Raw genomic sequence first — 72,089 nt, 5'->3', positions numbered from 1 at the left:
AACATAAAATATTTATATTTTTTGTATAATATTTCTCTTTTCAGCATTTTTGTATAGTATTTATATCAGTATTCTAACTGGTATAATAGTATTTTAGATAATATTCTACAAGAGTAGTTTTTAATAATTATTGTTCTTCCAGAATTACCCTACAAAGTTTTGTGTGAAGAATGTTTCTTTAAGAAATCATAATTACTGAGGCTTTTTGGCGCCAAAGTTCATTTTAAAAGGATAGGTGAATGTGTTGTTCTTGGTTCTGATGAAATCTGAGATATTCAGATGAAAGCGGTTAACCAATGGACTGATTTCTTGTATGGCTGAATTTTCTTCGTGAAATAAACCTGTTTTTTACCAGCAATTATACTTTATTTTTACATGAAACAGTGAATTAGTGTCTTGCTCGAGCTGTGGACTGATTTCTGCTATTATATTCTACATCTAGCAAGTATGTTTATGATACCACCAGAATGTGAAAAATAACTATTGAATGTGTTATTTACATTTATATGGGGATCTAGATTGAACCCTATTAAAAGAAGGATTGTTTATGTTACCAAGAAAGAAGGAGATTTGGGTTTAGTAAACCAAATTGTATACATAGCTTCATTAAACTTATATAAAGTATTAATAGGAATGCAAGAAAAAGGAACATTGTTAATTAGGATTATAGAGGAAAAATATAAATCGATATGGGAAAAGCTTAAGTGTTTAAAATATGTAAAAGGATCACAGAAGTCGATCCAACCAGTCAACCATGGCAGTTGCTGTATAAAATCATGGATTTTATTCAAAAAAGGAAAATAAAACCATAAAAGCAAAGCTAAAACACAGATAAGCACTTTCATGCCTTTCTAAACAGGTGCACCATCAGAAATGAAACTATATCAAGAGAAAATATTACTATGGAAGATTGATTTAAGAAACTTAATAAAGAATAGGAAAACATGATAAGAAAATATAATAGGAAAGTTTTATTATGTTTACCCTTGGAAGCTGTTAGAAGATAAAAAGTGAAAGTAGCAAGAGCAAGAATGAAAATGTGTGAAAACTATATAGAATGTACAGATTTTTTATGGAGGTTGTCTATAAATAGGCTTCTGGTAAAGGCAAATATGTGATATAAATCAATAAAAGATAGTACCTGTATAATTGTGGGGAATTAGAGACCATTGAACATGTTTTCCCGAAATGTGAAAGTTGTTAAATATATAAATATGGATAGAATACAGATGTTATGAAAATATGAAACAAAAAGATATAGATAGATTAGATGATAAATTGTTTTGTATGATATGGATCATGTGGTATGAAAGAATAAATGAGGTAAAATATAATGGGAAATGGGTATTGTCAGAAATTTTGAATAAAATAAGATTTTGGTTGGGGAACAGTGGGGAATTGAAAATCTAAAAACATTTTGCTGTCTCCATGAAGAAGGAAGCTAGATTATTAGGCAAACTACTGCTAGAAGTCACCAACAGTTACAACAGCTTTGGAGACAGATTATACAGTAGTTCAGTGGCTAAAAAATGGAACTCTCTCCCCACTAGCATACAAAACACATCATCCAAAGCCTCCTTTAAAAACCTAATTAGGCAACATCTCAAGCAAAGTTGGCAGTACCATGACTGCTCCCCGGGCTAGTGAAAGTGGATAAGGTACACATACTAAACCTAGAGTACTTAATAATAGTTTTCATTCTTACTCACAAACACTGGCTAATGTACAATGTATGTACTGTACCTGTGTGCTATGTATGTATTCTACCTATGTTCCAAATTTCAGCTGTACACCACAAATCTATTAATTACCTTTATTTTTAAATTAATATTTTCTTGTTTGTTCTCTCCACTGTAACTGTTGATGTGCTGCATACCACTGTAAAAACATGTCTATTGTAATTTGTGTGTATACTGATCATGTCTAAATATCTAAATGTATCTTTAATTTTTCTATGTGAAGCTTTTCTCCCCGGGCCTCTGCTGAAAAATATATTTATTGTATTTTGTGACTTTTAATAAAGGACCCCTACTCTTTTGAGTTGTTAGATGGTGCTGGATGGGCTCCAACAGCAGCAAGGGTGAGGCTTAAGGGAAGCAGCAACATGGAGGAGGAGTGAAAAGCTATCGAGTTTTTGGGGGTGGAAAGGGAGAATTCAGAGAAAATTATGCTTGATATGGAGCTTCAGAATGTAAACAAAGATTCTTGTGTCGTGGATATTACAAATGAGCAGCATTTAGCTGTCTCCATTGAGAAGGAAGTAAGGGAGTTTGTAAAAGTGGTGCAGATAACAGATCTTGTGTCAGAAGGGCTTGCAGATGATGTGTTAGAAGTAAGCGAGCAAGATGATCCAGGTGACAGTTCTGGTGTTTTATGGGCTGAGATGGCAGATAACTTTATATAAGTGCTGAGGATGGTAATGTGGAAAAGGAACCAGGTGATGTGGTAACAGAGAGTGCAGCAGTTATGCAGCAATGACAGAAAGTAAAAGAGGAAAGCTGCATGAAACTAAGAAGGTGTCTGGTTTTGTGGAAACAGATAATGCAGTAACTAAAACATATGCAGCAGTTACACCAAGCAAAAAAGGAGAGCAGCAACAAACTAAAAATAAAACTTTTTTTTAGAAAGAAGAGAAGACCAACTGTGACAAAAAAAAAAAAAAATGACACTGTGATAGACATACATTATGTTATTATGTATGGAACAATTTGATAACCGTTCTTGGCTTTAAAGCTCAAGAAATTCAGTCTTTATATATATATATATATATATATATATATGTATATATATATATATATATATATGTATATATATATATATATATATATATATATATATATAAAACACATGTGCACACACACACACACACACACACACACACTATATATATATATATATATATATATATATATAGACTGAGACTTTTTTTGGACTTAACATTTGAACCCGATGGAACAAGGTGAAGAGTAAACTGTAGAAGAAGAAAAACATATGATGGGGAAAATGAGCAAGAGTGCATGCAAGAAGAGAGGTCATAAGAAGGGACTGATACTAATATTGTTTTGAGGTTCTAGCCAATATAAAATCTGATTCTGTGGCTAAAGGATTATTTGTACATAAACCCAGGAAAATATTAAGTTGTGAAAAAAGTAAAAATAAGAAAACAAAAAGTTAAAAATATTTCCCCTAAACTTATAAAGAAGGAAAACAACAGTTTTAGAGTATTTTCAGTAAATGTGCACTGTATTAATAACAATGAAAGAAGGGTCTGGGTACAGCAATGGTGTCCTAAATGTGATGTGCATGTTATTCTGTAAGGAGAAGTAAAGTTCCTGACAAGTGAAGGAAGACTGCAAACATGGAACTTAGAAAGTGAATGCTGCTCTGGAGTGGTTCTGTTGTGTAAAGAAACAGTGAAAATACTAGATGTAGCATTGGTAAGGATGGGAAGGTTAACTGTTATGGGTGTGATGTGGGAATAACTTATTTACAGAATTATAGCATTATATGTATCTAGAAAAATTAAGGCATTACTGTTTAGGCAGAAATCTTATTTACAAGAGAGAAGGGAGGAGGTATCTGCATATTTGAGTAAACAGTAGAGGAGGATATTAGTATAATGCGGGAAATGAGCAATGTAAAAGGAGAAGTAAAAAGAACACAAGAGCAAATTATCAGTATTGTAGTACAGCATGTGGAAAATATGTATAAGAGAAAAAAAGAAGGAAAACAAGAAAGAGAGAATGGAAAATAAAAAAAAAATCCAGAATGAGTTAATGAAGAATTTGAAAGAGAAATTACTATCAGTGACCTGATGAAGTACTGTGAAATGTAGATATTGATTCAGTATCAGGACCAGATGGGACAGGGTATGGAATGTACAAGAAATTAATGGATTGTTAAAGAAGGTATTTTGTGAATGTACTAAATGAATGGTTGAAGGAAAGGTTTGTTTATGAAAATTTATGGAGTGGGGTATAACATTTTCTTGGAGTAGTTCACTTACATCTTTGGCTGGCAAGCCACCATATGGTTGAATGCTATCATACTGTATAGTATGGCATAGGCAGAGACCATATACACAGCTTTCTGGGGTGTATATTGCAGTGCACCCCAAGATGTACCTAGACACCTGAAACAGCTGCCAAACACTCACTCAGTGATGGTACACATTCTGGTGTGTGTTCTGTTGAATGCATCCTCAGCAGGCATGGATGGTGTTCTGATTGGGGTCATAAGCCATGGCTTCATTGGTTAACCACAGTTATCTCTTGGTGTGGGCAACAATGAACATTAGTAGTGCAGCTCAATGTAGTAGAGACAAAGGCCTATGCAGTGCAGTACTGAGATACCTACCTAACTGTAGCCCATGAAGGATATCCCCATCCCTGAACATTACCTTTGGGACATTTTCTGCCCATATGAAAGCATCATGAATGTTTCTGGGGTATGCTGCTATGACATTTATAATAAGGCCATCTGCTGACCACATTACCTGACAACTGAGTGAGGTCCACTCCTTTCAGTTATAAAACAATTCTGCATCTCTCCTGGTAGAGGGTTTATTAGCAATTAGGTGTTATCTATTGCTCCAAGAACATGAGAGAAGCTGGTAATGGCATAGAACCATTCTATGTCAGTATGTTGCTCTCATGATGCATTTGCAAAGTGGGCATGCTCATTCACTTTGTGGAACAGAAATGCCAGTAACTTTCCTAAAATGCAACGCCCCTACAGTAACATCCATGTGCCTCTAGACTGTTCCAGTGACCAGTATACCAAGACAGAGGCATAACTCAGCTTTTACTGGGTCTGGACTACCTTGCAGACTGTATGAGGACATGTCAGGTACACACATCCCTCACACAGTCTTCACCAGCTCTCTGGATAATCTGTATTTATCCATAATTTCCTAGTCAGGGAGTTTTAACTGCATCCTTGCTCACCACCATGCCAGTTGCCTTCTGACTACAAGGTGCATTTACAAGCTTTCTTCATTCATGCCCTGCAGTATCCCAACCTGCTGCAGTTTATCTTTAGGATGCTGCATTATTAATCCTTCTACATCAACTCTTACAAACAAAAGCCTTTTCCTCAAAATATTTGTGGCCTCCACCACATATCTGTCCAGTTATAATCACATGTACTGCCATTTAATTGAGTTGCTATTTATTTCAGTGTGGTACAAATGTTGTACTTTGGAAATAGGTGTAGTTCCAAGGATGCCTTACTTATACAACACAATTCCCCATAATAACAATAATAACAATAATAACAATAATAACAATAATAACCATAATAATATATGCCTATTACCTGTTTTATGGAATTGTCTGCTCTCACTTTATACTGAGGGCCAAACTCAACATGTTATATTTAGCACAACTTGCTTTTGGAATACAGCCCTATGTCTATGAGGTACAAATAAGCTTAATTGTGTAGTATTGGATTTGCTTCCCTCAGTCTCCATTTGACTACTGTGTGCCTGAGCAAAGTGTTGAACTAAACAGAGTTCCCAAGTCACTACTGAAAACTCAGTGGGTTTGTCCAGTTAACAAATAAAAAAAAATAAATAAATAAATAAATATATATATATATATATATATATATATATATATATATATATATATATATATATATATGTATATATATCATAGTCATAGTGCTTGCTGCTTAGATGGTGCATACTTCTCAAATGTCCAAAATATTGCAGAACATCCAGATTTTTGCATCAAGTTTTTTTTTTCCACATAAAATTTGTGTTTTTTTCTGGCTAATCACTGAGGGCTGAAGTAATTAAATTATGACAGACATCTGAGTTTTGAACTTCCTATCCTTTAGAAAGTACATGATAGCGCAAAAATTGGTATTTTAACTTTCTAAGTTTATAATCGCAATATGCAAAATAAAAACTGTCCCTGATTTTGGATCTTTGCCCTCCATTATTTTTGGCTTTGTCCAGAACTCTTTTGCTAAGAAGTAGAGATGTATAAAATGGTGTGCTCAGCCAGTACACATGTACAGATCTTTTGTGGAAGTAAACTAGTGCATACGTGGCAATTATTAACTTCGCACATTACATGTTCATACAGAGTTTACAGCTACAAACCACATGTTCCTAATTTCATCTCTTGCTTAGTCTTCATTTCAGAAAATGAACCTTTGTAAGGCAACATACTGTATTCTACCTGCATGTAGACAATATGAAAACAGAAGCTAAACTGAAAAAAATCAACATTCAGTTATCTTGTCTGCGTTGTTCTTCTTCTTCTTTCGGCTTTTATGGTGCCGAGGTGCCAGCTTGAAGCCCAACCTTCAATGAAGGCACGCCCATTCACGCATGTCTTTCAAATGCCACTCAACTGTGGGGAGGGCATGCAGACCCCACACAGAAGGTGCTCCAGCTGAGAATCGAATGGGAGAACCTCTTGCTGTCAAGCAACAATTCTACTGCTGCACCACCGTGGCTTTTATCTTGTCTGGGTAATTAAGTTAAATAGTTGTATGTTATGAGAGCACTTTCTGGCAGTTAGTGCAGAGATTTAAGGGTCTGCACTATTAATGAGGTGTTTTCTGCAGTCAAGGGTACAGGGTGTGATTCTTTCCACCTTTCTTTTCCTACTGTGTGACTATGAACAAGTCCCTTAACTAGGTAGTGCTTCTGGGTTCCCCTGATAAAGGACACACCTGTGCTGCAGACTTACCTGGCTAACAAACGTGTAAAATAAATAAGATGCATTAATGGAACTGTACAGAGTATGTATTAAAGTATAGACAGACTGCTGTCTTCTATTATGAACCAGACATTTACTAATCCTAAAAGCACTGAAATAGCTGCACCAAAAGAATGCATTTTAAAAGCTGCAATCCATGCAGATTAACCAAAAGAAGAGGAGGAGGGTTTTTTTGCTATTGAAGAACATCCTATACTATAATGTAACATCTAGCAAGTTTAATACATTTTATTTCATATAGCCTGGTAATGTCTCTCCATAGGTTTCTTTTTGTAAAAAGAAAAAAGCACAGTTAAATTACTCAGTTATCAAATGCCGTAAATAAAAAAATGCATAAAAAAATCGACAGATATAAATTAGATAGATAGATAGATAGATGGATAGATAGATAGATAGATAGACTGATAGATTGATAGATAACAAGTGATCTGATTGGCATACAGTTAGATTGGAAAACCATCATAGCAAAAATTGCCTTGTTATATATAAATTCCCAGTGGCCATTTCAAAGCATTTTTTTATCTACAGACTAGTAAAAATGCAGGATAGACTACCACTGAAACTTCTTCTGTGTAAAAGTAAATTAATCACCTAAAAGTGTTTAGTCAAAATAATCACAGAAAGTTTATCATCCATAAAGTTCCTGGTTTGCAACATGAATTGTAACATTTCTTCAGAATAAAAATGAAACAGAAATAAGAAAAAGTATGTACAGTATAAAATACAAGCTACACTGTATTGATCATTTTTCATCACAAGTACTGTCTACTAGAGGCATTGAAGTGCAATTTTTCAGGCTGCTATCTGAAAACATTGAGACATGGGATCAAATCCCACTGTCTCAGCCTTTATACTGTGTGACCCACATACTTTTATTTAATGTGTTTGTGATCCCAGACCTAACCAAGAAGCACAGCTTAACTTATACTGTCTTTTCTGGATAAGTGAATATACAAAGAAATGTACCTTATGTACTTTCATGGATAAATTATTTCATTTTTCTTTTACTAAGACACGAGTCTTAAGGCAGACTTAAGTTACAGCAGAAGAAAGGCCAAACATTCCTAACATGGTTATTGTTCTACTGGATTCATGAGTCATATACCTCATGATAAGTAAAACTTTTGTGATGCTTTAAGCTAACTAGGTAGTCGATCATGGACTGTGATGTGGGACAATACACCATGTTTCTGAACACTGATAATTCAAAAGTATAAAGAAGGAAAAATCCACCTTTCATTAGGAAATGGGGTGAAGCAGGTAACCACTGTAGATCCTATGCACTTGACCTAGCATCCAATCAAATCCTCTGCTTGACTAAGCATCCAATCAAGTCCTGTGCTAACATTTCCAGTGCAAGCCCTTCTAACATCACCCTGATGATTTAATGTAAGGCTATTCTGTAAAATCTAAGGTGGTAAAAAACACTAATGGAGAAAATTAAAAATTTTGTACAAAATGTCATTATGTAGTGCATCAGTGCATAATACATCAACAGCAAAATGCCAAAAGCGTTTAACACCAAAACACAATCTGATGTTTGGCATAAAAGTGTTATAGGAGAAGCAAGCCCCTTTTGGTGCCCTTGAGGAATATGGGTCACCACAGAGCCCCATTACTCATAAATACCAACCCTGAGTTTGGACAACTTCAGAAAAAAAGAGACTTTATTTTAGCAAGAATTCATTTGAAGTGAAAATGTCTAATAAAATCACCTTTACTGTTTTACTGATGAGCTACTGTGTGCAAGTGCAGTACTGTGTGCAATTCAGTCCATATGTCAAAAGTTAAATAGTCACTTCTAAAATGACTTAATACAATAAAAATAGCCTAGAGCACAGTCGAGAAAGGAAGATAATCCTGTCAGAAATGGTTTATATTCATTCTCTATGAGTTGTCAGGCTGCTTAAAATCAACGTATCATAAAGACAGGTGCTTGTCAGCATATTACAGCTTTTTCAACTTGGTTTCTATGAATGGATTTAAAGCTTTATTTTTAGACTGCTAATGGAACATGCTACTGTTTGCTGTGCTAAGAAGAGGGGAGAAGTTCTCCAAAGCAGCGCTAATTTAATCTTTTGCATGCAGACATCTGAAGCAGAGCAATAAAACCTTAATAAGGACTATGCTCATGGGTCAAACTGAAATTATATTCCTATGCAAGCAGTATAATTAAAAATGTTAATGAAATGTAAAGCACCATTATTTTCTTCTGCTTAGTGAAGTAAATTATAGCTTAGTTATGATTCCTGGTTTCTGATCAAAGCTCTGACATAAGCGCATTGGAGATCATTTTATATACAGAAAAAGCAATGCCATAAAATAAGGTAACCATTCTGATTTTTTCCCCAGACTGACATGAGCTATCTGGTGCGGTACCCATTATTTAGTGCATTCATGATGTACCTGCACCATTCAGGCAAGTGACGCCGCGGCAGATTGTTGTACATATGCATTAGCAGCTGTCCTTCCTGAATGACAACACTACAGATGGGGCACCTCATCACAGCATGTAACATGGTCTTCATAAACTGCAGCTGTTAAGGGCTGTGTTCTGACAGGCAAGTAAGTGGTACATTGCCCAGCATTTTATTACATGTGTATATGATATTCTTTCATGTAGGGCATCTTCAAGAAATGTTTAACTCTTTATGAAAAATACCATTACAGCCAGTTGTTAAATAGCATCACTAAAATGCATATTTTTACAAATTCTTAGCTGATATGAGAGAAACCATCCAGCTGTATTCTTATCCAATGCATAGATCACAAATTTAATTTTGTCTATGTTTTCCCCAAATGTGTTTGCACTTAAAAACGTTTAGTGGCTCATCTTTAGAAAAAGTAATCCACTTCTGCTACCAAATCTTCACTTACAAGGAATGATTAATGCAAGTTGTACAATGCAAAGTACAGGAAAAATGGCTTTTGGTGCAGTACCTTTTACTGCATTTCAGAATTAAAACTGACTGACAAGATGGCCATAAAATGTAAAGCAGTGAAGAGTGACTGATCCGTGTTCCGTAAAGCTGGGATTTTGTCCTACATCCTCAATCATTGCTGAGTGATGCTAAACAAGTCATTTAGTCAGATCAAAGCTACTGTGTCATGCTGGAAACAGTCAGCTTTGCCCGGGTTATTCTGCTTGATTAAAATACTAAATACATAAGAAATAAACACCAAAATTCAACTTTTATAACAAAGTTCTATGGGCACAAAACAGAACAATGAGGATGCTACGTATCCAAACATTCAGAATGCTCTTGTATCCACAAAGTTAAGGATAGGAATAAGGAAAATGTCATGCCTTGGGGATACAGTACCAGTACAAACGGGATACTCCATCAACAAACAGGAGTAAGTCAATAAGAAAATAAACATTACACCTTCAAATATGAACTACATAAATAAATATGCAGGAAAATGCAAACAACACTTTCATGGGAATGTCTTTTGTTTGTCCTTTTACAGAAACAAATAGTCCTGATGTTGCCAGTTATAATATTAGACAACACACTAGTTTTATACATTTTACTGATGACTGCTTTCAGAAGAATGTCTTCTGGTTCAGTATTTTCATTAGTTATAATCTGACTAACTCATATTAAATATCCTGAAGGGAAAAATGTTCAAGACCAAATAAAATACTGCCAGGAAGTCAGTTTTTGTCTCCTGGATACAGTGTTATTCAAGTACGTTAATGAAAAATTAAAGATTCATATCTGCTGATTTTAAACAATAATATTAAAACTAAACTTCTAGAAGAATCTTTCTGTTTTTCATACATTTTATACTGTTTTTTTCTAATCACCACCACCCAATGATGCAAGCAGAGGTGCTCCGTTATTTCATGCATGCCAAGAAATCCTTCAGTAAAGCTATCTCTAATTCCTTCACAAATAAAAAATTCAGACTGTATAGTCATGGGATATGTTATATTTGGCAACAGTCAGGAAGGGTCATGGTAAATAGTTTAATTATTTGTCACTTTTGACCAATGATGTTGCAAATAAAATATAGAATTCATCACCAGAAAAATAACAGCCTTGCTTATCAAGTCTTTCAGACTTCTGTCCCAACACTGGCTGTCAAAATTGACAGGGCTTGCTTGACTCTGACTGCACTCAGATGGCCCAAGTTTAAATAGCATCCCAGGCACTGAAGAAGCTGCTGAGGGAAGGTGGGAATGAGCCAAGGGTGATCACCCATCCTAGTTGGGGGTGTTGCTGCAGATTCTGTAAAGAGCTCCACCCATGATAGGGCCCGAGAGTGCAGTACTTGTAAGTGGAGACTCTGGAGAGTGTGAGCCTGCCAAATACTGAGCAGGCACTATACATGGAATTGCAGGTTTGTGAAGGTGATCACTTGCACAAGGTCAGAAATGGGGGAGGGGATTGCACAGTGTCCTCCTGCCAAAGGGATCTGAGATTTAAAAAAAAAAAAATACCCTCTGATAAATATCGCAAGCATACCTCTTAACTGTCCCTAGTTTTGTGGAATGTCCCTGATTTTACTTCATATTTTTGCCTGCCTTTCTTTAAAATGTTTGACTTTCTGGGAAATCACTGAGGACTGCAGTCAATCAATAATGCCAAGCATTTAAGTTGAATATTTCTTACAGATCTGAAAATGCTTGCTGACAAAAATCAGGTATTCCATTAAGTTTTAAAGTGGATTAGAGTAATATTAAAACTGACAAAGATTTTTGGACCTTGTCCCTCCATTATTTTTGTCTTTGTCCAAAACTCTTAACCAAAGAAGTTGAGAGTTATGCCTCCAGTTATCATCTCCATCTTCCATTGTTCTAGGACACCTATGGTTGAAAGAATGAATGACCTTATGTGGACAGGGCTTGATGGTTGTAAGGGATAGTGCACAACATGATATAAGAAATAGGGGGGTTTTGTCCCATCATTTTATACATGCACTAAACTAACCAATCTGAGTTGACTATTACTAAAACCTGAATATCTACCAAATCCCTGATTCAAGTCTCAAGCCTCCTCTCAAGAGCTATGCTTCAAGTATATTCAACATTGTATTACAGTAGCATACCCAGAGTGCACCCTTAAATTTTCATACCATTTTATGAATCCTCTACACAGATTAGATATGCATAAACACAGACACATGCAGACACGCACACACACACACACACACACACACACACACACACACACACACACACACACACACACACACACACACAAAAAGACTCTCTCTCTCTCTGTATATATATATATATATATATATATATATATATATATATATATATATATACTGTCCTGTAGCATTTCATATATTAATAACAAAGTCACTTACTGAACTATATTTGTGCCTTGTAACAGGTTGTATGCAACAGCTTCATGCAGAACACTCTGTCAATAAAATTATAGTGTATTTATTACATAAAGGCAAATCAGAGTAACTAGTTAAACTAAACCCACAGGAAAATCATACAGGTTTAAAGAAATCAAATGACTAATCCTTAAGCATACCAAAACTACTAACTTAATCCTTTTCTGGTGTTATTCACATTTTCCACTTTCTTCCACCCCACTTATTTTCTTATCTATCTTAAACCCCTTCCATCTATATTGTCCTCCTTGCTCCCCTTTTTCCTTCCCAGAGCACTTCTCATATTTCTTTACCTTATTCTGTTAGACTTCTCTTAACATCCTTTCAACACTCTCTGACTTTTCCATTTCGCTATTAAGACCATTCTTATAAACATGACAAGCAAAGTTTTAATTCCTTAAGTGTTGTCTGTGCTTTGTATGCTTAACTATATATGTAGTATTACACAGAGTCTTGTCTTTGTATACAGAGACAGACATTTATCTTCTCAGTACATTTATAGATAAACATTTCTCATCTTGTAACCATTTCAGAAATGTTTTTGCTTGAATTTATAATCTACATTCTCTACTCCTTATAATTTAACTGCATGATCATTGCTATTATATTACCTAAGGCCTGGGTCAAGCCTGAACAGGATACCAGGACAAGCGTACTTACCTAGTAGCCAAATTTAAACACAATAAATAAAACAAATGAATAAATAGTTTCTCTAGCTTAAGAATTTTGCTTATTTCCATTAAGAAATTATCTGTGTAACTACACTGGACTGGGCATGCAGAATAACTTTTTCTGCCAACAAGAATACTTAGCTGGAGTGCTTGTTTGGCTTGCTTGCTGTTCTCTACCTGCCTATTGCTGATCTCTGCCTGCATTTGATTTTGAATTTAAGTTTTTCATTTAAGGTTTAGTTACTTCTATTTTTAATATTTTTCTTATATTGCATTTGATTTGATTTAAGTCTTCTGTTCTTTTGGAGTTTAAAGAGGTCTTGGCTAGGTTCAATTATAAAAGTCAGAAAATAATTCCTTTGCAGACAGCGAATAACATACATCCAATTAGTGGGATGAGATGAAAAAATAGCATTCCTTATTTAAGTACCAATATTTGGAGGCATCTTAATTTCACTGGAGTGCTTGTTTGGCTTGCTTGCTGTTCTTTGTCTTAATTTGATTTTTCCCACTTACTCACATATGCAACTGCTGTCATACTTTTAAACTCAGTGGCTTTTAAGTTGCTCACCCTTACTATAAATCTGATTTTGGACACTCCTCCCCTCATCAGCTCATTCAACTGAGTACTAAGAGATCAGATTGGGGAGACCCACCCCCTTAGTCTCTTAAACTTGAATTATTTTCTGTTTCCTCCTTCCCACTTACTAAAACAAAAAGTGTACTTTATTCAGCTGCTTTTACTGTATCTGTGCTTCTTCCTTCTTTATTACTTTATTTTGCTTTTTGCTGCTTGTTCTTAAAGTGCTCAGTTGTATTTATTCTGCTGCATTTATTACTGCTTGTCAATAGCCTGATTACACTGTAACGGTTACTCTAAGCCTCTTAGTTTTGATTTAAGCACTTGGGCTTCAAACGAGTTATCTTACATAAGGAAGGTTTCACTGTCTACACTGTTGTGGCAGGAGAGGTAGCTTACATCCTTCTAAGTTGGGAATTGCTGGTTGAAGGCTCATTGTGTCTGTTATTCTAAAAGTGTCTTAGTTCTAGTTTAAGCTCTTGGGTTTCAGGCCAGTTATTTTACATTAAGAAGGTTTGTGGTCTACACTCGTGTGGGGGGAGAGGGTAGCCTCTCTCCCTCTGAGCTGCGAATTGCTGCTGAAGGCTTATTGTGGTTATTTTAAGTTTTTGTTCTGGTTTAAGCACTTGGGCTCCAAACCAATTATTTTACATTAGGAAGTTTTGTGGTCTAAACTTTTATGGCAGGCGAGGATAGCCTACACCCTTCTGATCTGGGAATTGCTGGTTAAAGGCTTATAGTGTCTGTTATTCTGAATGTGTCTGAGTTCTGGTTTAAGCACTTGGGCTCTAAACCAGTTATTTTACATTAGGAAAGTTTGTGATCTACACAAAATACTCCAGTGGAACCAAGGGATAGAATCAACTAAATAAAAACAAAACCCTTAGGGTATAATAGTGGTGTAGTCATGAGGTTCGAAAACAAACCACAAAACAAAAAAAGTACTTTAAGTGCTTTCAGTCTTTACTTGATATAACTTCTTCAGAAAAGAAGTTCTATCAAGTAAAGAACAAAAATGCTTAAAGTACTTTTTTTGTATTGTGGTTTGTTTTTGAAACTCATGACTGCACCACTATTATACCCTAAGTTTTTTTTTTTTTTTTTTTTTTGTGGTCTACACAGTTTACTGGAGCTGCTCCAGTTATCATCTCCATCTTCCATTGTTCTAGGACACCTATGGTTGAAAGAATGAATGACCTTATGTGGACAGGGCTTGATGGTTGTGAGGGATAGTGGACAACATGATATAAGAAATAGGGTTTTTTTGTCCCATCGTTTTATACATGCACTAAACTAACCAATCTGAGTTGACTATTACTAAAACCTGAATATCTGCCAAATCCCCGATTCAAGTCTCAAGCCTCCTCTCAAGAGCTATGCTTCAAGTATATTCAACATTGTATTACAGTAGCATTCCCAGAGTGCACCCTTAAATTTTCGTACCATCTTATGAATCCTCTACACAGATTAGATATGCATAAACACACACACACACACACACACACACACACACACACACACACACACACACACACACACATGCACACACACAAAAAGACTCTCTCTCTCATAGGTTCATAGGTTCATACTAGGCTATCTGCCCTAGGGCATTTATAAGCCAGCCAGAGTGTGTTTGGCTTTCGCCACCCATTTTAAATGAATTTTGCTAAGCCCTTTTTCGAGGTTAGTATACTGTGCCTCTGTCTAACAGTGACACAGAAGTGATACCCGGGGTAAACCTATGATCTCCCATCCACTCATCAAGACTCCTCTTGAAGAGAATCAATGAGGGACTCTGCCTAACCTGGACTGGGATTTTATTCCAGAGTGAAGGGAGCCTCTGGGTTATGAATCTGTCCCTCCAGCATGTCCTATTTATTTCAGTGCTGAGGTTCATGTCTCTCGAGTGCGTAGCTCAATGGGATTTGGATTTTCTGAGGTGCAGCATGTCCATTAATTCCGGGTTGGACATGGCTTTATACGTCAGGCACAGATCACCTCTGAGCAAGTGGTATGCCACTGAGTAGAGCTGGAGATTCTTTAACCGGGCAGCATATGGCATCTGTTTGAGCCCTTTGATCCTCTTGGTGAGGTACTTTTGGGGTCTTTCCAGTTGCTGCAGGTGTCTGATAAGGTACATCCCAAAAGGGGCATTGTACTCAATTATGGGCCTGATGAGAGATGAGTAAAGAGGCACAATGACCTCACCTGATCTAGATGTGAATCCCTTCATGATTAGGTGGGCTATATAAAATGTTTTTCTAACCACTTTGGCCATGTGGTTGTCAAATGAGAGATTGCTATCAACTTGGGTCCCCAGGCCCCTAATTACTTCTTCCATACTTAATGGATTACCACCTATGTGGTAATTTGTGGGCACTTTGTTTTTGCCAAAGGGGATGACTATACACTTTTTGGCATGAGTCCATGGCTCTGGCACCAGTTGTCTGTTTCTATGAGGCCCTTTTGTAGGATGCTTGTGTCGGCTGGAGAGTTGATTATGGCACCCAGTTTGCAGTCATCTGCGAACTTGGTCAGCCACAGTCCTTCCGTGTTAGCCTGTACCTCCGAGAAATATATACCGAACAAGAGAGGTCCCAGGACTGAGCCTTGTGGGATGCCACTTGTAACTGGTTTGGAGTCTGACATGGCTCCAGCAATTCTAACCATGTGGGTTCTGCCCTTGAGCCAGTTTGCAACCCATCTAGTGACATAGGGGTTTATATTTAAGCTGGTGAGCTTATCTATAATGGCAGAGTGGGGTATTGTATCAAAGGCTTTTGCAAGGTCCAGGTAGGCTATGTGGACCACCTTCCCCTCGTCAATGGCCTTGGTGACTGTTTCAAAGAAATGAACCGAGGCAGGATCTGCCCTTAACAAAGCCAAACTGGGTAGGATCCAGTGTCTGTAGGTCCCCAATATCTTTATTTATGAGGTCCATGATGATCCTTTCCATAGCTTTGCAGACCAAGCTAGTCAGGCTTGTGAGGCGATAGTTTCCAGGATCCGTTGAGGCACCACCTTTGTGGAGAGGGACCACTGTTGCTGTATGCCACTCTTTGGGTACATATCCTGTAGTAAGGCTGAGATTGCACAGTAGTTTTATGTTTGGGTTTAGTTCTTCTTGGAGTTCATGTAGGATGCAGCCCGGGACACCGTCTGGTCCCATTGATGCTGTGTTTTTTGCTTTGGAGAGGGCAGCTCTTACCTGAGCATCTGAGATGTCAGGGGGGGCAGCACTCTGCTGGGATAGATATTTGCCCTTTGGGTGGGGAAGGGGGGGGGAGTTTGCGCTGAACCTGTCAGCTAGGATGTTGGCAATGTCTGTGGGTTCGGTGTATTTTTTGTCATTTTGGACTAATTCTGAGCATATCTGAGAATTCCCACCCAGGTTCCTAACATAACTAAAGAAAGCCTTGTGATTATCCTCAGTGTCCTGTGCAATTTTTCTCTCGAAGCTGGCCTTAGATGATTTTATGAGTGCCCGTAGTATTTTGCTAATACTGATCAGAGATGCCTTCCCTTTTTGGGATTTTGCTCTATCATATAGTAGCTTCCTCCTTCTATTGTATAGTTTGTTTATGCCTGGGATCCACCAGACAGGACGCCTAACTTTGGAGGATTGGGTCTTGGTTTTATTTGGGATTGCATGATCCATGCATTCCTGAAGGTGTTCATAGAATGTGTTTATAAAGGATTCTGCACACTGGGCCGTATTTTCCACAGGCCCAGGGGCTTTGAAGGATTCCACCTCGGTTTTGAGGAGTGTGAAATTTGCTTTAGAGAAGTTTTTCACTGTGGTTTTCTGGGCAGGGGCTGGGGTCGGGATGTGAATATCTAGTGAGATTAGTTTATGGTCTGATCTTACCAGTGAGGGATACACTTCTGGTCTGGAGCATAGAGTCCCCATGTTGGTGATGATCAGATCCAGTATGTTTTCCCCTCTTGTGGGAGTGGCAACAAGTTGTTCCATAGCATTTGAGTTTATAAATTCTAGGAACCTTTGGGCTAGGGTGTTGGAGCTAGAATAATGCTCCCAGTCTATGTTAGGGTAGTTGACGTCACCCAATAATGGTGTTTGGAGAGACCTTCATATTTTTCAGTGTTCTCAGGAAGGCCAAGTGGGGTTCCTGGGTTTGGGAGGGTGGTCTGTAGCAGGCTATAAACTGGAAGGCAGTTTTACCCACTGTTAGTTGCACATGGATAGTCTCTGATGCTTCGTGCTGTGCCACCAACCTGGAGGTGTGGGTATCTTTGAAGAATATTGATACTCCCCCTCCTTTTGTGGTTCGGTCCAAATTTTGGGGACAAAAAACATGGTATGAGGTATAACCTGGTAGTGCTGGGATGCTCTTGGGAGCCTTGAACCAGGTTTCTGTTACTGCACAGATATCGATGTTCTCCATGCTAAGGAGAGTTTTGAGTGCGTGCATCTTGAGGTTTAGACTTCTGGCATTGAGTAGCATTACTCTTAGTTTCTTATCCCTTGTGATACCTATGGAGGTGGATTTGTCTTTTGAGCCTTGCCTAAAAAAGGCACTATGGGGGTGGCAAGAGCCTTTGCCAATATCCAAAAGCCCAGGGGTGACAGGTGCAAGCTGTCCCTAGCGAAGCATCGTGGCTTGTCGAGCATGTCATCCCAGGCAGACAGGCATTAGATCCCTTTGAATGACACCAATACTTAAGCCAATTGTTGAAACTGATCATCTTGTCTTCATATTGTGGCATCATTCTTGGTGAGGGTAAGATGCTACTCAAGGTCAGGGTCATACCGGCCTGGGCTACATGCTCAGAGAGCTCCTCTATGTCTCTTTTCATGCAGTCCAGGGAGGTACATCTCAGGTCATTCACACCAGCATGGACAATGACTGAGTCATATTTGTACTTGCCTTGGAGTGACCTGAGTGCTTGTGTTATGTGGCGGATCCTAGCACCCGACAGGCAGCTCACCGTGACCTTCTCCTTGTTCAGCCTGGTGAGCGGGACGTCAGTGTGCCTGACGATAGAGTCACCTATTACAAGTGTATCTGGTGTGTTGTTTAGCCTTAAGGGCTGTGACTGTTCGACACACTGGCTTTGCGAGCTATGTGTTGCATGTGTTTTGTTTTGGGGTAGCGGTTGCTTGGGTTTCTGCTTTGGAGGTCTCTGCTGCTTAGGCAGATTTTTATTTCGAGCCACCGAGTATGTTTTTGTGTGTTTATGTGCTTGGTTTGTTGTCGTGGTAGGTCTATGTGAGACTGGAATTGTAGTGAGTGTGGTTTCCTTCTCCTCCTGACTGGTTACGCCAGTACTGAGTTGAGAGAGCTTAGCCTCCAGTTTGGCTATATGGTTGCATCTCTCACATGTGTTGGAATTTGTTGGGAGGAGGAGAGGGTTGTCTGTGTACATGAGGCAGTTGTAACATTGCCTCAAGATTCCCAGATTCACCAGCTGGACTGGAGAGGAGATTGACAACTGACCTTTGGACATGCTAGAATAATATTGGGAATTCCTTTATAATTGAAAAAAGGGCCAATGGGGAACAAAGTACTCAAGGGGAGTTTGTGAGGGTGTAGTGCTTTTAATTTTTTAGTGCTGACTTATATAATTGCTTTAGTGAGCAAGTGCCAGGCTTTAGAGTGGGAGTAGAGTGTTTATTATGAGAACTAGATCAGTTTTAAGGGAAAAAGTGAAGAGCAGACTTTGTGGAGCCGAGAATAGTTTAAACCCAATTAAGCAGCGCTGCCTGATGCTGCGCTATGCGCAAAATCGCACAAAGCCGCGCTAAAGCGGGTTTTATACAGGGGGACTTGAAAGAGCTAGAAACTGGCCCAAAACGGCCAATAGACTACCAGATTCTTGTGCTGGGAACACTCCTCCAGGGATAGATAGGCTGCTCCAAGCTCCCCACTGCCACTGGTGAACAAAGAAGCCTCCCTTTATCTAAGAAAGGAAATGGGCAACACAGGAACTTTCCAAAAGTCCAGAATACAGCAAAACCTGTATTTGGACTACTCTAGGTCAGGAAAGATGGGAAACAAGGAAGATTTTTTTTTTCTTTTTTGCAACAAACAGCAGGAAGATGCAATAAATATGTAACACAGGCTAGCACACTTGAGTGTGTAGCCTCAACAGGTAAATGCAACAAACAGGACAAACTTTAAAAGTGCAGGTGCAAAAACAACTTTAAACAGTTTAAAACAGTTCAAGAAGCAGAAATACTTGCAGTTTAGCTAGATCGGACAGTCGCCCAGGTAGTAGCAGGAAAAAAACACTTTTATCAGGTTAGCAGTCACTCTTTTAGCCTCTCTGCTGCTAGCACCACTCTGCAGGACCACGAAGAGCTTGGCTGAGTAGTAACAAGCGCACAAACTGCGCCAAAGTGGGTTTTATACAGGGGGACTTGAAAGAGCTAGAAATTGGCCCAAAACGGCCAATAGACTACCAGATTCTTGTGCTGAGAACACTCATCCAGGGATAGATAGGCTGCTCTAAGCTCCCCACTACCACTGGTGAACAAAGAAGCCTCCCTTTATCCAAGAAAGGAAATGGGCAACACAGGAACTTTCCAAAAGTCCAGAATACAGCAAAGCCTGTATTTGGACTACTCTAGGTCAGGAAAGATGGGAAACAAGGATAATTTTTTTTTTCTTTTTTTCAACAAACAGCAGAAAAATGCAATAAACATGTAACACAGGCTAGCACACTTGAGTGTGTAGCCTCAACAGGTAAATGCAACAAACAGGACAAACTTTAAATTACAAGCGCAAAAGTGCACTAAAGCTAGCTTTAAAGCAGGGGGTTAGAAAGAGATAGGAAATGGCCCAAAACGGCCAATAAGCTACAGGTCACTGGGCTGGAACCACTCCTCAAGGGACAGATAGGCTGCTCAGAGCTCCCCACTCTCACTGGTGAACAAAGAAGCTTCCTCCTATCCAAATAAGGATATGGGCAACACAGGAACTATGACACAGCCCAGAGATCAGCAATACCTGAAGACTGGACTATTCTAGTTCAGTAAAGGCAGGAAACAAGGATTTTTTTTTTTTTTTACAAAGTAGCAGAAATTAGGTACAGAAACACAGTAAATGCTTTAATTCGGCTAGCACACTTGAGTGTGTAGCCTACCAGTTAAACTAAGCAAAAACAAACTTTAAAAGTGCAAAAAAACTCAGAAATACAGGTAGGAATGCAATAAAACAACTTTGCAGAGCTTATTTAGTTAAAGAAACAGAGAAGTATATATATATATATATATATACAGAAAAGCAGCTAAAACACACAAACACTTCAGAAACCTAGAGCACTTGAGTTGTAGCAATATTAAGGCAATTACAGTTATAATAAATGCTCTGAAATATATTCTATATTTCCAAAATGTTTGAGAAGCACAGTCAGAACACAAGGAGGTTCAGGCAAAAAAAAAAAGTTTTTTTTTTTTTTTTTTTTGAAAGGGAAAAAGGAGAAACAGAAGGCCTTATCAAATGTTCTCTCTGTACTAGGTAGAATGAGCTAATGACACTAGACTGGGAGGAGTGTCACAGATCAGATTTACAGTAGGGACGGGCAACTGCAAAGCCACCAAGTATAAGAGCAAGACACCAACTGGGTGGGAGAGTGGGGTCAATAGCCTACAGTCAGTAGCACTAGAGAAAGCCACAAACAGATAAAGATTTGTAAAGATACAGAATGCTTTTAACTGCAGACAAATCAGTAACTTGTGCAGATTAGTTAATAGCAATAAAATACACTCGAAGACTAAAAAGCAGACAATAAAAGTGCTATATATTAATTGTTAAAAACAATAATCTGTATAAATAATCGAAAAAAAAAAACAGGATACTTATATATCTCACCTGACAGCTGCGGTCAACAACTCTTATCCACTCTGCTCAGTGTGTATAGACAGAAACCCTATCAAAGTTAGGGCTTAAATACCAGAAGAACAACTTTTTTTTTTACAAGAACACAAAAGAACCAGCCCCCACTCAGCAGACTATTAACACAATATAGCCAAGTTAAAGAGAGACTTCAGCTAGAAACAATAGCCTACAGTCAGTAGCACTAGAGAAAGCCACAAACAGATAAAGATTTGTAAAGATACAGAATGCTTTTAACTGCAGACAAATCAGTTACTTGTGCAGATTAGTTAATAGCAATAAAATACACTCGAAGACTAAAAAGCAGACAATAAAAGTGCTATATATTAATTGTTAAAAACAATAATCTGTATAAATAATCGAAAAGAAAACAGGATACTTATATATCTCAGCTGACAGCTGCGGTCAACAACTCTTATCCACTCTTACCCACTCTCTCTCTCTCTCTCTATATATATATATATATATATATATATACTGTCCTCTAGCATTTCATATATTAATAACAAAGTCACTTACTGAACTATATTTGTGCCTTGTAACAGGTTGTATGCAACAGCTTCATGCAGAACACTATGTCAATACAATTATAGTGTATTTATTACATAAAGACAAATCAGAGTAACTAGTTAAACTAAACCACACAGGAAAATCATACAGGTTTAAAGAAATCAAATGACTAACCCTTAAGCATACCAAAACTACTAACTTAATCCTTTTCTGATGTTATTCACATTTTCCACTTTCTTCTACCCCACTTATTTTCTTATCTATCTTAAACCCCTTCCATCTATATTCTCCTCCTTGATCCCCTTTTTCCTTCCCAGAGCACTTCTCATATTTCTTTACCTTATTCTGTTAGACTTCTCTTAACATCCTTTCAACACTCTCTGACTTTTCCATTTCACTATTAAGACCATCCTTATAAACATGACAAGCAAATGTTTAATTCCTTAAGTGTTATCTGTGCCTTGTATGCTTAACTATATATGTAGTATTACACAGAGTCTTGTCTTTGTATACAGAGACAGACATTTATCTTCTCAGTACATTTATAGATAAACATTTCTCATCTTTTAACCATTTCAGAAATGTTTTTGCTTGAATTTATAATATACATTCTCTACTCCTTATAATTTAACTGCATAATCATTGCTATTATATTACCTAAGGCCTGGGTCAAGCCTGAACAGGATACCAGGACAAGCGTACTTACCTAGTAGCCAAATTTAAACACAATAAATAAAACAAATGAATAAATAGTTTCTCTAGCTCAATAATTTTGCTTATTTTCATTAAGAAATTATCTGTGTGACCACACTGGACTGGGCATGCAGAATAACTCTTTCTGCCAACAAGAATACTTAGCTGGAGTGCTTGTTTGGCTTGCTTGCTGTTCTCTGCCTGCCTATTGCTGATCTCGATCTGCATTTGATTTTGAATTTAAGTTTTTCATTTAAGGTTTAGTTACTTCTATTTTTAATATTTTTCTTATATTGCATTTGTTTTGATTTAAGTCTTTTGTTCTTTTGGAGTTTAAAGAGGTCTTGGCTAGGTTCAATTATAAAAGTCAGAAAATAATTCCTTTGCAGACAGCGAATAGCATACATCCAATTAGTGGGATGAGATGAAAAATAGCATTCCTTATTTAAGTACTAATATTTGGAGGCATTTTTATTTCGCTGGAGTGCTTGTTTGGCTTGCTTGCTGTTCTTTGTCTTAATTTGATTTTTCCCACCTACTCACAGATGCAACTGCTGCCATACTTTTAAACTCAGTGGCTTTTAAGTTGCCCACCCTTACTATAAATCTGATTTTGGACACTCCTCCCCTCATCAGCTCATTCTACTGAGTACGAAGAGATCAGATTGGGGAGACCCACCCCCTTAGTCTCTTAAACTTGAATTATTTTCTGTTTCCTCCTTCCCACTTACTAAAACAAAAAAGTACACTTTATTCAGCTGCTTTTACTGTATCTGTGCTTCTTCATACTTTATTACTTTATTTTGCTTTTTGCTGCTTGTTCTTAAAGTGCTCAGTTGCATTTATTCTGCTGCATTTATTACTGCTTGTCAATAGCCTGATTACACTGTAACAGTTACTCTAAGCCTCTTAGTTTTGATTTAAGCACTTGGGCTTCAAACGAGTTATCTTACATAAGGAAGGTTTCACTGTCTACACTGTTGTGGCAAGAGAGGTAGCTTACATCCTTCTAAGTTGGGAATTGCTGGTTGAAGGCTCATTGTGTCTGTTATTCTAAAAGTGTCTTAGTTCTGGTTTAAGCTCTTGGGTTTCAGGCCAGTTATTGTACATTAAGAAGGTTTGTGGTCTACACTCATGTGGGGGGGAGAGGTTTGCCTCTCTCCCTCTGAGCTGCTAATTGCTGCTGAAGGCTTATTGTGGTTATTTTAAGTTTTTGTTCTGGTTTAAGCACTTGGGCTCCAAACCAGTTATTTTACATTAGGAAGTTTTGTGGTCTAAACTTTTATGGCAGGTGAGGATAGCCTACACCCTTCTGATCTGGGAATTGCTGGTTGAAGGCTTATAGTGTCTGTTATTCTGAATGTGTCTGAGTTCTGGTTTAAGCACTTGGGCTCTAAACCAGTTATTTTACATTAGGAAAGTTTGTGCTCCACACAAAATACTCAAATGGAACCAAGGGATAGAATCAACTAAATAAAAACAAAACCCTTAGGGTATAATAGTGGTGTAGTCATGAGGTTCAAAAACAAACCACAATACAAAAAAGTACTTTAAGTGCTTTCAGTCTTTACTTGATATAATTTCTTCAGAAAAGTTCTATCAAGTAAAGAACAAAAATGCTTAAAGTACTTTTTTTTGTATTGTGTTTTGTTTTTGAACTTCATGACTGCACCACTATTATACCCTAAGTTTTTTTTTTCTTTTTGTGGTCTACACAGTTTACTGGAGCTGCTCAGTTTAGAATTCTTAACGAGAGGTCTGGAGTGCATCTGAACAGAAATCCAAGGCATCCACTGAAATTTTCTAACAATAAGTATAATTTAAGCCTGTATTGCACTTTGTGAACTGTATTTTACTGAACTACTGCTTCATTTTTACTGTTTTTTGCTGCTGTGACTGCTTCGTTCCTCACTTTATATCACTGCTACTTCTGATTTAAAAAAGCATAGGCTGGATTCAGACTTGCTGAATCTAGACTGTATGGTATCACTTGAGCACTAAAACCAGCCATCTTACATGAAGAGGGCTTCCCTGCACCCTTGTGGCTGAAACGTATATCTCAGGACCCATATGAGTTGGGGATTGCTGGAATAAGTCTCTGTATGGGGATTTCCTGGTGTTTAAGCCTCACATTTGAGTGGGTTTGTGCTCAGTTTCCGGAGCTGCTCAGAGTTTAGCATTCTTAGCCAGAGGTCTGGAGTGCATCTGAACAGAAATCCAACACAGCCACTGAAATCTTCCAACAATAAGTATAATTTAAGCTTGTATTGCACTTTGTGAACTGTATTTTACTGAACTGCTGCTTCATTTTACTATTTTCTGCTGCTGTGACTGCTTCATTCTGCACTTTGTTCTGTTGCTACTTCTGACTTAAGAAGCTTAGGCTAGATTCAGACTTGCTGAACCTAGACTGTCTGGTATCACTTGAGCACTAAAACCAGCCATCTTACATTAAGATGGCCTCCCTGCAACCTTGTGGCAGAAGTATGTAGCTCTGGACCCATCTCAGTTGGGGATTGTTGGAATAAGGCTCTGGGTGGGGCTTTCCTTTTGGTAGTTTGTGTTAAACCTGTTTAAATTCACTTGTATTTAAGTCTTGCATTGCCTCATAACTGCACACCATGCAATGGAGATTAGCAGTGCCCTGTATAGACGTAAATTCCTAGATACAACTTTTTCCCTATAGAACAGTAAGTGGAACACTCCCAGCTTCCCTGCTGCACCGCGGGTAACTCAGCTGAGCACTGAACAGCATTGGTACATTTCTTAATGCCTCATCTTCAAAAGAATAAGTCCCCTTGCTAACCCTAAAGCAAAAGCTGACCTAACCGGCTCACCCCATAACAGTACTTATGGTTTAACCTTCTACAATGGACAGTTAGTTTCTCAACATTTCTCCAGCCAACCTGATTGACATGGGCATCCTGAGAAAATGTAATAATTGCCTCATGCATCCTGAAACCATTTGCTCTTACAGAAAACCAATACAGTATGTGAGAGATGTAACTATACTATGAAACTGGAATCAATCCTCTCAAGTAACAATAAACAAGACATCAAACAGGTTGTCAGCACACATACTTCTCCTCTCACACACAGTAAAGTCACATGACACATAAAACCACATATGCAGAAGTAGTCACTAAAAGCCTACCAAATGACCAGAGACCTCCCAAGCACAAATGACTCACACTTACTAGAGCATGACCAAAATCTACTACACATAGCAACACACATACCAGTGTTTCAGCAAATAAGCCTGTAAGGCAGAACACCTCAAAACCAAATGTCCTGGTCATAGGAGATTCCATAGTGAGACATACAGATGTCCCCCTCACCAGGGTGGACAAGGAGAAGGTCACGGTCAGCTGCCTGTCAGGTGCCAGGATCCATCAAATCCCGCATCCACTGAAGTCATTCAACAATAATTACTGTTATGACTCTGTCACAGTACATGTTGGGGTGAATGACTTTGAGACATACCTCTCTAGACTATATGAAGAGAGACATGACTGAACTCTCAGATAATGTGTCCCAGGCAGGTATGTCCTTAGCCCTAAGCAGCATCCTACCTTCACCCAAAATAATGCCACAATATAAACAAAACCTAATTGCCTTCAACAATTGGCTTAGCTTCTGGTGTCAATCCAGGGGGATCTTGTATCTGTCAGACTGGGAAGACAAGGATGACAGAACACACTGCCTTGTTAGAGAAAGTATTCACCTGTCTCCTCTAGGCTTTTGAATACTGGCGAAGACACTAACCTCCCCCTTAGTACCCTTTTAGCCAATACCAAAACAACAAAACTTCTGATGTAAAAAAATCCACTACAGAAGACAAACTCAGGGTTATGCTGCTTAATGCTAGGAGTCTAAACAGGAAACTACACTCCCTGGAAGCTCTCCTTACCTTAGAAGGTGATGATGTCTGTGCAGTCACCACAACTTGGTTCAAGGCCTCAGAGAACACCTTGGCCATGCAAGGCTACAATTCCTTCCACAAGGTCAGACCTCAGAACAAGCATGAAGGAACCAAAGGTGGAGGTGTATCCATCCAAATACACCTCAAGACTGGTTAAACATCACAAATCTCTTGAGCTACTACAGGTTCAGATAACTATAGTTAAAACACCCTACCACATCATTGCTTGCTATGGGTCCCCCACCTTGAACCATGATAAGTGCACCACCTACCTGGACTTGCTTAAGTCACTCACTATACAGCCAAACACCTTGGTCATGGGATATTTCAACTATACTTCTATCACATGGGTAATGTACAAGAGCACAAGCTCGATTGCGCTGAGGTTCCTGGACTTTGTTAAGACACATGCTCCAGAACAGTTAGTCTGCACCCCCCACAAGGGGCTCAAATGTTCTGGACTTAGTACTCACTAATATGGCGGGGTGGTCACTGAACCACTCCCTGTGTTCTGCCTTCCCTAATAAGGTCAGACCATAAATCTGTCTTGTTCAAAATAACGATCAGACCTGACACCTCCACAGGAGCAATAAAATGAGCAACTTCTCCAAAACAAACTATAGCCTACGAACACAGCCAGCAATGACTCCTATGCAGAGGAATACATAAAGACCCTGTATAACCACTTAAGCAATTGCACTGACTCTGTGAACCTGACAGGATCAAAACAAAGTCCTTCCATAAAAACAAGCCACCCTGGTGGACCTCGAGTATAAACAGGTTATATAAGAAGAGGAAGAAACTGATATCTAAGAGCAAGAGATAACTTAGTCAGCCAAAAGAATACCATCCACAGCTTCAACAAACCAATCAGATATCTGGTAAAGTCCTCTAAAGCTAGTTATGAGGCTAGATTAGCTTCACTAGCTAAAGACAATCATAAGGCATTCTTTAGCTACTTCCAGAATCAAAAAGGGAATACCCAGCTATGTGTTGAACTCATAGTGGATGGTACCACTCACACTGACTCTGAGTAATTTCCCCAACCTGTTAGCTGAGAAATTTGGCATAAATGTTACCCCCCTGTCCCCACCAGCCATACCCCAAAGCATACCTAACACCTGTCCTCTCCCCAGTATCTCCAATGAGAAGGTCATATCCACACTCTTCAAGGCCAAAAACACTACCTCTATGGGACCAGATAACATCCCAGGCTGCTTACTAAACAACCTAACACATGACATAGCAGATCCACTTGTCACTGTCTTTAACCATAGCCTGAGCACTGGCTTTTTTTCCAACATAGTGGAGAACAGCCAACCAATTCTGGAAACTATGGACCCATAAGCCTAACCAGCCTTATCTGCAAAGCCATGGAAAGAATCATCATGGACCTTATCAACAAGGACATAAGCAACCTTCAAACTTCCAACCCAACTCAGTTTGGCTTCGTTAGGAGTAGATCATGCTTACTAAACCTAGAGGACCTCTTTGAGAATGTCACCAAAGCCTGGGATTAAGGCAAAGCAGTACATACTGCCTATCTTGACTTAGCCAAGGCTTTTGACACAATTCCCCACTCATGTATCATCAAGAAACTCTCCCAGCTGGGGTCCAGATTAGGGGTCCAAATGTAGAGATAATAATTCAGCAAGCAAAAGAGAATAGTACTGCTAAAATTGAAGTCATCCTCAAGTTTTGATGAGTATCTTCATAAGGTGGACCCTGTTTTTCACAAAATTTCACCACGATGACACTGATATATAGACTGTATTTTATATAACATATATCATGGACAGAAGTAGGTCAAAAATTAAAAAAGGTAGCTGGGTGCACAAGACCCAGGATAAAAAAGTGCCCAATCGCTGGAAAAAATGACAGTATAGAATCCTCAAAATATGGAAATATTCCTACAATGGGGCTAGGCCAGGCCCAGGGGGAGGTAGAAGGAAGTAGTAGTCCACAAAAATCACAAAAACTGATAGGCCAAAGAAAAACCATAAAGACAATAGAGTGGACTGTTGAGGATAAGAAAGAAATGATGTATTGTTACTATTATGCAAAAAGCCCAGAATTTCCAGATACAAGATATACAAAAAGATTAAGAGAGAAAACAGAGGAAAGAAAAATACTTTCACAAAAAAAACTGTCAGAAGCCTCGAATAAAAAATTGTGTTCATTAATACAACAGATTTGTGAAAAATATTATATAGACCAAGAAACTTTGATCTGTTTGGAAAAAGAAGCATCTAAAGAAGTGCAAAAATATAAACAACAAAACCTAGATATTTTTGAAAAGTATAAAAAAAGAAATATGGACATGGGAAAGAGAGATTTGATATGGCGCAACATTTATACAAAGTCAAAAAACAAATTAATCAATACAAAAAAAGCAGCCACAAAGATATTCAAAGAGAAATACAGGCAAAGGCATCCAGATATGGAGAATTTCACAATAAAGAAAATAATATCACAAAGAGGGAATGTAAAAAAGAAGATTAGTAAAGGAGAAGTTAAAAAATAGACGCTGAAGTTATGGAATGCCTGCAAAGTGAAGGATTTGATCTAACACAGGTTACATCACAGCATGATGAAACGAGTCCCCAAAGTAAGGAGAAACAGAAAGACCAGATGACATCTGAAGAAGAACTATGGACGTGGTAAAGAAAAAGAGATTTAATATGGTGTGATATTTATGCAAAAGAGAAAGCAAAACTAATCAATACAAAAAGAGCAGCACCAAAGATATGTGAACAGAAATATAGGGAAAGGAATCCAAACATGGAATGCTTTACAATACAAAAAATAAGAAGACAAAGAGAAAAAGTAGAAAAGAAGATTAGTAATGGAGAAGTTAAAAAAATAGAAACTGAAGTTATGAATTACCTCCAAAGTGAAAGATGCAGTGTAGAAAATCTAACTCAAAAAGCAGCAGGATAGAGCAATAGACATCCAAATTAAGGAGAAATCACTGGAACGGGAAGCAACTGGTCAGTTGCTATATAAGGATATTTTGGAGCCTTTCACCAAAAACCAGTATAAACGTTCACTTGAAACTGGACAGTAAGGAAAGGAACAGAAAACTGTGGCAACTCTGGAGCAGTCAATGGTGAGGAGTGATAGGCAAGTGAGTCCCCATAGACAGAGAAATGAATGACAAAGGATGAAATTGAATAGAATGTGCCATAGGAAGATGCTATAGAACTTTCGACAGAATGCCCACAGAAAATGGAGAACAAAAAATGTTTCCTCAGTTTAGAAGAAAATGAGCTAAGAGAAGAGTTGCTTGATTTAATAGAGATAGATAAGCATATTAAGATCAGTGAAAGAAATAGACAGAAGAAGGTCAATAAAACCTCAAAAATCAGAAGTCTGATAAAACAAATGAACACAGAAATTAGGATTGTCCATAGAGGTCCACACAATATAACAGAAGTAAACAGGATATATTACTGTGCAGCTAAGTTAATAACAGATAACATTCTACCACAAGAACACAGGGTAGTAAGGGAAAAGAAGGGGAGAAATCAAATGCCATCATGGAAGTATCAAATAGAGAAAACTATAAAGCAGTTAAGACAAGACGTGCCACTGTTAGAGTAGTATAGAAGAGGGAACAGATCAACAAAAATACTAAGAAAGATAAATGTGATAAAAGCAATGTGCAATATTATAAGGGATCAGGATCTATCATGCACTATTGCAAATAATTAAAATATCAGCCCAGGCAGAAAAACTTAGAAGATACACAAATAAATATAAAGGAAAAGTGCAAAAATAAACAATTTATTGATGACCCCAAAAAGTTTTATCAAGAATTGGGAAACAAAGTAAAACGAATTGAAAGACCACCCAAAAAAGAAGAAATGCATACATTTTGGAGAAGTATTTATGAAGATCTTGTGGAATATAACAAAGATGATGAATGGATAGAAGACGTAAATGAAAGTATAAGATGTTCAGAGGTACAGGATATGAAATGGGATGAAGTAACAGCCAGAGAGATTGAGACAATGTTAAGAAAAGCCTGTAACTGGAAAACACCAGGCTCAGATGCAGTACGTAACTTCTAGTTAAAAGTATTAACATCTTTGCACGAAGATTTAGTAATGAGTAAGAACTATTTATATGCACACTCTGAATAGACACCAGCCTGGCTAACAACAGGAAAAACCATGCTCCTACTAAGAGTGAACCTGCAAGTTACCCTAAAAATTATAGAATATAACTTGCCTTCCAACTACGTATAAACTATATACCGGAATTGATGCGGACAGAGTTTATAGTCATTTAGAAGAAAACTTAATCATGGCAATAGAACAAAAGGACAATAAAAGAAAGTCATATTAAACAAAGGATCATCTGTTTCTAAATAAAGTCACAAAGGAGAATTGTAAAAAGGGGAAGAATCTAAGTATGGCATGGACTGACTACAAAAAAGCATTTGATAGTATCCCACATTTATGGATAAAAGAGTGCATAAAAATGTATGAGATACATCCTACACTGATCAACTACATTACAGTGACCATGAAAGAGTGGCAGACCACTTTGCAATTCAGCCATGATAAAGGAGAAATTGTTATTATCCAGGGATAAAAATCCAAAGGAGAATATTCCTTGGTAACTCCCTGTCACCTCTGCTATTCTCTCTTGCCCTTAACCCATTAAGCTGTCTACTTAACAGATTAGGTCACAACTATAATTTGGCTCCTAGAAAACAACAGTGTAAAGACTTCTCATCTTCTCTTTGTTGATGATTTAAAACTGTATAGTTCATCAGATGAGGAATTGAAAGCATAACTGCAAGTAGTCAAAACTTTTTCAGATGATATAAAACATGTCATTTGGTCTTGATAAGTGTGCAAAAGCAACCTTTAAAGCAGGAAAACTGCAGCACCAAGAAAACATCAGTTTGGGACAAGAATGTGATATAAAAGAACTTAAGAAAAGGGGAGTGTATAAATATTTGGGAATTGATTATAAATCAACAATAAAACGTGAACAAATGCAAATAAAACTTAGCAAGGAATATTTTAAAAGACTTAAATTAATCCTGAAAACAGCATTGACATCTAGGAAGAAAATTCAAGCTATAAATCAATTTGCTCTTCCTGTCATAACTTACAGTTTTGGAACAATTGACTAGCCCCAAAATGTGTTGGATAGATTAGATAGGAAAACAAGAAGGATCAGTCCATACCAAGATTATATATTCCCCTTTACGAATGAGGTATGGGTCTCCTTAAAATTGATTACATGTATAGATCTGCAATTGTGGAACTGCACACATATCTGCTGACCTCACAGGACCCAAATGTAGTGAAAGTTTTAAAACATGAGGATAATAAATCTAAGATGGTTTCCCTGCTTAGTCTAGGAGAAGCATATCAACGTCAAGCAGGAATGGAAATTAAATCAGAAGTAGATAAAAATCAGGCAGTAAATGAATGTGCCAAAAACAAAAGAAAGAATACAAGGGGAAGGTTCAGATGAGAAAGCAAGAAATATGGAAAATGCATGAATATAGTTGCAAGTATAGAAAACTTCTGGAAGAACCTCATGTTGATCAGGATCGAACACAGGAAAGGTTAAGGAGAGGCAAATTCAAACCAAAAGATGAAAGGTTAATACTGGTGGCCCAAGATAGTGGACTACACACACATTGGTTTACAAAGTCCATTGAACATGTGGGAGAAACAGACAACTGTAGGTTTTGTAAAACAGATCTGGAAACAGTTGTGCACCTCATTGCTAGGTGTGACATACTAATGGCAGAAGGACTGTATACTGAAAGGCACAATAATGTGGCAAGACTGTTGCACTGGGGATTGTGAAAACGTTATGGTACTGAAATAGCTGAAAAACACTGGAAATGTGCCACAAAGCATCATAGAAAATGATGAAGTCTACATCACAAGGGATCACCCATTACCAACAATTCAAAAGATAGGTGCAAGAAAACCCGATATATGGTCCATGAAAAGAAGACAAAAGTAACATTGATCACTGAAATTGCTACACCCAGTGACTACAGTTTCTTGTGTACAGAGAGACAAAAGTCATAAAATATCAGGATTTGTAGGCAGAAATGAGAGCAATGTTGAAAACAATACCTAGACAGTTCCAACTGTAGTAGGAGCAACGGGTCTTATAAAAATGAATCTACAATTGTATTTAGATATGTTACTAATAAATGTAACTCCATACGAATTTTAGAAGGAGTCATTACTGGGCACATTACAGGTGCTGCAAAGAGCACTTCTGGCTGACATCAAAGACTGAAACAATACTAATTTTGTGAACTTTAATTGTACCTTGACTTAGGAATGGGGTCCATTCCCATCATGGTAACAGAAACTCAAAAGACTTGGAGAAATTAAAAAAAATGGGGATTAACCTATATGTCACTAGATGGGTAGCCAACTGGCTCACCAACAGAACTCATACTGTCAAAGTTGGGGTGTCCACCTCCACCAGTAGAACAGTTACCAGTTGGGTACCATAACGTTCTGTGCTGGGCCCTCTGCTGTTTGCAATCTATTTCTCAGAAATCCAGGTGTAAGTAGATGGCCTGTGGCTTACCAAAGTTGCACATGACTACAAGTTAGGAGCAATCATTGCATCCCCTAAAGATATTAGCATACTACAGGAGGGGTTAACACATGCAAATGATTGGTGCCAAAGTCAGAGTCTAAAACCAAATGCAAAAAAAGTGCATCATTGTCCCATTTGGCAAAAAGGTAGCTCCTGCAAATTACAATATAGGCAGCACCCCCTAAGCTCAAACCCAGTGGTGCGTGACTTGAAAACACAAGTTGATAGCAGTCTAAACTTCAATCACCATGTATCCATAGTGGTAATAAAAGCCTTTTATGTTGTACACCTCATATGTAAGAGCATCACATCCAAGACCAAGGTTGTTATAACTCTTCTGTACTCCACCCTCATCAGACTCTTTTGCATGTACCTCACCAGACAACTGAAGCAGCTGGCAAGAACACAGAGGTCCCTGGCCAAGAGAATTCAGGGACTTCAAAACATGACCTACATGGAAAGACTGAAAGCCCTGTCATTGGGGTCTATATCACTTTGACAAAATGGCAGAAGTTCGAACACCATATGTTCGAACTTCTAACCTCAAAGTGCAAAACCATCAAAGGCTTAGAACAGCGATTTTTTTTTTCCCAGGGAAAAAAATCGCTGTTCCAAGAAACACAAACACAACACAAGCACACCAAAAAAACAGCAATCTACACACATACACTTAAAATCCTACATCTAACCCTACACTAAACTATACACTACTATCTATCCACTTACCTTAACCCAAACCCTAACCCTAAGGTCCATCACTATTGCACACTCATCTGACCCATGCCCTAACTCTAACACACCTATCCTGCCCTAACCCTAAGGTCTGTCACTATCACACACCCACCTCACCTGCACCCTAACCCTAACTCACCTAACCCATGCCCTAACGTCCACACAATCGCACACTTACCTGAACCCGACCCATAACTTTCCACCACAGTGCTGAAAATAGCGAAGCCACATAAATGGCCCACCAAATTCTTTCCCTGGGAAAGAATTCGGTGTTCCATGTCTTCATGATAATCAGTTTTCAAACTTCACAGTTTGAACATATGGTGTGTACTACAGGCTGCTTAGAGGTGACCTGTGCCTGATCTGCAGTGCAGTCTCTGACCCTGCCCTAATGGAAATGCTACACGTCTGCGAATCAAATGGCACAAGAGTCACTCGCAGCAGAGATCTTAGCCTAGCCTGTGACTTAAACAAAACATGCTGTAGGGATAGTCAGGTCTCCCAGAGACTGCCATTATTCTGGAATAAATTCCCAGTTCACATTAAGCAGAGCTCCTCAATAACCCTATTTAAGCGCAATCTGGACAACTAGATGGGAGACCATAAATTCACCCCTGAGGAGGCATCTATGTCCCTCATGGACAAGGGCAGCTGATGCTGATCATAGATTCACTCTGCAAACAATCAAACCATCTAACAATGGTCAATTAGGGAACCATCTAACAATGGTCAATTAGTGAACATGGGAATTACATGGCTAGGCTTGCAAAGGCCCTAGGGCCATTAGCCTAGCAACCTCATATGAACTTATGAACCTATAACTTCTTACAATTACATTATTAGCATTCATATTCTATGTCATTGACATGACATATAAAATTCTGGAAGTCAGTGGATTGCTTGTTCTTCCCAGCTGTGATACATCAGTCAGCAAAATCACAGCACTGGTCATATAACTGTGGTAGGCAGGAAAACACATCTGCTTGCAAGGACAGTAGTGTTGCCACATTTATATCACTTTCTTCCAGCCTTCTATTTTACCAGAAAGAAAAGTATGTGGCAATAAATAGCTCATTTTAAAAACAAATAGTATCAAAGGACAGCACACAAGCCCATTAATTGCCATGTTCAGATTCCCTCTAACTTTAATACCACTTTGCATTTGAATCAAGCAATCTATATAATGCACTTGTCTGCCCAAAGAGCTATCTTAACCAATGCTGAAAGTGAACAGAAGCATTTAGCAAGTTAAAAAGCCTTTTCCTCCACAGATCCATGCCATTCATTTAGCCCATTTCTACATTCACCCATTCCTTTCTCCTCCTTCCACCACAGAATTCAAGAAAAACAGAGATGAGGCTTGACATCTCAGCAGGAACAACCAGCAGGGATTATAGATATTTTTGCATACCCTAACTCCACAGTCCCTTTGAACATGCACACCTGTATTCACAAGTCTAATCCAGACACTGTATGCAAGCACATTGTGTGATGGACCCCAGGCCATTTCTGCTACCTTGGAATGATGTTCAGCCTTTGTCAGGTGTCAGTGCTGCAACAGTCTAAGCTGCCTTCCCCCACTAGTGTTTGTGACCCAGTGTCTGCTATTCACTCCCACTTTCCCTGTCCTTCTCCTCCACTGCTCAGGTTGCTAGGCATCCTGAGCCAACTGAGTTGCAGACACGCTTTTATCACTCTATGCTAAAGATCTGGCATGGAGTTTTGCTTTTCTGTTCTTTCTAAAAGAAAATAAGTTCTTATGTTTATTTAAAATGGTTTCAAAACAGCAGTGTGTGACAGAAGATTCTATTTAGTAAAATTAATTTGTATTTGTGCTTTTTGTTTAGAAGTATTGTTATTCCTATAGTTGATATCTGTGCCTTTACACAATCAGCCTTCTTGTCAAGACTCTTCAAATTCTGTTTATTACATTTACCTGCATCAGATTTCCTGTTCTTTGCCATTTGCATGACTGATCATAGACGTTTAGATGTTTGCACTTTATTTAGAAATGTATTACTTCTGCATCACATGGCTTACAACTTCCATCAGTGAGTGAGATGAGCTGCCCTGTGCTGAACATTATAAATACGACATGAGGTCAAGAAGAAGGCTTCAGTTATATTGCTGCACTCCAACAGAATACCATAAACAGAGCAGTCTTAACATACCTAGATTATTTTACTCAAAAGGTATCATTCAAATGTTCTTCCATATATACCACAATGATGCCTTAAGGAACAGCAGTTGCGTTTTTCGGCTTTTCCCGGTTAGGGGTTGCCACAGCAGAACTCCGGTCCACTAATGATTGGTAGTTGATTTTTACGTGCCGAGTTACCAGCCCTGATGCACAAACTTCAACAAAGGTACGCCCATTCACGCATGTCTCCACGCAGAAGACGCTCTACCTGAAAATCGAACCGGACACCGTCTTACTGTGAGGCGACAACACTACCGCAGCACCACCACCGCGGGTTTACAGTACGCTAGGAAAAAATCTTTCATATAATATAATGAGTACTGAGGAAGAAATAATATTTCTAATTAAAAGTAAAAAAAAATGCAAATACAGTTAACGCTTCGGATAACTCATGGTTAAGGGTTACTAGCCATGATTGCACAAGGGGTTTTTTTCTAATGATTTCCAGATAAAAGGTTAGAAGAGGTTACAAACTGATTTTGAGTAATACAATAATTTTGTTTATCTCTTTTCCTGAACATTCTGTGTTGCTGCAACTCTTCCATGACTGCAAGTTTAAAAAGAAAACAATAGTACTGTCCTCAGAATAGGCACCAGACATATACGAAGAGCTAACTAAACAATTAGTCGTACAGACACTTCAGAGGCAAGCACATATATGCAATCTATTAGCACATGCTTACGTTCTCATTTCATGTGATCTACTAACAAAGCAGTCAGCTTTAATTATTAACTCACACAGGCACACAACAGATCTATATTCTGGGAAAATGAATGCATCATGGGAGGATTGAAAAGTATAGTATCATGCCAGTAGTGATTATAGAGCACCAGGTACTGTATGCTAGCAGTCTTGTATCACAGAAAAACCCTGACAACATGAGTGCATTCAGTCAAACTCTATTTTTTAAGACATAAAGGAAATCATGTTAGTTTTATACAGCAGTGCACAAAGTGGATGAGGTGCCTCATTTTGAGCAACTTACATGAATTGCTTTTAAAGGTATCTACCTTCCTCATCAAAACATTATTAGCATTTTCTGACGCAACACCATAACATAACAAGATGCTTCAGCACACAGTTTATAAAAGATGATTACAGAGGAATGGATGAAGTGAGATAGATACTTTATATCATTTCACTCTCCATAAGAAATTAAATACAGAATATGAAGCAGTTATTCAGCAAATGAAACCAAATGATACACCAATGGACAGATGTTAAACATGATGAAAATTAGTCAGCCTGAACACACAGTGGGAAGATGCCCCTCTGTCACTCCTATAATCTAGGTATGCCTGCTTACCTGGGTAAGAGCTACAAGCAGGCAGGAAAAGGAAGGAGTGAGTGGTTAGAGTCTAACTTTCCTTTCTCAGGAGGATAGCTGAGATTTCCAAATGGCTTTGTACCCGCCATAGTTGAAGCCAATAACTAACAGATACGGGAAGGTACTTGTCTCATTGTAGAGCATCTATGCAGAAGTAGGTTTACTTCTCATACTGACAGCAGTGCATGGGGGGAGGGGTAATAAGGATTAAGATACAAATTAAATAATCTCCAGGATGAAGGCCCCGGGTACCCGCCAACTTGTTCTCCCCTCTAGTGATACTGAACGGGCAGTATGGTAAGCCCAGGCGTCCATTATCTACTGTCAGGGAGACAACAAAACTGTGATGGATGGTAGAAGACATGCTTTTATTAATCCTGGATAAGCCACTCAACATCCTAAAGCTGAGATACTGAGAAGTATAGACACAGTATAGACACAGTATATTAGCAAATATGAGAAACATAGAATGAAAAAAAACTAGCTCTGAGAAGAAATACTGCCAAGAAACAGACATTTTTTTTATACAAAGACCAAATTACAACCATAACAGCTACAAACAAATGCAATCTGAGGGTCATGCTGGCTGCTCAATGCTAGAAGTCTAAATCTCAAAATGCACTTGCTCAAAGCACTCCTTAAAATGGAGAACATTGACATTTGTGCTGTAACAGACCTGCTTCAAGGCAGCAGAAAGCACCCCTGCACTACCAGGCTATAAATCATTCCACACCTTTCCGTCCCAGAACTTGGACGGAAACTCCAAAGTTGGTGGTGTTTCCATATTCATAAAGGATGCACATAACTCCAGACTGGAAGCCCAACATAATGCATCAGAGATACTTCAGGTGCAGCTAACACTGGGTAAGGCAGCAATTCAGATCATAGCCTGCTATAGGTCCCCAACCATGTCCCAAGACTCACACTCCATATTCCTAAGCACCCTGGAGAATATTAGGGTCCAACTTAACACTCTCGTACTGGGTGACCAACTACCCCTTCATTAACTGGGAAAACTACTCATGTACCAATTCACTTGCCCAATGTTTCCTGGAATTCATTAATTCCAATGCCCTGGACCAGCTTGCTCTTACCCCCACTAGAGGTAGCAACATCCTTGACCTGGTCATTACTAACATGGGCAACTGTTGCTCTACACCAATAGTCAACTCCTACCTGGTTAGATCTGACCATAAACTAATCACCTTGAAAATCCACATCCTCCCACCACCACACCCCCCTTGCAAAGGTACCAACCATGAAAATCTTCTCCAAAGCTAACTCTGGGCTCCTAGAAACAGAGGTGGCTAACTTCACTGCACTCATGCAAATGGAGAATAGTTAAATGACCGTCAAATCATACACCAATGCACTGTACGAACACGTACACAAATGCATGGATTTCACCATATCCAATAGAACCAAACAAACTCTACAACAGAGGGAGGAAACTGATGTGGAATAAGGTGAAGTCTGAAGACTGTAAAAACTCCCTTATCAGCCTCAACAAAACTTTGAGATCCCTCATCAAATCCTCTAAAGCTAGCTATGAAAACAGAATTGCATCGGATAGTAAAGACAACCACAAGGCCTTCTATAGTTATGTAAAGAATCTCCATGGCAATACCCAGATTTGCTCTGAACTACTGCACAATGGTACCTCCTATACCAAGCCAACAGATATTGCCAACATACTGGCTGACAGATTCAGTGACAAATTTACCCCTCTCTCTCCCCCAAAGGACCAATCACATACCAGTAGATTGCAAGGCACCAAGTATTACTGCTGTACAGGTTAAAACAGAACTGTTCAAGGCCAAGAATACAGCTTATATGGGATCTGACAATATTCCTGACTGTGTTCTACATGAACTACAGAGTGAACTGGCACCTCACCTGTGTGCCCTGTTCAATCACAGCCTCACCTCAGGCTTTGTCCCTACCAAATGGTACAGTGCTACAGTCAACCCTCTCCACAAAGGAGGAGCGACTACAGACCCTGGGAACTATAGCCCCATTAGCCTGACAAGTCTGATATGTAAAGCTATAAAACGCATCATCATGGACCTAATAAACAAGGATATAAGGAATCTCCAAACTCTGGATCCTGCACAATTTGGTTTTATGAAGGGTAGATCATGCCTGCTCAACCTGGTTGATTTCTTTGAGTCAGTCACCAGAGCTGTGGATGAAGGTAAGGTGGTTCATACAGCCTACCTTGATCTGGCCAAGGCCCTTGATACAATACCATTCCCACTCAGGAATCAAAGAAAAACTCACTAAGCTAGGCATCAACCCCTATATCAGAAGGTGGGTTGCAAACTGGCCCACAGATAGAACCCAAAGTGTCAAAGTAGCTGACTCCAAGTCAGACTGCTGACAGTCACAAGTGGAGTCCCACAGGGTTCAGTCCTGGGTCCTCTCCTGTTTGGTATCTACTTCTCTGAAGTCCAGGCCAACATAAAGGGACTCTGGCTGACATAATTTGCAGATGATTGCAAGTTGGGAGCTATTATTAACTCTCTGATGTTGACATCCTACAAAAAGGCCTCACTGAGACCAACGACTGTGTCAGAACCATGGCCTTAAGTTCAATGCCAAAAAGTGTGTTGTTATCCCCTTTGGGAAAAACCCAGTTCCCATGAATTACCACATCAATGATAGTCCACTGAACAGGTGTTATAAGAGATCTGGGAACACAGGTTGACAGCAACCTCTCATTTGACCACCACATTATCACTGTGGTCAGAAAGTCCTTCTATGTGGCACATCTCATTACTAAAGGTTTTGCATCCAAGAAGAAAGAGGTAATTGTCCCTCTCTACTCTTCCCTCATTAGGGCAGTCATCGAGTACAATGCCCTATTTGCCATGTACCTCACTAGATACCTGCAACAACTGGAGAGGCTGCAAACGTACTTCACAAAGGGGATCCTAGGCCTTAAACACTTGTCCTATATGGACAGACTCAAAAAACTCCAACTATTCTCTGTTAGAAATGCTACATCTAAAGAAATCCCAATCCCTCCATACCACATGCTCCAGAGACCTCAACTTCATTACCACAATCAACAGAACATGATAGAGGGGCAGATTCTTAACCCAGAGACTGCCCATGCTATGGAATAGACTTCCCATACATGTCAAGCAGAGCACCTCACTGGCCCTCTTCAAGAGAAATCTTGGTAAGTGGATGGGAAATAGAAAATTAACCCCAGGGATCACTCCAGTGGCTCTACTCGACAGAGGCACTGGGAACTAAGGTCAGGTGGCACAATGCCAGGGTAATCCTATGGGGTAGGCTTGTAAAGGCTCGAGGGCCATTAGCCTAGTACACACCTATGAACCTATGAACCTATGATACAGTAGCAGGTAATAAAATATCTGTCACTTACATATGCAAAAGATGCAATTATACAGCCAAACTGGAAGCTAAGCTGTCTCCACCCAAGACTGGAACAGACAGTCAAGAGGAGAAAGTTAACACTTGCACCACACCTCCAGCTACACACAGACCTACTAAAACAGCACTGGCAAAAAATACACATAAATACACAAAAATCATACTCGGAGTCTTTAAATAAAAAACCTGCAAAAGCATCAGAGACCTCCAAAGCAGACACCCAAACAACCTGCACTTCCCGTCACAAACCAGACAACACATAAAACACAAAATCAGTGTGCCATACAATCACAGCCTTTAAGGCAAAATAACATACCTAACACACTAGTAATTGGTGACTCTATAGTCAGGCACACTGAGGTCCCACTCAACAGGCTGGACAAGCAGAAGGTTACTGTTAGCTACCTGTCAGGAGCCAGAATCTGCCACATAACACAAGCACTCAGGTCACTCCAGAATAAGTATAAATATGACTCTGTCATTGTTCATGTTGGTGTGAATGACCTGAGATGTACCTCCCTGGACTACATGAAAAGAGACATGGAAGAGCTCTCTGATCATGCAGCCCACGTTGGTATGACCCTGACGCTGAGTAGCATCCTGCCATCACCAAGAATGATACATCAGTATAAAGAAAAAATTATCAATTTCAACAATTGGCTAAGCTTCTGGTGTCATTCAAAGGAGATCCAGTGTCTGTCAGCCTGGGACGACATGCTTGACAAGCCACGTTGCTTCACAAGGGATGGCTTGCAGCTGTCACCCCTAGGCTTTTGAATACTGGCCAAGGCTCTTGCTGCCCCCATAGTGCCTTTTCTAGGCAAGGGTCAAAAGTCAAACCCACCTCTGTAAACAGCAAAATTAACAAAAAAACTGAGGGTTATGCTACTCAACGCCAGGAGTTTAAATCTCAAAATGCACATGCTCTAAGCACTCCTCAGTATGGAAAATGTCAACATCTGTGCAGTAAATGAAACCTGGTTCAAGGCTCCAGAGAGCAAACCAGCACTATCGGGCTACAACTCATACCACACGTTTTGGCCACAGAACACAGATCGAAACACAAAAGGAGGGGATGTATCCATATTCATCAAGGATACCTACACCTCCAGGTTAGTGGCGCAGCATGATACCTCTGAGATCATCCATGTGCAACTAACATCAGGAAATCTGCAATGCAAATTGTGGCCTGCGACAGATCACCCTCCATGACCCAGGACCACCACTCCACCTTCCTGGAGACACTGGAAAACATGACGGTCCTACTGAACACCCTGATATTGGGCGATTTCAATTACCCTATCATTCATTGGGAAAACTACTTGAGTACAAATTCCCAGGCCCAGCGCTTTCTGGAATTCATCAACTCAAATGCCCTGGATGAGCTGGTAAACTCCCCTACCAGAGGTAAAAACATATTGGACCTGGTCATCACCAACATGGGCAACAGGTGTTCCACACTGGAGGTCAACCTGTCACTGGTTAGATCAGACCATAAACTAATCACTCTTGATGTCCACAACCAACCACCACCCTCAAATTTTCTAAAGCAAACTTCACCTTACTTAAGACAGAGGTGGTAAGGATAATGCTGCCCACGATGCAGAAACCTTTACAAATGCACTCTATGAGCACCTACAAGGATGCATGGATCATGCCATCCCTAGCAAAACCAAGATTCACTCCTCTAAGAGAAGGAAACCAGTTTGGTGGACCCCTGCAATAAACAGGCTATACAACAGAAGGAGGAAACTAGTTCAGAAAAAAAACAAATCCCAAAAAGGAAAGACATCCCTGATCAGTATCAGTAAGAAACTAAGGTCCCTCATGAAATCATCCAAGGCTAACTTCGAAAGAAAAATAGCTAAGGATTCAAAAGATAACCACAAAGCTTTCTTTAGCTATGTTAAGAATCTAAGTGGCAACTCACAGATATGCACTGAACTAGTGCAAAATAGCACAAAATATACTGAACTTACTGATATTGCCAACATCCTCACAGATAGATTCAGTGCAAACATCATCCCCCTCTCACCTCCAAAGGGGCCCACAACAATACCGGAAAAGTGTACTGTCCCTAAAATCACAGATGCACAGGTGAAAACAGTCCTTCCAAAAGCCAAAAACACAGCGTCAGTGGGACCAGATGGTGTCCCAGGCTGCATCTTGCACGAACTACAGAACAAACTAACCCCCCACCTAAACAAGCTGTTCAACCTCAGCCTCTCCACAGGCTACATGCCCATAGAATGGCGCACAGCAATGGTTATTCCTCGCCTCAAAGGAGGGGCCACAACTGACCCTGGTAACTATCGCCCCATAAGCCTGACTAGCCTGGTCTGCAAGGCTATGGAGCGCATCATCATGGAACTCATTAACAAAGACATTGGGAGCCTCCAAACACTTCACCTGACCCAGTTCAGCTTTGTTAAGGGCAGATCATGCCTACTAAACCTGGTTGACTTCTTCTAATTAGTCACCAAGGCCATAGACGAGGGAAAGGTGGTTCACACAGCCTACCTTGACCTCGCCAAGGCTTTCGACACCATTCCCCACTCGGGTATTACAGAAAAACTCACCAGCCTGAACATAAACCCCTAAGTCATGAGATAGGTTGCCAACTGGCTTACAGACAGAACTCACACGGTAAGAATAGTGGGCTCCAGGTCCGACTCTAAATCAGTCACAAGTGGTGTCCTGCAAGGCTCGGTCCTGGGACCCCTGATGTTCGGCATATACTTCTCAGAAGTACAGGCAAACACAGAAGACTATGGATAACCAAGTTTGCCAATGACTGCAAACTGGGAGCCATAATTGACTCTCCAGCTGACACAGACATCCTCCAAAAGGGCCTTACTGAGACGGACATCTGGTGTCAAAGTCATGGCCTCAAGCTAAATGCCAAAAAATGCATAGTCATCCCATCTGGGAAAAACAAAACACCCATGAATTACCAGATAGGTGGCAGCCCCCTTAATACAGAAGAGGTAATAAGAGATCTGGGGACCCAGGTAGATAGTAATCTCTCCTTTGACCATCATATTTCCAAAGTAGTTAATAAATCCTTCTATGTGGCCCATCTAATTACTAAAGGGTTCGCATCTAGAAATAAAGAGGCTATAGTGCCCCTCTTCTTGTCACTCATTAGACCCATCATAGAGTACAATGCCCCATTTGGGATGTACCTCACAAGACACTTCCAACAGCTGGAAAGACCACAAAAGTACCTCACCAAGCGGATTACTGGCCTCAAACATATGTCCTATGCAGCCCGACTGAAAAAACTTCGGCTGTACTCAGTGGCATATCGCTTACTCAGAGGTGATCTCTGCCTGACTTACAAAGCCATGTCCAACTCAGAATTGATGGACATGCTCCACCTAAAGAAATCCAAGTCACTGCAAGCCACACGCTCTAGTGAGCTAACCTCGCCACAACAATAAATAGAACATGCTGGCAGGATAGATTCCTGTCACAGAGACTCCCCATGCTTTGGAACAAAATTCCAAATTACATCAGGCAGAGCCCTTCAATAACACTCTTCAAGAGAAACCTTGACGAGTGGATGGGTAACAGAAAATACACCCCTGGGATCACTTCATTGGCTCTGCTTGACAGAGGATCAGTTAATTAATCAATGGGGTGGCAAAACCAACGCACTCTGGCTAGGTTTATAAATGCCCTCGGGCAGATAGCCTAGTACCTACCTATGAACCTATGTAGGAAATAAAACTAGGAACTCAGTTTCTGCTGAAATAAATATAGCAGTTAAAGCCCATTGTGTTATCTTGAAACATATTTAATGATGAAAGAAAAGGAGCCTATCTTAAAATAATGTATATTAGCTACTCTATATGCACATAATTACCAAAATACTGTTAGCTACAAGACAGCTGACTCCTGTTCAAATTCTCATCTTAGACATGCAAAAGAATGTACTCTATGCAGCATTTCTAATCACAGCACTTTGATCCATGAGGCTGGTACACAGGAATAGGTATTAACAAAAGGCTCCACATGAATAGACTATGAAGAAGGCACAGAATGGGTATGTTGCATTTGACATTTGATTAAATGCCCAGTGATTTCACTGAATAACAAATCACTGAATCCAAATCATTCAAGGCCTGTTAAGATTTAAGACCGTTTGGTTGAAAGTCTATTTCAGTGAATGTTACATGGCTAGATACAGCTCTGTAATACAAAAGTAAAACTATCTATAAATATAAGAAGCTTTACCTGGTGCTTGGACATGCCTCTATAGAATGCCTGCTGATAAGGTTTCTGTTTGAGCACTGGGTGTGGCTCCATAGGTGTGCTATTTTCACTTTTTTATACAGTTCTGCGGCCATGGAGTTAGTATAATTAAGTAAGGGGGTGAGGGGGTTAAAACTTTCCTCTGTGTGGGGTGTGTAGAGGTGCTTCTTCCCCTGCAAAATCTATTTTTTGATTTTTTTTTTTTAAGTGGATGAGTTTAACTGTATGAGATTTCATTTCTTTGCAATGTAATAAAATGGTGTTTCAATGAAAAGGACTTTCAACATATGAACACAAGAACATAGGAATACTACTAGCAAAGAGATCATACAGGGCTATGATATGCTTAGTCATATACACCTATAAGTAGACAAATTTCAAAGTTCTCACTTCTGTTATCAAGCACTTAATACTGCTTATCTGAAGTTATTTACATACTTTGAATCCTTTTAGCACAAAGAAAGTAGCATACACTTAGATAATATATATATATATATATATATATATATATATATATATATATATATATGTGTATATATATATATATATATATATATATATATATATATATATACACACATATATATGTGTCATTGCACATATCAATATGCAGAAGACAGATATACAGACATCCACACACTTCCATGCATAGAGCTGCATTTCACTTACAATATATAACATGCACTGCAGGAAAAGATGTGGGCCACAACTTTCACTGGAGATTCTGGTGATGCACAATTGCCCTACTGTAGGACAAACAACCAGTATTGGGCCATTTTCCCAGGTGTACAGCCAGACAGCTAGTTGGGGTCTACTTTAGAAGACCGACATGCCACTTCGCCGACACACAAACCACCGACACCAGATAACCAACAACACACAAAACCGACAACGCAAAACACCGAACACCATTACACCGACACACTAAACGTAAACAACACATTACACTACATTGCATAGCCACTAGCCCTAACCCAAACCCAAACCCTAAGGTCCGACACTACCGCACACTCACCCTACCTGCACCCTAACCCTAACTCACTTAACCCACCCCTAACCCTAAGGTCCGACACTACCGCACACTCACCCTACCTGCACCCTAACCCTAACTCACTTAACCCACCCCTAACCCTAAGGTCCGACACTATCGCACACTCACTCTACCTGCACCCTAACCCTAACTCACTTAACCCACCCCTAACCCTAAGGTCCGACACTATCGCACACTCACCCTACCTGCACCCTAACCCTAACTCACTTAACCCACCCCTAACCCTAAGGTCCGACACTATCGCACACTCACCCTACCTGCACCCTAACCCTAACTCACTTAACCCACCCTACACTAAACTCCGTCACGATCACACACTTACCTTACCCGAACCCTACCTCCCTACCTCCGACACTACCACACACTCACCTATCCCACACCCTAACCCAAAATCCCACAACAAAGCTCACTTACCTTACCGATCCTAACTCCATCACAATCGCACACTTACCGAGACACGCTCACACGTTACCCTAGTCGCTGTATCCGCTCTCGTCACATCACCTTTCCGGTAAACTTACCTGTCGGTCATTTCGTCTCCCTCTTCCGTGTGTCAGTCAACTCGATTTCGGCATATCACCTTGTCGGTAAACTTACCTGTCGGCCATTTCGTCTCCCTCTTCCGTGTGTCGGTCAACTGCGTTTTCGGTAATTAAAAGTAAACCCGCTAGTTGTAATATGAAATTGTAGTGCTTTCTGTTACTGACAGTAAAGACATAATGGGGTGTTAATGAAGTCTTGTAAGGTAGTGCAGTTGTGTAGCGGTTAGTGTTGTCACCTCACAGCAAGAGGTTCTCTTGTTCGATTCTTGGCTAGGGTGCCTTCTCTGCAGAGTATGCATGTTCTCCCTGCATTCATGTGGGTTTTCTGCCACATTCTAAAGACATTCAGTAGGTGGATTGGGCATTCTAAATTGGCCCTAGGTGTGAATATGTGTGTGAGAATTTGTGTGGTGCACCCTCTGAGGAGGGTTGGACCTTGGGCTAGCAACCTGAGTTTGTAAAACCCATAACTGTTACAGAAAAAATGAGTGGTGAAAGATGCTCCTTGCTTGATGTACCACCTGGTGCGTAAATGGGAAAGTGAGAGTGACAGAATGAGGACTTGTATGCAATAATGGATAATGACACTAAAACCAAACACCACCACTTGCAGAAAAGAAAACAATTTATTTATTTAGGACTTTCATCTGGTAAGGGCTCAGACTTCATTAGAATAACCAAACAACGTAAAAAAACACAATTTATATTACAAACAGATCAGCTGAATAATCACGAGATAAAAAAACAAGTATAATAGTGTTATTCTTTTAAATAATAAATTATCACACAAATCACTGTCAATTTTTACTATTATTATGATAACAAAACAGTCTCATAACAACATAAACAGAGATCTCCACTTATGCATACGTACTGTGAAGTCATTGTATAAACTGCTCATTTACCAACAAATGGCAATCTGTACCTCAACACAAGCAACTGTAGTGATATCTCTAACTGAGTATATTTGTATTCCACAGTACGGCTACACTGTGCTATTTTCATCCATTCCCATGACATTGCTACTCTGCGATGCTGCCAGAAACTGAACTGCACCGTACACATATACATTGCACTGTGTTGCACTGCTATGTGCATGATGTCCTGCCACTCCAAAGAATTTAACATATTGGTGTGGCATTTGGTGCATGATTGTATTGCATCTCAGAATGAGCTAATACTTTGTGCACTGTATATTACTCTCAGTGATGCACTGGCCTTATTGTAACATATACAACATTCTATTCCTAAACTGTAGTGTCCTGATGGCCAATATGAGTATGTGAATAACACACACACACATGCATGCACATGTACACACACACACACACAAATATATGAGGTAGTATGCATAATATTACACACAGCGTTGTACAGTTAGCCTTAACACAATACAAAGCATGTCATTTTCTTGAAACAGGATTAGCAGTGGCACCTTTAGTTTGTCCTCCAAATGAAACTTTGACTTTGATGTGTTTGCATTATTCATATGAAAGTTATTCCTTATGAACAGCTTTCCACCTTCCCATTAACTATACAGCATCTTGGTTCACCTGCTTTATAACTCCTTCTTCATTAGGCTGCATGCTTTCTCAAGGCTTTTGTTTTTAAACACCTTAACTGAATTATCACTTATGACATAGGCAAATTTACATTTATACAAAAGTAATCAAAGTGTATTAACAAATTAACATTAACAAACATTATACTTCACATATGTTGCTATATATATAATATACCCTAAGCAGCATTACATAAATTATTCAATTCCTGACTCTTTTTTAAACAAGAAACATCTTTATTAAACCATCAATTACAATGTAAGCAAACATACATTTATATAAATGAAAACAAACCACATCAACACAATCCTAGTTGCATGCATTTTACATCACAAACCATACTGATACACTCCCAGTTGCAAATATTATGCATCACTTATAATCTACCCAATCATTTTCACTCAAACATTATATAGCTCATTTAAGTCCTGTGTTCTTTTAAACCTCATTCCTGCCATGTATGTATTATTCCCACAATTCCCATTTTTCTTATGTAGTTTGCTCCTACCTTTTTCTAAAGATCTCAATTCCAGTTGTTTTATCTCTGTTACTATATTCACTACTTCTAATACAATTGATTTAGAATCTGATTTCCATTTTCTAGTAATTTCTTTTTTGGCAGCCTCTATAATTAGACACAGCAAGGCCTTACCATGTCTAGGCAATTCAGATTCTGTGTGCTTTGGTATTTGTTTTATCTTTGACCTCTAAGTCTGCTAATCTTCCACAGTTTCTATCATGACAATATGTGGGCCTCCCTTGATTTCTTTCCAACATTTCCTTTAATTTGTGTTAATTAAAGTCTTCCTGCATTAATAGTTGAGCTGGTAACAATTTAAGTCCCTGTAATGGAGTATTTCTATATTCAGAACTGTGACATCATACTCCTCATAGCTTTTTTCTATTACTTGGTCTTACAATATTCTTCAGTAGTCTATTTTTCTCCATTTGGCCATAAGACTGCACAGTATGGACTGAAAACTATTTAACTAAATTCCTACTCACACAAAAGACTTCTGAAGTCATGACTTTTGTATTTTAGACTTGTTAAATATGACAACATTGTGTAGCCTCTGTCTGAGGAATAGACTTTAATGCATCATTCACACTTGCTTGTGCTAGGTCTGCCAGTTTGATAATTTCAGGGAAGTCAGAATAATAATCCACTCATAAAAAATATATGTTGCCTTTGAATAATATATGTTGTCTTTGAAATGGGGCAAATAAGTGCCCTCCTGATTCCACGGATGATCTAGTCATGCATATGCTATGTCCATTCATTTGGAGTGTTGCTATGGCTGACATGCAGATAGCAGAATTATATACTACTTGTAAGTGATTTGACATTCTTGGCCAATATGGCATGCTTTTTTTTTTTTTTTGGTCTTTCTTTGCACTTAACTATTCCCAAATATGACACACACTTATTTTCAAGCATGTGGATTCTTAGTTGATCCGGAGCTATTTTGTCAACTTTGAACATTAAGTCATGAACATAATTTAATTCTTGAAAGAAAATTAAGACTGAATTTCTTTCCAAATTGATGACTTTTTCTTGGGTTATCCCGTCACTGTAATTCATTTTATTAAATGCATTTAAATGCATTTCCAAGTCAGTATTAAGACATCTCTGAAATTATCTTTTTTTATTTTTTTATTTTTTTTTTTATTTTTTTATTTATTTATTTATTTTTGTGAATTAAGGAATCTCAAGTTCTCAAATTAACAATTCTTCATTCATCTCTAGTAAGTGCGTTCTACTTGTTGTATTCTGCTTTATGTAGCTTATTGCCTGGCATCTGTCTTTTACTTTCAGATGATATATCTGTAGATTAAATAACACCCTTTGTAATCTCAGTGGTATCATCTACTAGAACTTTCTACATATGCTTCACATGGGTCTGTGTTATATTTCCACATGAACTTCTTTATCACAGGCATATTCATGGAAGTCTTCAAACTATACAATACCTCTAACAGTTATTTTATATCTGATTGCACCCCTTTTGTGTATTTGTAAATAGTCTAGAACTATAAGGAAGTGTTATACTCTGGCAGGATAACAGACCTTGTACCATTCTGACTAGCTTTAACTTGCAAAAACAACTGACTTATTCACTTTGTAGTATTTTAAGACTGGTGCATCAGTAATGAGTTTTTTGAGCATTTCAAAATGATGTTCCTATTCATAGCACCATTCTCAGATTGCATCTCATTCTAATAGCTAGTGACACATTTACTTCAGATATTTTGGTATAACTTTGTGAGATGCTTAATTCCTAGAAACTTTTATCATGTCTATTTGTTTTCTGGTTTTGGCATTTGTACAAATGTTCTCCCCCATTTTTTTGCATCAGGCTTCAAACCTCTAGCATTAGAAAATTAACCATTTATTTCAGACTTTTCAGCATTAATTTATATTTGGTATTATTTAATTTGAACTGATGCCATCTTATTCTTATCAACAATTGTATTAGGTCTCTTGTCATGCTGTATTCATGTATAATCCCATAGTGATATATCATCACTTAAGTTTCCATCTTCTAAGCGTTCAATCAGTTGCATAACAGCTATTTGGAATACTTCAATTATCTTCCTAATGGTGTATTACATGAAAACAACTTGAAGCAACATAATCTTGCTTTACATGCCAGAATCCATGATCTGTATCTAGAATTTAAAGAAATTAAGTATTTATCATTGCTAATATTACACCCTGAGTTGTAATGTTTTCTTTTGAACACTTTGTTCAGATATTCTGGAACAATACAAATATAACAACTTTTTTTCTTAGCAACAGTAACTATACTAGTAATCAATTATTTTGGTTCTAATTGTTTCTTAATTACATTGAAGCTTTCATGTGCTTTACTTCCTGTTCAACTTTACTTCTGATAACCTCTGATACTTTCCTGGGATCATGTATGACTGGTGTTGCATCATGTTTATTTGTATATGATATTATCCCAACAAACATCAGCACAGTCATGAAGGACATGATTTCTATAGTTCTCTACAGTATCTGAGATGTATCTGAGATGTCTTTGTCATGGCACAAATTGTGATTGATTCTCTGCACATGCAGTCTTTGTCTTTACACTCTCATTTTTTACCATCTCCAGCTTCTTGCGAGCTAAAAAAATTCTAAGAAAATTAAATTTCTTTAAATACAACAGTTTGAAGAAGGAGTCCATGCCTTTTATTCATATTAACACATATAGGCAGTAGGGTTACCACCTGTCCCACTTTGCGAGGGACAGTCCCTCTTTGGGCAGTTGTGTCCTGCATAAAAACTGAAAAAATGGCAAATGTCCTGAGATGTTAGGACAAACATATTTCCTATATTTAATGCAATAGTTGCATAAAACAGTTATTCTGTTTCTGAAACACTTAAATGTTATAAGAAACAGAATAAGCAACTAAAATGCTACAAGAATAAGCATTTATTTAGGCAAAAAAGTGAAGTTTTGCACTTTGTACTGGCCGTGGATATGTTTTGCCTTGCAAAATCTGACATTTGCACAAAAAATGTCCCACTTTGGGAATTTGAAAAGGTGGAAACCCTAATAGGCAGTTTTTTTTTACCTAAAGCAACTACCAGGTTAAAACTTGCACACTCTCTCTCTCTCTTCATTTCAGAATAAACAGTACTTTGAGGGTATCTTCAACAAAAAATATTACATTTTCCTCTTGATTCTAGTTTAAATTCTATATTCATACAGTTAATTCTGCCTTGAATTCTTATCTCAGTGATTCTTGATAACTTTTGAGATTTCACTGTATCAAGTCTCTTCATGTCAATAGCAACCACAAGTAGCTCATTTTTATGCCTCTGTTTGACAACATGCAAATTCAATTGGAAAACATATTTATGTTTTTATATATCATAGAGAATCATAGATACATATAATTGTGTAGAACAGATTATGTAGTATTTCTTAAATATATAACATAACCACTCCTTCTATGTGAGACAAAGTAAAATTGTACAAGAATGCTGCTAGTCTCCATTTTGAATCCTCATGATTTCCCCTTTTTTTATGAACTACTGTTGAAACATATCCTGACTGTATTTTTCATTTTCCCTTATCTGACTCATATTTAGTTTTATAAATGTTCCATTTCTCCATTTCTCAGTTAATTCTTTTAACTATATGCTATTAATTTAACCTAATCTGTATACCTGCATATTTATTGGTAAGGTCAGTTCTGCCTCTCCTGAAAGCCTAACCCTGTTTCAACATTTCTTCCACCATAATTTGCTCTGTCTCTTATTAGTGAATCACAGTTCTCTATTATGTAATTCAGTAGGTGTTTTTATTTTCGTAGTTATTAATGTTCAATAGTTTGTGGATAACCTTGTGTTTGTGTTTAAACAAATGTCTTATAAATTACAGATTCTCTAGCTTCATAATATTTATTAAATTTCTAAGGGTTGTTATTCTATATTTCTCTCTTTATGAACAGTAAAATATTAAACTATTTTTAAATTTACTTTCCTGGAAACATGCAGTAATGTTGCATACTGTACCTTTGTGGGTTTCTCTAGCTTCATAGTATTTATTAAATGTCTAAGTTATGTTATTCTTTCTCTCTTCATGAACAGTAAAACATTAAACTATTTAAACTTTACTTCCCTGGCAACATGCAGTAATGTTGTATACTGTACCTTTGTGGGTTTCTCAGCTACTCAGTTCATAGTGAGAAAGAAATCAAATTTCTGGATCCAAAGTTCCCAGGTTTCAATTAAATTTCCTTCTAGTGAAAGTATTTCTGGTGATTGTGCTAAATCATGCCTCCCACTGAGAATTATACTTCTGTATTTCCAAAAACACAGAAACGTTTCAAAGGAAATATGCTTCTTCACTTCTGCAGGCATATGTGTTTACTTGTGGCAAATGTTTCCTTACTTCTGACACAATGTAGCATCTTGATGGCCAGCAACTAAGATAAAAAATACAGGTTGTGTGGTCTAGCCTCATTGAAAATTAGACTTCTCAAAAAGTGCCACCATATTTCATACACATCTATTAACTAGCTTATTAGATTATGTTCAGAGAGTGTCACTGACTCCACCTGAAAGTCATAACACATTTGTGTGAAAAATTTCTCTCTTCTTACATTGTTAATAACAAACATATATTTTATGTCTGGCAACATGTAAAAAAATGAAATATTGTACTGATGTTTACTCATGGAATTCAATTGCTTGTTTACATAGACTAGAATAATGATGATGAACTGCATAAGCCCAAGGAGAAAAAAAAATGAAAATTCACTGTGTACTTACAATAAGGCATTGCAGGACATAAAGTGCAGTGAGACAGTCACATTTCTTGATTGCTCAGTGATTTTAGATTTGCATAACGCTTCACTCCAAAATGAAAAGAATTGACTTACTCAACCACATGCACTCATAAACACACACTCTCAAGCTCTGAATATAAGAAAGTTAAAAATAACTCAAAAAATCTCCCATGTGCTGTTCACAGGTATAGGTTCTCCATCTTGTTTCCATTTTGAAGTGGAATGTATTACTTAACCATTAATTTAGAAAATGCATAATATTTTGTGAAAACAGCAAGTAGAAATATGCAAAATTGATTTTCTTCATAATACTAACTAGTTACAGAAAAATACAGGGTATTTCTAGAAAAAAAAATAGAATTCATTTTGTAGACATCTGCATGCCATCAGGTTCTGTGCACACAGTTATTCTCATTTTAAACTCAACCATGGGGGTGGTGCTGCGGTAGCGTTGCCTCACAGTAAGACGCTGTCTGGTTCGATTCTCAGCTAGAGCGTCTTCTACATGGAGATATGCATGAATGGGCGTACCTTCGTTGAAGGTTGTGCATCAGGCCTGGCAAGCCGGTAAGTAAAAATCAACTGCCAATCATTAGCGGACAGTGGCGACCCCTAACTGGGAAAAGCCGAAAGACACAAACAAACTTAAGATCTTGTTTTAAAGATATTCCCTTTTCTTTAAAAAAATTGAAAATACCCGATTTTTGTTTGCTTTTTCAAACTGCTTAGAAATACAAACAATCTAGCATATAAAATAGTAATTTTGCCTCTATTTTTGTTTGCATTCAATAAAATGCTGCTTTCAGTACCAATATATTTTCTTTAGTTTTCATGCTATCTGTCTTTGAATCTGGAGAGTACTACTACTGCAAATAAGAAGATGGTAAATACTCTACTGTAACAGCAATGCATTAAATGAGTTGTACAGCATTCTGATACTGATGGCGTCGATATTCTTGATGGGAGTAGACCAGTGATAAATCAGTGGTGATGATGGTAAGATGGTGGTAAAATGGACATCTTGTAGCTTAGCTTACACATGTATTTCCATCACAACTTTTAGTCTATGCCCAAGGTTAGTTACTGTACAGGTAGATAAACACATGCATTGTATAACATATACAAATATATGTGAACTGTGTAAAGAGGTAGAAAAAGTGCTTAAGTTACTTCCTTATTCCTTTCCAATTTAAATGTTACAGTGTTGCACTGCAGACTTATGTTGGGATTTGGAAACATGGCCATGTAATGGCTAACAGTGAGGCTGAGTACTGCAACGTGGTTCTAAAGTAATTATCAGTTAAAAACAAGGTAATATGCACTTTACCTATTAACTAATTAAGAATTCCCCCACGTAAATAACACTAGTGGTGAATGCAAACGTGTAACAATGTTGTGGTTACAGAATTAGTGAGCAACATTAGTATGCATGTAACATGCACACGAATAAGCATATGCATAAATGCAACTTCGCAATACTGCAAGAATTGCTGAGACCAATAATATACAACATCCATAAAGGTCCCTACCAATTTTTTTAATTTAAATGTGGAAAAAATGGGAGGGTGAGAAAGTCATAAAGAAGGAAAAGCAACCAGAAGAACATGCAGAAGGACACACCGGAGCAAAGAGTGAAATTGTAAAGTGAAGAAATGGTGTACTTTTTTGGAATAAGTACTCATTTTTATTTTTTTTTGTCAAGAACAGTAAATTAAATAGGATGCTAGTGAAATATGGGAGAAGGAAAAAATGTACTGGCATGAAAGCAGAGGAAGAAAAAATGCAGATAAGCAATAACAGGGAACAAGGTGACACAAAGAAGAGGTAACAATCGAAAGTCTTAATAACAAAATGAGGACTAGTGGTGATGGGGAGAACTGGACTACAGACTAGTCAGGGAGATGTCACGCAAGGGGAATACCATGATAGGGGATAGGGTAGACTCCCAGCTCCATTTTTTGCTGCCAGGAGGAGAATCAAAGCAGAGGTCAGTCCCCTCCATGACTGCCTTCCCTGGTGGGTTCTCCCTCGGGTGGCACATTAGACAATGCCAAGCAGTGATGCAACTCAAATAGCAACATAGGGACATTTTTAGGTGGCCAATGCATGTGTCAGGCCACCAGTATGCAAACTCTGCCATCACCTTCTCCATCTTCTGTAACATAACATAATGAGCCATACCAGGAGTGTCACCAGATGTTGTGAAAACACCCCTTCTAGTGATCCATCACTGAAATCCACATTAAGGAACCTTCCAGGTCACGATCCTCATTGCATGACTAAATCACATAGAGGAGAGGTAGGCCTGGACATGGATGGCAAGCTGGCAGGAGAAAACAATATAGAACAACAGAGCTTGAGCCACTGCTGCAACACAAGCACAACTAAGTCTGACATTGCACACAATAGTACAAATGGAGCCAAATAAAACAACAAATATCAGACAAAATATAAAGGTGGGAAAATGAGAGAAGAAAGAGAGAAAACCAAGGAAATATAATCTCTGTGTCAATCAGCCTTACATGTGGTTACATAAGGACTAAACATCTGTGGCATGCTATGATGCCTGAGATATAATAATATGTAGGCAAGTAATAGGACATGTTTCTAATGGCAGATGTGTGTACAAGGGTGCAGCTACATAATTCCAATGGACCTATGGAGTTATGTGTGACACTACTTTCTATAACATACTGGTGGGAGTTAGATGCCACAGAAATTGTCTGTGGGCATGTCTGTACAGGTATGTCATGTGGAACATGAACAAAAAAGGCTATGTAGATCTGGGTAGTTGTACAAATTATGTAGAGCAATATGCTCAACATGCCAGTGTGTCAGCCCAAATAAAGACAAAACAGGTGTAGTGGAATGATCAACTGTTAGCATATAGTGTCCTAGTACCATAATATAAAATGGCATGTATTATGGGATGAGAAGGCAAAATGTCAGAATGTCGTGGGTATGATAGTCAGTAGTGGAACATACATCGGCAATCAGTGAGGCAACCTAGTGCAAATATGAAAAGATGTGTATTTCACTTGGTGTAGGACTGGCTCTCCTCTATCTGCTCAGGAGCTGAATAGCAGTAACACACATGAGAAGGATCATTAATTATATGTCTTGCCAGGGCCCCTTGTGGCAATGTCCACTGCATATTGCTGGGCCACCAGATTTGGTTGTCTGGCACTGTATTGCAGTAGGCATGATGGAAGGATATGCTGTGCTAGTCACGTGTTTGCAGACATATATGTGTGGGAACCTGCTAACATATCCTGTGTGCATCTCAGTTCTCCTTCCAGCATAAACAGAAAGGGTTTATCCAGTCATATGTAGTGGAATTGCATGAGTGATACAGTAACACAACATATTTATAACACAGGGTAGTATACTTCTGTTATGATTTTAAATAGTTGCCTGTAATATGACAATAACCTTACTTACCTTGCATCTTAAGAAAAAGCTTCACACATCTCCAAAAGATGTAGCTGGCTCTCCTTTATCTGCTCAGGAGCTGAATAACAGCAACACAAATGAAAAGCATTATGAATTATATGTCCTGCCAGGGCCCTCTGTACTTATGGTTAAAATAAAGGAAAATTGACCTGTTATGTGTTCTTGTTGTACATATCAGGAGCACTGTCTTCTTCTTCCCATTGGTACAGAAGGTGAAGTTAGTACCTGTTATGGTTACTGTAGTGGGTCCTGTGCTACTCACCAGAGTGGATGCTGCCAGTGGCAGCAAGCATCATCCTAGCAACACTGCACCAGGTATCCACCTTATACTGGAGACCCCCACAGGAGTCCCTAAGCCCGTGTACCCACTGGTCTCTGTACATAAGGTGTATAAATATTATGGACTCTTTAGGGCACCACCTGGGAGCCCTGCCACCTTCAATATCTTCTGACCAGATAGTGACTTAACATATCACAGTGCAGGGGAATATGGTAGCTCATTCATATTTAGGCATACTGCTACTCTGAGCTCATGATGAGCAACATTATGAGCTTAGCTAGTATGACACATTTTGGTGCTACCATATTATAGCTCATTGATACATGGTTTGGCAGGATGGTGTTAGACAAAATCACTCCTAGGTTATCTGATGCTCTGTGGTGTTCCCTGATCTGGTGGCCTCCTCATCTCAAAGTTGAGGAGAAAAAAATAAAACTCCACTCAAAGCTCAGAACAAAAAACAAAAAACTGAAGCACACATGTAACAAACAGATTGCTGCAGTTAAAATACCACACATGGAGCTCTTCAGCCATGACTGCAAATACAGTATCAGCATTCCTTTCTGAATGCTGGCACTGCACTATCCCACCACTGGCACCATGTAATGTGCACATTGGATTAAAAGTGAGACTAAGTGATGTTCACACTAAATAGGTTCATTAGCAAGATCAGTACACTAAGAGCCTTTAAAACTACACAGTAAAAACAACTGCAGCCATTATTGTGCTCATTATTCCACAGAGTTTACTACATTCACGAGAGAATCATAGAATAACCCATTGCTTGACTTCCTACATGATTTTATTAATATTAAACATGAGTAAAAGTGAACAGGGAGTAATGAGTAATGTTTCTTTATATCAGTTGTAGAGCTACATTATTTGTTGATTTACAGGATTAATTTCTTGGGGAAAGGGGTTCTGCATGGGAAAGAGCATTGCCATTTCCAGTACTTCTACCTCTTCATTGTTTCAGATAAAAAGACCCTCTGTCAGGTAACACTTCCTGTTAGCTTTTGTGTATCTTTCTGTCTCTGGCTACTTGGAAATCTGTTTACTATTTTTTATTATCTACCCCCCCCCCAACTCTCTAGTGTATGTTATAAATGTTGCCCCAACTGGATCCTTAGCCCATGGAACAATCCAAACAACAGAGGAAATGGCTTAACACAACATTATTTAATTAAAACAAATGCGTTTTCGCTGCTGAATCTTCAGCTGCTTCTTCAGAGCAAATAGTAGAAAACGCGCCAAATTTTTAAAAAATATTTAAATAGTGTTGTCATAATGACATCATGAAGTATACAACTAAAACACTCCCCTAAAAGGAGACCAGTAATTAACACCAGCAACAAACCATATAAGCAATATATATAAAAAAGAAAAATCAAGACAAATGTCAAAAAATATATGAATATACAAAATTCAAGCCAAATAAAAATGGATAAATGAGAAATCAAATAAACCCTCACCAAGGAGCCTAATTAAAAATAACATTAACTAAGTTAAAGAATATTGAATTAAAATAGTATGAAAAAAAACCCACAAAAAATATGTTGTAGTATAAAGCCATATCAAATTGATTATCTCAAGTAGCTTTTAAGCTTTAAAACACATGAAATGTTACAGCTTTCATTCAGACCAGGGAAGGAAAAAGCATTTAATTTGAGCTGCCATTCCAACTCTCTGTTCTCCAGAAGCAGGGAAATAGGACCACCCCTGATGTTACACGAAATATGGTGTATTGCCATAAAATGGAAACTGTTGCCTGGTGCACTCAAGATGTGTTTAGCCAGAGCGTTGTCCATTTTGTTGTTTCTAATAGCATAAATATGTTGGTAAATACGCTCTTTAAATTTACGGTCGGTCTTTCCGACATAAAAAGCCTGACAGCAGTCACACAGGGCCACATAGACTATGGGCTTAGTTTCACAATTGATGTTATGATGAATATCATACTTTCTGTTTCTAATGGTAACAGAGCTACCTGTTCTTAATAAGTAACACCAGTTGCAGGCTCCACAAGTAAATGTGCCTTTTAGTCTAGAAAAAGGGGAACCAGCACTATTCCTTTGGAGTAATTCTTTAAGATTATTGCCTCTTTTATAAATGACAACAGGTCTAGAACCAAGTTTTTCCAACAAAAAGGAGTTGTCCGAAATAAGTTGCCAGTTTTTACAAATAATCTCCCAAATCTGTTGCGAGTTTCTATTAAAAGTTGTAATGAAACTCATCTTGAAGTTACGTGTATGGTCAGTAGTAGAAGTTTCTGATGGAGTAGTATCAGTCAAAGAAGGGAGACTGTCTGTAAGAGCTTCATCTGGAATAGGAACGGCAAAAAAACCCATCATGATGAAGAAGCGGTTTATAAAAACCGGCAAATCTCTTTTGGTCAATTTCCTCAATAAGGTCATCGATCAATCCAGGCGGGTAACCACGGTTGGTGAATAAGTTTTTCAAAAAAGAACATTCTTTATGAAAAGCATCCAAGGAACTACACATCCGTACTGCTCTGACAAGCTGACCTTTGACAATTGACCATCTTTGCTTATAAGGATGTTGACTGGTAAAATGCAAAAAAGAGTTACAGTAAGTCGTTTTCCTGAAGATGGAAGAATAGAATGAATTGAGGGAAACATTTTTCTCTAACTTCACATCCAAGTAGTCGATGGCCAAAAAAGAAAATTGGTAGGTGAATTTAAGGAAATCAGTAGCAGAGTTCATAAACTCTACTAATTCATTAGCTAAGTTGTCGTCCCCACGGAGAAGGATGAAAATGTCATCAAGGTAGCAAGTGTAGAAAATGATGGAATCTTTAAATACAAGATGGTTAAGGAGAAAATGTTTCTCCCAATAAGCCATAAAAAAGTTAGCTACACTCGCTCCACATGGGGACCCCATGGCAATACCATGTTTTTGTAGAAATAATTGTTTTTCAAAGATGAAGAAATTAGAGCTGAGGACAATGTCCAATAGTTCTGAAACGACATCAATCTCATTACGAGAAGCATTCAATTCCTTCAATAAACTACTAGTCCATTCTATTGCTTCTTGATGTGGAATGGACGTATAAAGATCGACCACATCAATAGTCAAGAAATTGAAAGTATGGCTAAAGTCAATTGCATTGATGTTACTAAGGAACGTCCAGGAATCCTTACAAATCCCAGGAATGGATTTAAGATATTTTGAGAGAATAGTATCAATCAAACGGGCAGCAGGATGTGTCATAGAAGATCTGCCATCTACTAAAGCTCTCATAGGTGGATTCACCAGGTCTTTGTGAATCTTAGGGATTCCGAACATTACAGGTGTTTTTGGAAAATTAATGTCCAAGATGTTATAAGTGTCCAAATCAATTTTGCCAGTCAAAAACAAGTCCCTTAAATAACCTCTAATTCTTTTGTATGTAACATTCATTTCATTAAGGGACGAAACGGAATACGCTGGAGAATTAAGCACTGCAAACATTCTGTCATTGTATTCTGATTTATCAAATACCACCAGGCCACCACCTTTGTCAGGTTTAATGACTCTAACTGGTGATTTACTCAAATTGTTCAATGCCCAAGCCTTAGTAATATTGAAATTCTGTTCAATAGAGGCCGTCTTGTTGTTAGAAAAAGCCAAATGTCTAAAATCTAGTTCACAAATGTTTTCAAAAGTGTGCAACCCGGGATGTAAGGGTGGGTTGAATACACTCGATAATTTTAGATGAGTTCAGTCAGTAGTACAAGAGTTATTAAACAGCAACTTCAAATTAAGTTTGCGGACAAAACATTTAAAATCAATGATTGTACTAGCTAAGTTGCAATAGTTAGTAGGGACAAAGGTATAACCCAGAGAAAGAAGCTCAACTAGATCATCATCCAACACAGCACTTGAAAAATTATAGACATGAAAATCCCCTTTCTTATTAGTAAGGACAACAGGGAACTTAGAGGCACTAGCCAAAACAGATGGATAGGCCTCTACATCATTCAGTTGTAGCGCTTCCTGTTCCCTTTCTGAGACTGGTAGTTGTTCCGAGTCCCTAAAAAATTGTTGTTCCTGTTGTTATTTCCAAATCTATTAATGTTAGGTGGTGGATTGTTGTTATAAACAGATTTAATTCTGTTACTACGTCTAGGACCATGTATTGGTTCATCATCTAATTCTTCATCTATTACATCAAGTATCTCAGAAGGCTGCTGTGCATTAGGCACAGTGTGATTGCTAGCTACCGAGGTAGCCATACTGGGTCTATCTTTAAGTTTAGGATAAGCATTAGAATGTTGATACGCGAATCTGTCCCTAGCAAGTTTTTTAGTTTTATTCGCTTTTAATTTGACTAGAAGTGCATCAATACTGACAAAAATGCGATTGTAGTCATACTTGTAACGGACATAGTCTATGTCCATTTTAATAGCATTATACAGAATTGTGATTTCAGATGACAAGGATGTGATAGCATTCGAATAATGTTTTATCATAAGTTCCATTAAATGGGCTCCCTGTCTCTCAAATAAAGCAGACAAATCAGTAAGGAAAGCTGGTTCTGATAAAAGCCCGGTAGTTGAAAAGTTATTTCTTAAGCCCTTAGGGACAATGTTCTCATTCAAGCATTGTTGTAAATATGTCACCTCTAGCTGGAATTTTTTGATTTTCAATAGTTTATTATCAAATAATTTTAACTTGTCAGTTAACGTAGACAAAGTACCTTGTAAGCCAGAAGAATCGCCGGTCGTTTGTGCCCCAATAGAGCACTGTGTGAACTTAAGAGCCTCTAAATTCACAATCCAATCGGCCAGTAAAGGGATGCCTATGGGTGTCGGATTAGAAGTCATGTTGTTATTACCACTCTGTTGTGGTGAATGAATCACAATCCTGCCAGAGCCATCAGCCTCGGCTTGTAAAATGTTAGCATCTGGTGACCCCACAGGCTCCACGGGTTGTCCAGCTGGTAACGACTGTGAGAAAGTGTTGTCCAGATGGTAATGACTGCGAGAAAGTGCGTTAAGCCATTTCTTCTGTTGTTTGGATTGTTCCGTGGGCTAAGGATGCAGTTGGCGTTTCATTTTGTTGGTTTTTGTTCGGTTCATTTTTTTCTTGGTCTTATATATGGCTACTGGCAGTCCTGTTCGCCCTGGTACTACTAACTTACCTTTAGGCAATGTTCCTAATGATGGCAATGACAGTTTTGATATCCCGTCAATTTTGATGTCGCTTTCACAGCGGCTTGACGCTTTAAATTCTCGTCTGGACTACCTCGACCGCAAGGACAATCACAGAGTTAATGCCGTTAGTTCTGTCATTCTGCAACAATTACACCAGCTTAACAACACTTTCTCGTAGTCGTTACCAGCTGGACAACCCGTGGAGCTTGTGGGGTCACCAGATGCTAACATTTTACAAGCCGAGGCTGATGGCTCTGACAGGATTGTGATTCATTCACCACAACAGAGTGGTAATAACAACATGACTTCTAATCCGACACCCATAGGCATCCCTTTACTGGCCGATTGGATTGTGAATTTAGAGGCTCTTAAGTTCACACAGTGCCCTATTGGGGCACAAACGACCGGCGATTCTTCTGGCTTACAAGGTACTTTGTCTACGTTAACTGACAAGCTAAAATTATTTGATAATAAACTATTGAAAATCAAAAAATTCCAACTAGACGTGACATATTTACAACAATGCTTGAATGAGAACATTGTCCCTAAGGGCTTTAGAAATAACTTTTCACCTACTGGGCTTTTATTAGAACCAGCTTTCCTTACTGATTTGTCTGGTTTATTTGAGAGACAAGGAGCCCATTTAATGGAACTTATGATAAAACATTATTCGAATGCTATCACATCCTTGTCATCTGAAATCACAATTCTGGATAATGCTATTAAAATGGACATAGACTTTGTCCGTTACAAGTATGACTACAATCGCATTTTTGTCAGTATTGATGCACTTCTAGTCAAATTAAAAGCAAATAAAACTAAAAACTTGCTAGGGACAGATTCGCGTATCAACATTCTAATGCTTATCCTAAACTTAAAGATAGACCCAGTATGGCTACCTCGGTAGCTAGCAATCACACTGTGCCTAATGCACAGCAGCCTTCTGAGATACTTGATGTAATAGATGAAGAATTAGATGATGAACCAATACATGGTCCTAGACGTAGTAACAGAATTAAATCTGTTTATAACAACAATCCACCACCTAACATTAATAGATTTGGAAATAACAACAGGAACAACAATTTTTTAGGGACTCGGAACAACTACCAGTCTCAGAAAGGGAACAGGAAGTGCTACAACTGAATGATGTAGAGGCCTATCCATCTGTTTTAGCTAGTGCCTCTAAGTTCCCTGTTGTTCTTACTAATAAGAAAGGGGATTTTCATGTCTATAATTTTTCAAGTGCTGTGTTGGATGATGATCTAGTTGAGCTTCTTTCTCTGGGTTATACCTTTGTCCCTACTAACTATTGCAACTTAGCTAGTACAATCATTGATTTTAAATGTTTTGTCCGCAAACTATTTGAAGTTGCTGTTTAATAACTCTTGTACTACTGACTGCACTCGTCTAAAATTATCGAGTGTATTCAACCCACCCTTACATCCTGGGTTGCACACTTTTGAAAACATTTGTGAACTAGATTTTAGACATTTGGCTTTTTCTAACAACAAGACGGCCTCTATTGAACAGAATTTCAATATTACTAAGGAACAGGCTTGGGCATTGAACAATTTGAGTAAATCACTAGTTAGAGTCATTAAACCTGACAAAGGTGGTGGCCTGGTGGTATTTGATAAATCAGAATACAATGACAGAATGTTTGCAGTGCTTAATTCTCCAGCCTATTCCATTTCGTCCCTTAATGAAATGAATGTTACATACAAAAGAATTAGAGGTTATTTAAGGGACTTGTTTTTGACTGGCAAAATTGATTTGGACACTTATAACTTCTTGGACATCAACTTTCCAAAAACACCTGTAATGTTCGGAATCCCTAAGATTCATAAGGACTTGGTGAATCCACCTATGAGAGCTTTAGTAGATGGCAGATCTTCTATGACACATCCTGCTGCTCGTTTGATTGATACCATTCTCTCAAAATATCTTAAATCCATTCCTGGGATTTGTAAGGATTCCTGGACATTTCTCAGTAACATCAGTGCAATTGATTTCAACCATACTTTCAACTTCTTGACTATCGATGTGGTCGATCTTTATATGTCCATTCCACATCAAGAAGCAATCAAATGGACTAGTAGTTTATTGAAGGAATTGAATGCTTCTCGTAATGAGATTGATGTTGTTTTAGAACTATTGGACATTGTCCTCAGCTCTAATTTCTTCATCTTTGAAAAACAATTCTTTCTACAAAAACATGGTATTGCCATGGGGTCCCCATGTGGAGCGAGTGTAGCTAACTTTTTTATGGCTTATTGGGAGAAACATTTTCTCCTTAACCATCTTGTATTTAAAGATTCTATCATTTTCTACACTCGCTACCTTGATGACATTTTCATCCTTCTCCGTGGGGACGACAACTTAGCTAATGAATTAGTAGAGTTTATGAACTCTACTACTGATTTCCTTAAATTCACCTACCAATTTTCTTTTTTGGCCATCGACTACTTGGATGTGAAGTTAGAGAAAAATGTTTCCCTCAATTCATTCCATTCTTCCATCTTCAGGAAACCGACTTACTGTAACTCTTTTTTGCATTTTACCAGTCAACATCCTTATAAGCAAAGACGGTCAATTGTCAAAGGTCAGCTTGTCAGAGCAGTACGGATGTGTAGTTCCTTGGATGCTTTTCATAAAGAATGTTCTTTTTTGAAAAACTTATTCACCAACCGTGGTTACCCGCCTGGATTGATCGATGACCTTATTGAGGAAATTGACCAAAAGAGATTTGCCGGTTTTTATAAACCGCTTCTTCATCATGATGGGTTTTTTTTGCCCGTTCCTATTCCAGATGAAGCTCTTACAGACGGTCTCCCTTCTTTGACTGATACTACTCCATCAGAAACTTCTACTACTGACCATACATGTAACTTCAAGATGAGTTTCATTGCAACTTTTAATAGAAACTCGCAACAGATTTGAGAGATTATTTGTAAAAATTGGCAACTTATTTCAGACAACTCCTTTTTGTTGGAAAAACGTGGTTCTAGACCTGTTGTCATTTATAAAAGAGGCAATAATCTTAAAGAATTACTCCAAAGGAATAGCGCTGGTTCCCCTTTTTCTAGACTAAAAGGCACATTTACTTGTGGAGCCTGCAACTGGTGTTACTTATTAAGAACAGGTAGCTCTGTTACCATTAGAAACAGAAAGTATGATATTCATCATAACATCAATTGTGAAACTAAGTCCATAGTCTATGTGGCCCTGTGTGACTGCTGTCAGGCTTTTTATGTCGGAAAGACCGACCGTAAATTTAAAGAGCGTATTTACCAACATATTTATGCTATTAGAAACAACAAAGCGGACAACACTCTGGCTAAACACATCTTGAGTGCACCAGGCCACAGTTTCCATTTTATGGCAATAGACCATGTTCCGTGTAACATCAGGGGTGGTCCTATTTCCCTGCTTCTGGAGAACAGAGAGTTGGAATGGCAGCTCAAATTAAATGCTTTTTCCTTCCCTGGTCTGAATGAAAGCTGTAACATTTCATGTGTTTTAAAGCTTAAAAGCTACTTGAGATAATCAATTTGATATGGCTTTATACCACAACATATTTTTTGTGTTTTTTTCATACTATTTTAATTCAATATTCTTTAACTTAGTTAATGTTATTTTTAATTAGGCTCCTTGGTGAGGGTTTATTTGATTTCTCATTTATGCATTTTTATTTGTCTTGAATTTTGTATATACATATATTTTTTGACATTTGTCTTGATTTTTCTTTTTTATATATATTGCTTATATGGTTTGTTGCTGGTGTTAATTACTGGTCTCCTTTTAGGGGAGTGTTTTAGTTGTATACTTCATGATGTCATTATGACAACACTATTTAAATATTTTTAAAAAATTTGGCGCGTTTTCTACTATTTGCTCTGAAGAAGCAACTGAAGATTCAGCAGCGAAAACGCATTTGTTTTAATTAAATAAAGTTGCGTTAAGCCATTTCCTCTGTTGTTTGGATTGTTCCGTGGGCTAAGGATCCAGTTGGCGTTTCATTTCATTGTTTTTTGTTCAGTTCGTTTTTTTTATAAATGTTGCCCATATGTAATAGAAGCAAAGCCTACCAATGTGTCACCTGTACATGGAAAAAACATCTCTGTCCAGTGTATGTTATAAATGTTGTCTATGTGTAATAGAAGCAATGTCTACCAATATCTCACCTGTACAGGCTAAAAAACATCTCAAAAAATACAAAATTACAAACTAATCCAGTGTCCAGTCAGTTTTGGGGACATGTCCCTTTAGAAAGCCTCTTACAAGTAAATTCCATAGTCCTGTAAACAAAAGGTTCCCAAACAGTAACACTGAAACAGCATGCATACAATGTTTTAATTTTTTATGCCATTTATGTAGCTTCAGTGTTCTTTATGACATCTCCGGAGGCTTCACTGTTGTTTACTGATTTCTGAGGTAGATTCAGTAGTTATTATTAACATGTAATCTAATAACATAAACAAGCTGAACACTGGATATTATAGATTACATGCTAAATATATAATTATACCCATCTTCCCCTTTCTCTCTCATTCTAGGTGTTAACTTTTATTTATTTTTATTTTTATTTTACATTTGTTTACCAGGAAAATACAGCTGGACCAGGTCCATTTTCGGTGGATGCCTGGAGAGAAAACCTCCACAATTAAGATACAATAAGAAGTTAATACAATGTGAAATATACAAAATGGAAGACAGTAGATTACTTACAAGCAGAGATATTCAATAATTTGTTAACAATAGTCAACAGACGTTGCAGGACTGAAACACAGTTAGATTAATATTTACAAAGGTAGTATAGACAGTTTCCATTTCTAGTACATGTACACTGAAAGAAGTACAAAGACCAATGTGGTTAAGCAGATTATTGCTCATAAATAAAAAAGACATCCCTGCCAACTACCAGGAATCCCAACAGCCCTTCTTCGGATGAGTAAAGATTTAAACCACTGACATAACTGATGTATGTTAACATTTTGATATGTGCAATGTGAATTGTTACTCACTTCTGCCCTTAGTTATAGCATCACATCACCAGGTACAGCTTAGATTCCTCACCAGTCTTCTTTAACTGTATGACACTGGATTTAGTCTATACAGCTATGGTCTGCATTCATTTAATCTCAGCTCCCTTCCAGCAGCCACAGCTCCCCCTCCATGCCCATATATTCTCAGTCTTAATACAGCTAACAGTTGTTCACATTTATGGCATTCAGCTAATAAAAGCAGTCACCTTGACATATCTTGCTCACAGAACTCCCTGCTCAAATTTATTACTTTGACCAAATTTAGTGATTTAGTTAACAAGCAAAAGATAAACTTTCAGAAAAGTTTACTGATTGTTTCACAGGCTCCAAACATAATTGCAACCATAGTAAACCCCCCACTCCCTATATTTAACATAAACTATCCACTCCCAACATCCTCACCAACCAGTTCTAAGAGACTACTCAATCTTACCACTAAATTCCTTGCTAGCTAACTCCTCCCCTCTTTACCAGAGCATAGCCAAGCAATCACAAAAAATCATAACCACCATTATTCCAAATGTCACTATCAACAACTCAAAACTTGAACCGTGCTATTACTCAAAATCTTATTCTTAGCACCTTTAAACTATAAATAATAATAGAAACATAACACTACCTACACACACTACACAATATGCTTCACATACATACAGCTACTATAATTATCTTATCATTAGCTGCCTACTTTACCTCCTAACACATTAACCTACAAGACTCAATTAACTTCCAGACTACCCCATTACCCAGCCCACAAAAATTTAAGTTGCACAACTTTACCATATCCTCATGTATCTTTTAACATTACACCAATCTAACATGCCCACTACACAATACTTCCAGATCACACTTCCCCCAGAATAATACAAAAATACAATAAATACTTGACTAAAACCCTAAAAACACTAGTTTATATAGCATCCAAACTAACTCTCAGTGGAGACATATATCCAAACCCTGGCCCAAACACTAAAAAGAAGCATTCACCCCGCCCCCAACATAATAACCACTCTCAGCACCTACTAAATGGCCCTAGAACATCAGGTGACCTCTTACTATTAAACATCAACATTAGAAACATTACAAATAAAATCCATGAACTGCCAGCCGACCTCTCTTTATATGCACTCGATATTCTACTTATAACCAAAACATGGCTAAAACCTAACACTACCAATAATACAATTTTACACCCTGGATATAACATCCTACGAGTCAAAAAAATGAGTAAAACGGGGGCATCATCTCCATTCTATATAAAAATCACCTTACCCTAGAAACCTCACATCATAATCCTCATCTTTAACAATGCTGAGCTCATTTTTACCAAATAAAAAATTAATTCCAAAATGCATGTAGGACCACAAATACACTACCTCAGGAAACAATAATCATGGGTGATTTTAATATCAGCTGGTTAACATGTAATTCTCATAACCCCAGCAACTACATCAGTCTCCATGGATTCACCCAAATTATCCAAATGCCCACCAGGATTGACAAGTCATCTAACAAACATTCCATACTGGATATTAAAAAATACTCCAGCCCTTGCCCTTCACTCAGCCTGTTTCCCAGACAGCCTTAGTGATTACCTCCCTACATTTCTACTCAGACATTGAACATACCCAACAAAGCATACCATCTACCATTAAATAAGGAATAAATGAAACTTTAACACCAACATTTTCTCATCCACCCTCAACCACTGTAACTGGGCCCCTCTTAAGCAAATTCCCCTAGACGAAGCAGTCAATTTCTTTTAACTCCACCTTCCTAAATATCTTATTCTAAATATCTCTAACAATCAAATCTAACTGTGCCCCATGGCTAAGCAAAGGAACCAGGTCACTTCTAAAATCAAGAGACAAAGCCTGGAATCAAAATCTAAAAACAAAAACACAAACCTCCAAACAAGCCTACTAAGAACTCAGAAATAAAACAAAAAGACAAATCAAACAGGATAAAATAAACTGTTACCATCATATCCAAATTAAACACCAAAACAACCCAACAAAATTTTTGTCTGCCATTAATAAAATTCTCCTGTCGGGTAAAGCAAGCACCCCCTCCCCACCAGAAAACAGCTACTGAATTCAGTAAATACTTCACCAAGACTATTTCAGCCCTCTCTACCAATCACTTCCCCACCACTACATCTGTTGACCCTATACCTCAAAACAAGAAAATCTTCTCTTTCCAACCAGCATCAACTGACTTGATTAATAGATTGTTAAAAAAAAAAAACTAAAGCTCACAACTCTAGCTGTTGATAACCTACCTGCAGATTTTCTTAGAATCACTGCAGATTGTATCACCTACTCAGTATCCATCCCTATTAAGAGATCCATTTCTGAACATCAAGTTTCACATATTATTCCACTACACAAAGGAGCCAACTCAACAGAATTGTGTAACTACTGACCAATAGCCATCTTATCCCCTCTGCCCAAAATACTAGAGAAATGCATACACAAGCAAATAATAGACTATCTACAAACAAACAATCTTTTGTCCAATACCGAACACAGCTTCCTTCCCTCCCACAGTACCAACACAGCCCTCATGACCTTCACAAATACAGTTAACTATCACAGAAACAATGGCAACTTTGTGTCCTCTATCTTTCTGGATCTATATAAGGCCTTTAACATGGTCTCACATAGCAAATTAATTACCACCCTCTCTGAACTGAATCTTAGCCAGTCTTCTCTTGTTTGGTTCCAAGACTACCTAAATGACCACCAACAACCAGTTCTATGCCAACAAAACCTCTCTCCTATTCTGCCTGTTACTCTAGATGTCCCTCAAGTCTCCATACTAGGACCGCAACTTTTCTCTCTATTTACAAACAATCTCTTCATCTCAGTACCACAAGCTTCTGTGATTCAGTACGCAGACAATTCCACATTAATATGTACTTCTTTCTCTATTCAAAAACTACATTCGCTAGTACAGGACTCCTTCACAGTAGTTGATGAATGGTTAACCAAAAGCCAACTAATTCTAAACCCAAATAAAACAAAACTCATGCTCTTACATCCTACAAGACCTCCTGTACCCCCCCCCCCCATTTAACATTGCATCCAGGAATAAAACAAACATCTCACCCACTCTTCACAGATATTTCCTATGGGTAACTGTAGAACAGAGCATGTGTATGTACCTTTAAGATGCATTTCCAGATGTAGGCATGTGCATATAAATTGTGAGCACGTGCAGGCAGCAGTGCCATTTTGAGAGAACAGCCAGAGTGTTAACATGTATGAGTGTGGTAGTCAGTCTGTTTGTATGTTTATTTAAGTTTAAGTTACAAAGCCTCATTCCTGATGTGTTTGTGTGTAATAAAGCTGCTTGAACTGAACCCACGAATGTTCGTCTGTTTTATCCTGACCAGACTAGCAACATGGTGTTAGAACCAGGATTAAGAGAGCAACTTCTTCAAGCCATGAGGTGCAGAGTTGAAGGTGAAGGCAGATTGAGCTGGTTAAGTGAAACGGTGCTCAGACAAACAAAAAGGCCAGAAATGAACTTAAGGTAACCAAAACTTGCATAAATGATTTATTTGGCAAAGAAAATGAAACGGAGCACTTGTAAGGCAAAAAATGCATTATTAATCAAATGAGCAGCACAAAACATGTTATTAATCAAATGAAAGGCACAAAACACATTATTAATTAAACAAAATGTTCAAAATCACAATATTTGATAAAACTAGCAGAAATATTCATATGGGGCTCAGAATTACCTTTGGTTTGCATAACAAACAGGTTTAAAGTAAAACAGGCACAAGAAAAGTATAATGAGCATGATAAGAGATTAAAGGGCATAACAAGTGCAATAAAAGGGCAAAATAGACTTAAGAAGCAAGGCAACTGCATGTTTTTTTAGTAAAAGACGGTGTTTTGGGCATAAACTACTATTTCACATTGACCAAAGCCATTCAAAGTATAACCAGAGTTGTTCTAAGTATCTGAGTGTGCAAAGTGTTTGCAGAGTGTGTGCTTTATTACAGTGCAATTATTTCAAAGAGTTTACTGGGTGCAAAGTAGTTATATTGCAAAGTGCAGTCAAAGTACAGCCATTTCAAAAGGTTTCTTGTGCTGTATGACTTTATTCGCAGAGTGCCACCATTTCAAAGTGTTTCTTACACTGTACTGAGTTATTTCACAAAATACAGTCATTTTGAAAGGTTCTGGTGGTGTTTACAGTTTATTTGCAAAGTGCATTAATTTCAAATTGTTTCTTACTCCAAGCTTTTTCTGCTGTGTACAGTTTATTTGCAAAGTACAGTCATTTTAAAGTATGTCTTACACTAAGGAGTGGTTTCACAAAGTACAGTAATTTCAAAGTATTCTTGTGCTACGGAGATTTATTTAGCAAAGTGCAGTTATTTCAAAGAGTTTGTTGTGCTATTGGACATAATTATGAGTACTGGCATAAAGTTCTGACATATATATTATGTGTGTATAGATTCATAGGTTCATACGTAGGTACTAAGCTATCGGCCCTAGGGCCTTTACAAGCCTAGCCAAAAAGGTACCCTGGCTTTCGCCACCCAAGACAATTATGTTCCTGAGCCCCTGTCGAGCAGGGCCACAGAGGTGATCCCCGGGGTGAATTTCCTATTTCCCATCCAATCATCAAGATTTTTCTTGAAGAGTGCTAATGAGAAGCTTTGTTTGATATAGCTAGGTAGTTTGTTCCAGAGTATGGGAAGCCTCTGGGACAGAAATCTATCCCTCCAGCATGTTCTGTTTATTGTGTGACAAGGTTTAGGTCCCTAGAGCGTGTAGCTCGGAAGGATTGGGATTTCTTTAAGTGGAGCATGTCCAACAGCTCTGGGT

The sequence above is a fragment of the Protopterus annectens genome, chromosome 12.part0 (assembly GCF_019279795.1).
Source record: "Protopterus annectens isolate FY-2018-M chromosome 12.part0, PAN1.0, whole genome shotgun sequence".
In the NCBI taxonomy this organism is placed as follows: Eukaryota; Metazoa; Chordata; order Ceratodontiformes; family Protopteridae; genus Protopterus; species Protopterus annectens.
The sequence above is the reverse complement of the archived record's forward strand: the minus strand, read 5'-3'. Positions refer to the sequence as shown.